Genomic DNA, 72,089 nt, shown 5'->3' with positions numbered 1-72,089 from the left:
CGCCCCTGACAGAGGTAGCACCGCCCAGAGGCTCAGTCTTCGAGCTCTACTAGGCAATGCAACCACCCCAATCAGGAGGTGCAACCGCCTGATCCCGGAATTCCGGGAATTGACAGAATTGAGCTCCAAATTTGAACTAGGTTGAGGCCTATAAATGCCCCACCCATTCAGCACTGGATACAGAGAACACACACTCGAAATCTTGCTGTCTTTCTGTGATTCTTAGAGCTCAAAACTGTTAGTTCTCCTCTTTCTGTTCTTCAAAGTTTGAGTTGTAAAGAGAGGAGAGAAAACTTCTGTAAGGGTTGTCTCCTAAGCCCACTAAAAGGAGTGAATCTGTAAGAGGGTGGTTGGCCTTCGCCTATTGAAGGAAGGCCTCTAGTTGACGTCGGTGACCTCGTCGGTGGAGGAAGCCAAAAGTGGAGTAGGTCAAGATTGACCGAACCACTCTAAATCTCGGTTTGCATTTCCTTTGAGTATTTTACCTTCACTGCAAACTTCTCAATAGCTTACTGCCCTTTGCAATTTTGCGAACGAGTTTCAATGTTTAGACGAAAATCTGCATTTAGACGTAAAACTGTGTTTAGACGTAAATCGGCTTTCCTCGTACAATCATCGTATTTCAGTTTACGTTTACGTTTTGATTTCAACTGCTTACTGCCTTCTGTGATTTTATGAATGAGTTTCAAAGTTCAGACGTAAATATGCATTTAGACGTAAATATGCGTTTAGACGTAAATCTATTTTTTCGTATGATTATCTTATTACAGATTACTTTTATATTTTGAGCTATACAATAGCAACACACTGTCTTTATACTTCTGCTTAAATTACGTTTTATCTAATCAAGTGATTTACGAATCGGCACTTAGACGTAAATCTGTTTCTTCGTACGAACATCGGATTTCAGTTTGCGTCGATATTCTGGTTTTCTTCATAGCTGCAAACTGCCTGCATAGATTGACTGTAACCTTGCTTAGTATCAACTTTCATATAGAGTTGTCTTTATCGTTCAAACGCAACTTTCGGATTTAATCACAGAAAGTTTTCCGCTGCACTAATTCACCCCCCTCTCTTAGTGCTCTCGATCCTAACAGAGATGTAGTCTTCTTTGAGGATCAAACTTTTGAAGATTTGAAGAAGAAGGCACCAGCCAATACTTCTATAGAAGGATTAGCAGAATGTGACCCAATTACTCCTCCAATATATCAGGGTGATGGGGAAGATGTGCAGGAAGATGGTGTAGAGCCTGATGTTGATATACCTGCAGGACATGTTAAGCAAGAAGAAGTAGGAGAACAAGTTCCAGCAGAACCTCAGTTGAGAAGATCTTCTAGACAACGTCAACCTTCCAGAAGATACTCTATATATAAGTATATGATGCTTACTGATGCAGGTGAACCGGAGAGTTACTAGGAAGCAGTTGAAAGTGAGCAGAAAGAGAAGTTGTTAGTTGCTATGCAAAAAGAGATAGATGCTCTTTATAAGAACCACACTTATGATTTAGTGCTACTACCAAATGAAATGAAGGCCTTGAAGAACAAGTGAGTTTTCAGGTTGAAGACTCAAGAATATTATTCTCAACCATAGTACAAAGCTAGATTGGTTGTGAAAGGCTTTGGTCAAAAGAAATGTATTGACTTTGAAGAGTTTTTTCTCTTGTTGTTAAAATGTCTTCTATTCGTGTTGCTCTTGGTATTGCTGCTAGCTAGGACTTGGAGGTTGAGTAGCTAGATGTGAAGACAACTTTCTTTCATGGGGATTTGGATGAGGAAATTTATATGGAGCAACCAGAAGGCTTCAAAGTTAAAGGTAAAGAGAACTTTGTCTGCAAATTGAAGAAGAGCTTGTATAGGCTAAAGCAAGCTCCAAGACAGTGGTATAGAAAGTTTGATTTATTTATGATAGAAAATGGATACAAAAGAATGACTTCAGATCATTGTGTGTACATCAAATGGTTTGGTGAGGATTTTATTATTCTCTTACTTTATGTTGATGATATGCTTATTCTTAAGAAAGATATGTCTAAATTGACAGATTGAAGAAGGAGCTAAGTGAGTCTTTTGCAATGAAGGACATGGGGCCAACAAAGCAAATACTAGGTATGCAGATTTCTTGTGACAAGAAAAATAAGAAGATTTGGTTGTCATAGGAGAAATACATCGAGAAGATATTGGAAAGATTCAGTATGAGTAATGCAAAACCAGTTGGTTCTCCTCTTGCTGGTCACTTCAAGTTGTGATCAGAATAGAGTCCGTCAAGTGATGAGGAGAAGGAGAAAATTCAAAAGGTTCCTTATGCTTCAGTAGTTGAAAGTTTAATGTATGCAATGGTATGTACGAGGCCAAACATCACATATGTAGTTGGTGTTACTAGCAGATTTCTTGCAAATCCAGGCAAAGAGCACTAGGCAATGGTGAAGTGGATTTTTAGATATCTCAGATGGAGCTCTAAGGTTTGTTTAAGCTTTGGAGGTGGACCACATGTGTTGACATGTTACACAGATGCAGATATGACAAGAGATATAGATACGAGAAAGTCTACTTCAGGTTATGTACTTACTTTTGTAGGAGGAACTGTGTCATGGCAATCCAGGTTGCAAAGGTGTATTGCTCTCTCTACCACAGAAGCAGAATATATTACTGCTATAGAGGTATGCAAAGAAATGTTATGGATGAAAGAATTCTTACAAGAATTGGGGCTGAAACAGAAAAATTATGTGGTGCATTGTGATAGTTAGAGTGACATCCATTTGTGTAAGAACCCAATGTTTCATTCCAAGTCAAAGTATATAGATGTCAGATACCACTGGATTCGAAATGTATTTGAAGAGTAGTAGTTGCAGCTTTAGAAAAAATTTACACAGATGACAACGGAGTAGACATGTTGACAAAAACTTTACCAAAAAAAGATAAGAGATATGCCGATAGTTGGTCAGCATGGCTTCATGTTGAGGAGTCATGGGACAACCTCCCTTATGGGCTGAAGGGGGAGGTTGTTGGGCTGACAGCTTATATTCAGCCTATGTGGGCTTTATCTTCCCACAGCCCACACTCCCTTTTAACCTAACCCTAGATCAACATTAGGGGGTTGTGGTGGCTGTGTTTTGGAGGCATAAAAAGGCATAAATAGGGCAACAACATGGGAGAAGGCAACAACCATGGGATTCCAAAGAAAATGAGGAAAACAAGGTAAAAAAGAAAGAAAAAAAAAGGAAAGAAGACAAGGACAATGCATAGTGGCTGTTCTCAATCATCTAGTAATGTTCTATCTCAGGTTAGATCAGATCTACAGTAGACTCTTGTTGTGATCACTTAGGGAGGTTTTAGATATTGTAGGCAATAACGTGATCCTTGTATCTCAGTTATTCTCTTGTGAATGTTGTTAGGGTTTAGGGCAAGAGATTGAGATTTATATATTCATTATTCTCATAGTGGATTATCTCTAGTTTGCGCGTGATTTTTACCCGAGATTTTTCACGTATATCTTGGTGTTCTATTTTATTATGATTTCATTTAATTCCGCTGCATAGGTATGCTAGTATTTGTTCATATACAAAGTTTATTCCGCTTTATATCCCCATCATAAGTTTCAAATATAGTTACAAATTTAATTTGACTTAGATTTGATTGTTATATGCACATATGAGATTCAATTGTTATCGATAGTACTCTTAACAACTTGATTATAATTATGGCAAAGAAAGATGTGTAACAGTTCTCCAGTATAACCATAACAATTATGAGATTTAACGATTCTTTGATTAAGGTAAGGTGTTGTCTTGTGAAGCGATGGATGGCTCTGCTTGTTGAACTTCAAGACATGGTCTTAGATGGGTTCAAACATATGCATATTGAATATGGTTAGTTAATTCTTATCAAAGTATTACGAAAACAATCTACCATTCCTTTGGCGATCTAAAATATTATGCATAGTATTTGGGCCCTTCTTGACAATGTTGATGTATATGATATCTCTCTTTATTTTAGAGAGAAAATTCGAGTGGTTAATTGGTTAGCCAAATATGTTAAGGGGATGATTTTTTTTTTTGTTTTTGTTTTAAGAAAGGGGATTGGCCCTCTCGGGTGTTTTATAATTCTAATAATATTTTTTTCCTTTTTGATTCTAAGAATATATTTTAGTTCTCTATAAATTAATAATATATTTTTTTAAAAAAAATAATGGTGATTTTTCTAAAAAAAAGTCTCTTTTTAAAAACTTTTTCAAGGAGGCACCTTTTCTTAATCCTCAAAATACATCTAACATGATATATCATAATTTTTTCACTTGAACATGCATTGGTCTATAAGTGAATCAAGTCAATCCCCCATGTATAAGACTTTCATTATTGATTATAATATTTTTGAATAGGTTTACAATATTTTTGGTAACTCCATGAAACACTGCAAGTTTATTTAAAAAATTATATATAAGGCAAATGGACTCAAAGCTGAATAAGATTTCAAATAATTATCCTATTAATTAAAAAACTAAATAGGGAGATTTCTATGTCAATTATAATATTTTGGAATAGACTTTTTGACACCTTTACCAAAATACTATAAGCGTACTTAAAATATTATAATTGAGATAAATTGACTCAAAACTCAATAAAAATCAATTCACATAAAAAAAAATGATTTTAAATATGTATCCTTATTGTTTTAGGAATAAAAATAATCAAATAAATAGACATAGTATTTTTTTGTTACTTCCATCGAAACATTGTAAGGCTATTTAAAATCATTATAACCGAGCAAATCAACTCAAAACCTAATAAAGATGGACTCATATAAAATGATAAGGTTTTAAATATGTATGCTTTTTGGTTTAGGAATAGGAATAGATAAGAAAAACTTTTATATTTATGATAATATTTTTGAATAGACTTATAATATTTTCCCAAATACTATAACTGAGGAGTTGGAATGGTTTACCTTAGGAACCAATCTTTAGATTGATGGATCGATTACTATGTGGATCATTCTACCAATTTTTAAATGGTGAGAGTGATTATGTCAAAGAGTATTTCAGAGATTATAAAAATGTGAGAGCACCCATTGGAAAATATGAAAAAGGTACCTTCCAAGAAAAACCAAAAAAAAAAAAAAAAGGAAATTTTGCCTAGCTATGACCCTGGTTCAAGAGGAACTGATGATTCCAGTTCTTAGTTTTTGCCAAGTTTGATTCTGATGGTTTTGGTTCCGGTTGCCATTCTCTCTTTTTATATTTTTTATATTTTAATTTGTAATTAAAATATAATTTAACGTAGCAAAAAATACATAGTTATATTTTAAAAATTTTGTTCAAAGTTTCACTTTGAAAAATGAATTGATTCCCGGACATACGAAAATGAAAATGAATATGTAAAAAAAATCCACAATCACTTATAGTGTCGAATGTCCTAATCATCCCTTGGTTGATAGATTAAATAAGTATTTATTATCTTCAAGGATTGTTTTGGTCTAATTGTCAATATATACTTAAGTCTTAATTGATTTCGAAGAAGTAATATTCGAAAGGGTTTCATCTAAGATGTGTCTTTTCATATTGAAATAAATTCCGTAACATAATTTTTATTGTTGACATTGGAGTTACTAATATTTATATTACTAAAATTAATAATATTATTGAATTAACTCATCGAGAATTGAAAATCCTATGCTTCTATGCTTGTAGTGCTGTCCCCAAACTCCAAAAATATCGTTAGTTAAATATCAAGGAACTTGAGACTACCAATGCCAGTCTATTGTGCCTTTACAATAATAATTTCACTCCTCAACAAATTCTAACATTTATAAGATTTGGAGGTAGCTTGTTATCTATTATAATATGCACTATAATGATGGTATAAGTTAATGATTATTTTTTTAACTTCTCTCATACTTTTTCATATAAATATCAATATCTAAATATAAACAATCATAATAAGTGGTTATATAATCATGCAAACCATCTAAGCCTACAACGAAGATTAAAAAAAAAAAAAAACCAATAAGATAAATAGATAGAATATATAGGAAAAAATATTATACCTATTTAGCTTTTTATTTTATCATAATAGGTATGCTCAAATTATTAACATGTTCATATTCTTCTAATACTACAATAATATTGATATATCATTTAGTTTACAAAATGTAAATTACTCTTTCATCAATTATTGATGAGTCCAGAAAATGAAATAGCTGATTCTGTTTAAAAGGAAAAACAGTGTTAAGAGATTTAAGACTTTCTGTACACAGAAATTGAAAGTTGATTAACAAACTTATTCTAATTTAGGAACAGATACAGTATTTACGGATACATTATCAAAATCAACTGAAAAAATTAAAAAAACCAAATGATACTATTCCAAAATAATTTATTGTCGATCCTATGTCGTTCATCAAAAACTTTAAATACAACCACTGTCAATCGAATGACATGTGATTCCTGTGTAGGAATTCACATTAACCAATGATTATCCAAAATATCTACCAAAAGTTTATAAATTATTTTTCTTTCTATAAGATTTATAAACATCGTGTGTAAGAGTAGATCGAGGAATATGTCTAGCACCAGGATTTAAAATATTTTGATAATAATTCATAAAATCCTCTTTTTTTTTATTTTTATTTTTACCAAAACGAAAAGAAAGGCATTTGGTGAAAACAAATTTAGTTAATTCTTCACAATTTTTTACTCGACCAACAGAAGAATTAGTAATGTTACTTGAAAATTGGAGTTTGGTTTATTTATCTCGACCAACTTGTGTGGAATGTTTTTCTCTCAATATATTTTCTAAATATTCCATATCTACCTCCTTTAAATTTAAAATTTTAAGAGCAATAGTAGGAAATCACTTGAAGTGAAATTTTAAAGTTAACACTCAGATATCGACATCGAGGTTGGGTGCATTGAGTTTTCACTTATTATTAAAATTAGAAAGAGAGCTTAGGCGAGGGAGAGAATGCTATCGCAAAGAATATTACAATTATAGAGATTCAAGTTTATAAAGAGTATTATGATCACTCGATGAATTGGCGTCGGGAAGAATGGGAAGTTTAGGTGGGTATTTATAGATATTTTGAGTTTTTTTTTTTCTAAAAGGCCCACCAAACTAGTTGTTATTTAGCTGTACAAATTTATTTTTTTTAATAATTTAAATTATAAAATAATTAAAAATATCCATAAAAATTGTGATGAGGGTAAATAAATCATTTACCACCACCTTGTCACGGCCTTAGCTAGAATTGCCTAAGGCGTGAGGCACCCTTGCGGCAAAGACGTGAAGTTAGCTTGCGTTGCCTAAGTCACGTTTCGCCCTTGCGATATTGCTTCACAAAGATCAGCCCACTTGCAACCTCTCGCAGGTCCCGAAGGACCTGTAAAAGAGAAAGTTAATTAGTTCGAAAGAACGAACGATGGACAACTCCTTACGTCTCATGAAAAGAGGGGAAGCTTTACAAGCAATTCAGCTAGCACCTCGCGTGCACAAGAGAAAAGAGGGAGATGAGGAAAACAAGGACTTTAGAGGGTTGAACGAACAACTGCAAGTCCACAAACAGCTGCTCACCGGGTGTCGGGCGCGATAACAAGTTCCCGTTAAGGTAACGTGCGAACTTGCGAAAGGTTGTTCAATGCCCGACACTATACCGAAGCCCCATCTAGCGCCGTGCCACCCAGGGGGTTCAAAGGGGCTGAGATGGCTGACGTTTTGGTGAGCAGAGGCGGGCTGCAGAAAACAACCCGCGGCACACGAAAACAGAGCTATTTTGGGTTGTTTTAGGGATGTTTTGCTCGGTTCGATGAGCGATCGCTTTATAGCATTGCAACTTGTTCGAAATTACATTTTTATAAGCAAAATGACTCAAAACCAAGGTAAAATAGGGTGCCAAGTAGTTGTACACGTAGATGAGAGCGACGAATGGTTCGTTGAACGGAGTTATTGTATACGCGCGATGACTATTCGTAACATTCTCCCCCACTTAAACTGTCGACGCCCTCGTCGACGCTTGTTTGTAGTTGTTGATGATTGCTTCTTCATGTCGTAGGGCGTTTTCAGGCTCTTAACTGGCTTCAGTTCGGGGAAGCTTTTGCCACTTTACCAAGTACTTTGTATGCTCAGCTCCATTGGGTAGCTTTATCTTGTGGTCCGCTAGAATGGTTTCAATTCGCTTCTCGTAGGAGGCTATTATGGGAGGTAGCCGAGTTGGAATACTTCAGGAAGTATCTTGTGGATCCGAGTGGTAGGCTTTTAGGTTGCTGGCGTGAAGAACGTTGTAAATTTTGAACCACGCCGGCAGCTATAACTTGTAAGAGACGTTGCCTACCCTGCTGATAATTGGGAAGGGCCCTTCATACTTGCGCACCAATCCTTTGTGGACTTTGTTCTTAAAGAATTGGAGTGATGCTGGTTGGAGCTTTACCTACACCAAATCGCCAACTTTGAACTTTTGCGGTCGCCTTCCCAAGTCTGCCCACTTCTTCATCATTCTTGCTGCCTTCTCCAAGTAAGCCCGCACAATATCTGCATTTCGGTGCCATTCCTTTGTGAAGTGGTAGGCTGACGAACTACTCCTAATATACCCAATTGCCATGGTGTGCGGAGTCGATGGTTGTTATCCTCTAATGATCTCGAAGGGGCTCTTGTTAGATGCAGAGCTCCGCTGCAAGTTGTAGGAGAATTGGGCAATGTCCAACAACTTCACCCAATCTCGTTGGTTGGCACTCACGTAGTGCCGAAGATATTGCTCCAGGAGCGAGTTTATCCTTTCAGTCTGGCCATCCGTCTGAGGGTAGAGGCTTATGGAGAAGTATAACTTTGACTCCAACAATTTGAATAGCTCGGTTTAGAATCGTCCCAAGAATCGAGTGTCTCGATCACTAATGATATTGTGCGGGACTCCCCAATACTTCACCACATCCTTCATCATCAGCTTGGCCGCTTCTTTTGCTGAACAGTGTAGGGGAGCAGCAATGAAAGTTGCATACTTTGAAAACTGATCGACAACCACGAGTATCGATCCGAGTCTCCCTACAAGTGGCAAGCTTGATATAAAGTCCAAGGAAATGCTCTCCCATGGCTTTTCTGATACGGGCAACGGCTCCAAAAGTTCCACCGGCTTCCGTTGCTCCACCTTGTCTTGTTGGCAAGTAAGGCATGTTTGAACATATTCCTCTACATCAGTCCCCATCTTCGGCCAGTAGAAGGCCCTCTGCACGAGAGCCAATGTTTTATGAATGCCTAGGTGTCCAGCCCAAAGGGAATCGTGACACTCTTGTAAGAGTTCACGCCTCAAATTGTCCACTCGGGGAACATAAACCCTATTCCCTTTTGTGTAAACGAGTCCCTCTTGGACCCAAAATCATCGTGCCTTGCCTTCTTTGATGAGCTGCATCAGGATAACTACCTAGGGGTCACCATACAGTCCATCCTTGATCCTGGAAAGGAAGTTGGAGTGCAATTGACTTGCTTGGCCTCCGCCCTCCAATTGTACGACATTCACGTGCTCCACTTTCTGACTCAATGCATCAGCCATGACGTTTGCCTTCCCAGGCTTATACTCCATTGCCATATCAAAGTCAGCTAAGAAGTCTTGCCATCATGTTTGTTTTGGGGAAAGTTTCTTCTGTGTTTGGAAATAGCTCAGAGCGATGTTGTTTGTCCTTAGCACAAATCGCAATCCGAGAAGGTAGTGTCGCCAAACTCGTAGACAGTGGATCACCGCTATCATCTCCTTCTCGTGCACTAGATACCGCTACTTGGTCTAGTTGAGCTTGCGGCTCTCGTAGGCCACCGAATGACCTTCCTGCATGAGTACTCCCTTAATAGCAAAGTCCGAAGCATCTGTATGAACTTCAAAAGGCTCCCCATAGTCTGACAATTTGAGCACTGGTTCTTCCAAAACAGCAGCCTTCAGATCTTGGAATGCTCTTTCACATTTGTTCGACCACTTCCAAGGCTGCTCCTTCTTCAATAACTCCGTTAGTGGAGTTGCATGCTTCGAGTACCCCACTATGAAGCGTCGATAGTAGTTGACGAAACCAAGGAAGGATCTCAACTCTAGCACCTTCTTTGGAGTTCACCATTCTGCAACCTCTTGCACTTTTGATTTGTCCATGCGAATGGAACCATCACCAATTCGATGCCTCAAGAATAAGATCTTTGTTTAGGTGAAGTAGCATTTCTCCCTTTTTACGAACAAAGTGTTCTCCCTGAGAACCTTGAAAATAGTCCGAAGGTGCTGAACATGCTCCTCGAGCATTTGGTTGTATACAATGATATCGTCTAAATAGATGACCATGAACTTATCTAAATACTCCTTGAATAGTTAGTTCATGAGAGTGCAGAACGTGGCCGGAGTGTTGGTTAAGCTGAAAGGCATCATCAAGAACTCAAACGCTCCATACCTGGTCACATAGGTAGTCTTCGCTTTGTCGCCTTCAGCAATGCGCACCTGCCAATACCCCGACCGAAGGTCGAGTTTCGAGAAATACTTAACTTTACCCAACTGGTCGAACAAGTCCGCGATGAGCAGGATGGGATACTTGTTCTTCACTATCACTTTGTTAAGGGCTCGGTAATCGACACATAGTCGGAGGCTCCTATCTTGTTTCTTCTGGAAGAGAACTGTAGCTCCAAAAGGTGCCTTAGAGCTGTGGATGAGACCACTGCTTAGCAGTTCACCTAATTGCTTCCTGAGTTCTGCCAACTCTGGCGGGGGCATACGGTAGGGTGGTCTCATTGGAGGCTTCACTCTTAGCTCCAGCTCGATGTTGTGATCCACGCCCCTGAGTGGTGGAAGAGTCTTCAGCAACTCGGGTGGCATAACGTTATTGAACTCTTTCAGGACGTTTGCCACCATAGCAGGTTATCGAATGACCTTCTTGTCAAGTGGCTCTAGCTTCATAGCAGCCACTAAGGTTAATTCACCTTTTCACACTCCTTTCTTTAGTTGCAACGCCGATATATGTTGTGGTTCCTTGGTTCCTCTCTAAGAGACAGGAATCACGCATGGGTCGTCGCCTCCCATCATACATAAGGAGTTTAGGAACGGCATAAGCACCAATTTCGCCACGTATGAACACCATTCCAAGAATTACTTGGAAGTCGTCCAGTGGCACCGCCATCATGTTGGTGTTCCCGCTCCATATTCCGATCTTGATGGGAACTCCCTTTGCCAACCTAGAGATTCGCTTGCCCTCCGAGTTCACCACCTTCATTCGACTTGGGCTCTTCTCCAAGATCAATCCAAGTCGCTTTGCTTCTCGATCGGTAATAAAGTTGTGGGTAGCACCCGTGTCCACTATTGCACGAGTTGTTTGGCCATTGAGCTTGATGTCTACATACATTAGCTCGCCACTTCCTGCTTTTCGTTGCCTTGTCTTCGGGTTCTCCCACACTTGACCCCGCATGACGTTTAACAAACGCATGGCTCTCATCCGGGGTCCTTGCGACTCCTCATCGTCGCTGTTGGCTTTAGAACTACTCGAACTAAGAGCGACTGCCTTGCCCTTGTTCGATTTGGGAGGGTGGATGGAAGCTGTTAAAGCATTGAGTGCCTGTTTTTGTGGGCACTCCCTCACCATGTGTGGCCCCCTGCACAAGAAGCATCCGCCAGGTTTCGGGGCCTTGCCTTTCGGGCTTGGCCTTTGTGGGAACTCTTCTTCTTTTGTTCGTCCCCGAGCTCCTTCCCTCGAGAATGTTTTGGAGGGCGATTGCCTAAAGATTGTTTCCTTCTCCTTAGGTCTTCGGAGGAAACAAAGTCGGTGAGGCTTTCTACAACAACAATTGCCCCGACCACATCGGTGACATTCCTTCGATTTAGTTACTATTGAGCCCATGGCTTTAAACCATCGAGAAAGCTGAACAACTTGTCCTTCTCGGACATGTCCTGTATGTCCAACATTAGTGCAGAAAATTATTTCACATAGTCTCGAATGGTGGTACTCTGGCGAAGTTGTCTCAACTTCCTTCTTGCGATGAACTCTGTGTTCTCGGGTAGGAAGTGAGTTCTCAACTCCCGCTTTAAGTCTTCTCATATGTCAACCCGACACCAACCTTGTTGGATCTCCTCCCAATGGATTCACCACCAAAGTTTCGCATCTCCGTTCAGATACATTGTTGCTATAGAAACTTTGGTATCTTCAGAATCGGGCCTCGTAGCTCGAAAGTATTGTTCCATGTCGAATAGAAAATTCTCGAGCTCTTTGGCATCTCTGGCCCCTCCGTAACCATGAGTCTCATGTGCCCTCAAGTTTTGTGATAGTGTAACGTAGGTGTTGCTTCCTCCTGCATTTAGTGCTCTTGTGAGCATGGCCACCTTTGAAGTGAGTTCCGCCACAACATCCTGTAAGTGTTGCACGAAGTCTTTGGTGTCATTAGACAATCGGTCGACTAGGGCCTCGACCTTGTCGATCCTGGACTCCACTTCCTCTTGCGAGCTCTCTACCCCAACAAGCCTTTATTGGCCATAGTAGAGTTCCTCCATGCTCACTTCAAGAACATCCAAGTGGGTTTCCACCGTTGTGAGTCTCTCCTTGTGACTCTTTTTCTCAGTTAGCGCTCCAGATTGCGCCTCCTCCACTTGCGGAGAGTAGCCAACTTTTCACTCATCATCTTCACTACCGCGCTCCTCTTGAGCGGCTCCAACAGCCTGAGAGCGAGTGTACACATGCAGCCCACCTACGACTGCTTGAGGCAAGGGTCCGGCTTACCCCATCTTGCTTGATTCGCCACGATGCTTTGCCATGGTGAAGTTGCGAAGTTACTTCGCTGCTCGCTCGAAGTGCTTGCCCGCTCTGATACCACAATGTCATGGCCTTAGCTGGAATTGCCTAAGGTGTGAGGCACCCTTGCGGCCAAGACACGAACTTACTTAGCTTGCGTTGTCTAAGTCGCAAGGCACTTTTGCGGCAATGATGCGAACCGGGTGCCGAGCACAACAACAAGTTCTCGTCAAGGTAATGTGCGAACTTGTGAAAGGTTGTTCAACGCCCGACACTATACGGAAGCCCCATCCAGCCCTGTGCCACCTGGGGGGTTCAAAGGGGCTAAGATGGCTGACGTTTTGGTGAGCAGAGGCGGGCTACAGAAAACAGCCCGTGGCACACGAAAACGAAGCTGTTTTGGGTTGTTTTGGGGCTGTTTTGCTAAGTTCGATGAGCGGTCACTTTATAGCGCTGCAACTTGTTCGAACTTACATTTTTACAAGCAAAATGACTCAAAACCAAGGCAAAACAGGGTGCCAAGTAGCTGTACATGTAGACGAGAGCGACGAACGGTTCGTTGAATAGAGTTATTGCGTGTGTACGACGACCGTTCGTGACAACACCATGGGTTCGACGATTAACGTTGGGCCAATAAAAGGTTTGATTTATTTTTATTTTTTAAAAAAAGTGTTAATTAAAAATTTTATCAAATAAAGAGTTTTTTCTAAAAAATTTACCCAATAAAATAATTATTTTAAATCGATTCATATTTTGATTGATTTAATTGGTTCAATTTTAAAAGAGAGAAGACAGATAATGTAGTTTTTAAGAGGAAAATATAAAAATAATTGAGGATTACTTTTGTAATTATAAAAAAGTTACGTCTCGCTAAGATTGTTTTTTGCAAGTGGAAATATCATAAAATAAGAAAATTTAATTATTATCATAATGTTTTCTTTTTTAATATTGAAATGACATCATTATTACTTATTTGCATTGAGACAAACAAAAGGACTAAAGCTTGACACGAGATGCGTTGTTAATGACCGCCTAATTTTTCGACGAGCCGCCCCATTAAATTATTTGGGGTTGACCAAGAAAACCCTTCCGGTCTCCCATTGCTCTTTCCACCATAAAGGGTGCAGAGCTGACCTGGTGGAAGGGCGAGTAGCTGGGAGAGAGCTACTCAAGAGGTGGAAGATGGCCGGCGAGGCGGGGAGAGGGCGCGACGGTGGCGTGGTGGTGGGGCGGATTAAGCTGGGCTCACAGGGCCTGGAGGTTTCCAGGCAGGGCCTCGGCTGCATGGGCATGTCGGGCGTCTACGGGCCGCCCAAGCCGGCAACTGATATGATCGCTCTCATCCACCACGCTATCCGCTCCGGTGTCACCTTCTTCGACACCTCCGACGTCTACGGCCCCTTCACCAACGAGATCCTCCTCGGCAAAGTACTCGTGCTCATCGTTAATAATTGTGCATCGACCGATGGATCGAGCATTGGTTTCTGGTGTAGGCACTGCAAGGCGGGGTGAGGGAGAAGGTGGAGCTGGCCACCAAGTTCGGGATCAGCTTCCAGGACGGGAAGGGGGAGATTCGTGGAGATCCGGCATACGTCAGGGCCGCTTGCGAGGGCAGCTTGCATAGGCTCGGCATCGACTGCATCGATCTCTATTATCAGCACCGCGTCGACACCAGGGTTCCCATCGAGGTCACGGTGAGTTAATCTATCCCATCGAACATCTTCTTGGATTGGTGGCTTGTCGAGGTTGAATTCATTGGAAGCGATCCATTGTTCAGAATTAAAATTCCATGTCATTTTAAGTAGTTGATGCTCGATGCCATGGGAAACTTGTTCCTTTACAACCTGGGTGATTTAAGGTTCAACTCAGAAAAAAACCACTCTCCTTTTAGGACAAGATTTCGCACATCAATCCTTGTCAGATCCTCCATCAACGAGAATCACATTACGTCCACAAATAGGTGGAATACCATATGTAAAACCCCTGATTAGTCCCACATCGAAAGTGGGCAAGATTAAGATTAGCTTATAAGGGTCTGATGAGTGTACTACTATCAACTTCAGCTTAAGTATTTTGATCAGTGGATTAGACCAAACGAAGTTGATAAGCTAGTTAGCTCATCAGGCTCGGGTCATAATACCATATTGTCGTAGAAGAAAGATGGAACAATGTTTATGATAGGTTGAGGTCTCAGACAGTGTGCTTTAATGGGGACTTTTGATGACCCGGAATTTAGAAGAAAGTTATGCACTTAGACTCGATATAGGAAATCATATGCAGAGGAGATTTCTTCACTGATTCACTTTACTGATCAATATCCAAACTTCGTCCACTAAGCAGTAAAATAATAAAAGGAAAACAGAACAAAGAAAATAGAAAATTGCAAAAGAGAAACTAAAGGATCCTCCTCCTTCCTCTTACAATAAAATATTTACTGATTATACTAAATCTTCTGCCTCCTAAGAAACTATTCATTTCAGCTCTGACCTTGGTTTGAGAGGGTTTTGTGCATCTGAAAAGAGCCACTTATATCCACTGTACCAAAGAATCCTCCACAGGCCATCATCTGCTATATTAACTGTTGATATCATCATAGATCACCTCCTATAGCAGCCCAAGTTGTTTCTTTTGGATGAATGACCCTATCTTGTGGTGTATAATATCTCCGCTATCTTCTTTTCCCCTTGTATATTTGGTTGTTGCCATGTGAAAACTATTTGTGTTGCAACAGTTCCTGGTCGAGAATCCATACATCCCTTACCAGTGTATGGACAACTATCTCTCGAGCACAGGTTTAGGTTCGGCCTCAATGGGAATTACAAATAGACTAAAACCAAAAACTTGGAAGCATTTAGCTAACCACATTAGTAACTAAAGCTAAAGCGATTATCAGTTCATGATGATTGGAATTGAACCTTCTTCTGTAGACCCCTAGTATACACATCGATGGCACTTGGATATTTCTATATGGGCAATAACTAAATGACATTACTTTCATGCAACTGCTATCAAAATTGACATTCTGCAGCTGGTGTGTCACTCAAAAATCTAGCATGCAGTAAGATTCTTATGGAAGTGAATGGCTAAAGGAAGTATTTGTTTAGTGCCTATTGTAAATCTCTTTTGGATGTGATGGTCCACTATGCTAAAGAAGGTTGGCCACTATTTTTCAGTCTTGAGAGTAGCAGTTCATAGATAAATCTGATAAGAGCCCTAGTGTTTTATCATAGAAGAAAGGGGATCATCACTTCGAGGGGATCAGCCTCCTTGATCACTTCGAGGGATCAACCTCCTAGGGTTTGTCAAAGAACTGGATAATATTTTATTGCTTGTCGAAAAGAAACAGTTACATCTCTATTTATAGAGTTCCACCCAGAGTCCATTAGGATTTGGACCCTTAATAATAAATAAATATTAAATAAACCTCTATTCGACTCTTATCGAATTAAATAAACTCAACAAAACATTATTCAAAAGCTCAGAAAATAAGGGAATCCTAACAATTCCTCCCCCTTCAAATCAGTCTTGTCCTCTAGGTTGAGCAGCATCAAACTCATAGAGTTTCTCTTTCAGCAGTTCAGTCACAGGGTATTTGCGACATATCACAACCCGTTGATCAAGTAAGTATGGACTCCACTACTTGATAGTGTAAGCAATAGGTCGGCCTTTTGATATTGCAGTCTTCTAAAAAACTCTCCATCCGATGACTAGTGATAGTTGTGACCTTACTTCCACGTCTTCCCTTTGGGATCACCTGCTTTCCATTAATAAAAAAACTTCATGATTAGTTTAGAAAAATTTCACGAAACATCACCCAAGGTTGATAGCCATTCAATTCTAAGCACCACTTCGAAGTCTTCCAAGGGTAGCAAAAAAAAGTCCACAAACAACTCTTGGCCCTGTATAATCAACTTTATCTTCGAACATTTGCTATCACAAGTTAAAATTCGTCTATCAGCGACCTTTACTTCGAATTTGTTATAGTTTTCAATGTGATAGGCCAATCGGCCAACAACCTTATTGACCATAAAATTGTTAGTGCTACCAGTATCAATCAAAATTGTAACATGCTGATGTTCCAAAGTTCCTCCAACTTTCATAGTTTGCGAGTTAGAGGAGCTGGCTAATGAATGCACTGTATGTATGATAGGTCCAACATCATCATCAGAATCCATACCTTCATGATCGAAGTTCACATTGTTAGCTTCTGGTTCCTCCCCAATTGGTTCAATCATCAGAAGTTGCTCTTGTTTACATTGGTGCTCCCTACTCTATTTTTCATCACAGTGCTAGCACACACCCTTCGCTGATATTTCCTTGAGTTCTTCTCGGGTTAACCTTCGGGTGTTAGGGTTCCGGTTGGGAACAGATGGGGCGAGTGGCTTGCTAATCATCTGTTTGTTGTCACTTCTGTTTCGATGATTTTCCCTGTTAAATTTTTCCCCATGTAAACGTGCAAATGATATTGCAACGATCATAGTGCGGGGTTGATGAGCTTTAACTTCATACCGAATATCTGGATTAAGTCCTTCGATAAATGTACCCACTAGTTGTCGTTAAGACCAATCTCTGGCTTGATTTGATAATCGTTCAAATCTGGTCTGATATTCCAATACTGTAAAAATCTAACGAATTTTGGTGAGCTGTCCATCAACATTCTTATATTCAGATTGTCCAAAGCGAACAAGAAGCCCTCTTTTGAATTGCTCCCACGAGGGAACTTTATGGTAAGTTTCGTACTAATCATACCACTGGATTGCATCTCCATCTAGCTAGATTGATACCAGGGTCTGCCGTACCGAGTTGTACCGCTCGGTACGGGCGGTACGTATCGGTCCGACAGGTTGTCGGTACGCGGACCGACAGTTACTGGTCCGAGAGTACTGTAGCACTGTAGCAGTGCTACAGTACTCGGTACACCCAGGTGTATCGCTCGGTATACCGTACCATACCGGTACCGAGCCCAGGTCGAAATACCGGTACGGTACGGTATTGCGAACCTTGATTGATACTATTTCTACTTTGGATTTTTTTGGAGTTTTGTGAAAACGAAAAAAATTTTGTGCCCAAGAGATTCAACTGGTCAGATCCCCATCTTCCTATCTTGGAAATTCTACCTTAACACGTGGGTATCTTGTGTCATATTCTTGGACCATTTTCCTATATCTCCAGATCTATTCAATGTAGAACTTGAACTTTCACCTTGTTGAAACTTGCTAAAGTTCTCTAATAGCCATTGCATAAGACCGCAAAGTTCTCAAATTTGGTTTCCAATGCTTCAATTTGTGCTTTCACTGAGTTATCAGTAGCCATTGCATAAGACTGCAAATATGTAATCCCCAATTCTTGTTTATGATGTTTGGTCAAGGGCATCAGTACTGTCGATGCTGAGGGCAACGAAAAGGCTTTTTGCGGTCTACGAGGAGGAAAAGTTGTTGCCCTTTTTCTGTCGTTGTTTGGGGTGAGACCGTCGGGGGCCGGAAGGCAACGGCGTTGGCTACAGTTGCTATGACCCAAGGGAGCGATCGCCAAGCAGCCGGTGTTGAGGCTGTGGTGGTGCAACAGGTGGCTGTGGCAGAGGATGCAGGGCAAGGGGGGGAAGGCGGAGTTGACAAGGTTGGTAGGCGACGATTGTTGAAGATGAAGCTATGGTGGCGCAGTTGGGAATCGATGAGTTGCCCTGTCCGAGAAGCAGTGGCGGTGGTGGAGAAGGGGAAGCAGTGATCGCTGACTAGGAAGTAGCGACGGGATGAGGCGCGATTGAGGGGCGGAAATGTCGCCGTGAGCGGCTGTGACCCAAGGGGAGGAGGGTTGCGGTTGGGAAGCGAGCGTCGACGAGGTAGTGTTGAGGGCGTGGTTGGGAGGTGATTGTTGTCGATGTCGGTAGCGAAGAGAGGAGGAAACAACGACGGCTGCGGCGGTCGTGGTTGCCTTGTTTCGATTGCCACGAGGAGGGCTGGTCAAGCGACTGTGGCTGTGATCCAAGGGGAGGCGGGTGACGGTGGACTCTGGCCGGGAAGCGGTTGCGGGGATGCGGCGGGACGGGACGCTGGTAACGTTGTCTCTAGCAAAGGCTCGGCTAAGGATGTCTACGGTGGAAGGTGGGATGAGGCGCCCCTTTCACGCTCGAGTGGGATGGGGTGTGAGCGGTTGGAGGGCGACTACAGCGCAACGATGGGGGGGGGGGAGATATAACTGTTTCTTTTCATTGCTTGCCGAAAAGAAACAGTTATATCCCTATTTATAGAGTTCCAGCCAGAGTTCACAAGGATTTGGACTCTTAATAATAAATAAATATTAAATAAACCTCTATCCGACTCTTATCGAACTAAATAAACTCAACAAAATATTATTCAAAAGCTCAAAAAATAAAGGGATCATAACAAAATCACAATTATTCATCCTACTTTATTTTCCAGAACCTTTAAATTGTTTCTCTTCCAATGAAGCAATTTAAGCATGTTATGGATTAAATCAGACCACCCGATCTTATTTTGTTGAAATCAGTAATGTGAGTCATAGAACAGCCTTTCTGCTCGTTGGAGGTTCCTCTTATACATTGCTTGTAGGAATTTTTTTAATTGTTGAATGTTATCCAGAATCATGCTCTTGCTGCAAAATGACCAAAATATTGAATTAGTATGAGTATGAAACTTTGATTTTTCAGATTTCACAATTATGCTTGGAATTCATCGATGCCATTCTTTGCCATAGATGCCATGTCTCTATGGGCTCTTAAATTCATATTTGTAAATGTTCTTAGTTTTACTTATAAGGTCAGTTTCCTGTTTTCTATGTATATTTAAGCAAAGTACCCCTTTGAACTTTTATTTTGTTTTAGATGGGAGAACTTAAGAAATTGGTCGAAGAAGGAAAAATAAACTACATTGGACTGTCTGAGGCTTCTGCATCAACAATCAGGAGGGCACATGCTGTTCACCCAATAACTGCCGTGCAACTGGAATGGTCTTTGTGGACAAGAGATGTCGAAGAAGTTATAATTCCTACTTGCAGGTAGAGCTTGCTGATTGGCTTTATCTTTTATATAGACCACTATTTTAATATTCTATTGTGATATTGATTTTTTACTTTTTTTTTGTCCAGAGAACTCGGTATAGGCATTGTTGCATACTGTCCACTGGGAGGGGGCTTCTTTTCTTCTGGACCAAAGATGGTTGAAACTCTGTCTGAACATGATTTCCGTAAGGTGGCCATATACTATAGTTAGGAAAAGATATAAAAATCCTTTTATGCTCTTATAAGTTGAAATTATTTTGAATGCAAGAATAGAAGTGATGAACAACTATTGAAACTACTAATCATCTGGACTACTGACCATTGTTACCAGCTGACCATTATTGCATGCAAAAGTTGAAGTTTATGTTTTAATGATAATTCAATCAACAGGAGGATGTCATTGGAGTGTGATATGCTTTGCTTATCGGTTAGATTAATGATGCATAGAGTAAAAGAAACACAGTAGTTTATGTCAAAGCCTCCTGTTGAAAATTATCATATTTGTGTTTAATGCTCAAGTTGTTCATGATTTTGACAGAGTTGGGCTTATCATATTCAGGCTCTAGATGTTTGATATATCAAACTAGACAAGGGATTATAATCACATTAGTGAATGCCTACTAAACATCCATGACTACAATCACCTTGAATGGAACATTTATTTCATGTTAATTACTCTGTATTCCGTGGTGTCAGTAGGATTGTCCTTTTGAATTCGTTATGTTTATCTTAAAGTAAACTTCTTTTCTTTTTTTTTTAGTCTAATGATATTCTGAATGATGAATTATGTGTGCAGCTCATGCCTAGGTTTCAGCCTGAGAATCTCGCTCAAAATGCACTTATCTTCAAACGTGTAAGCGAAATGGCCAAGAGGAAGGGATGCAACCCTTCACAACTTGCATTGGCCTGGGTTCACCATCAAGGAAGTGATGTGTGCCCTATACCTGGCACTACCAAGATTGAAAACTTTAACCAGAATATTGGAGCACTGTCAGTAAAACTCACACCTGAGGAGATGGCTGAACTTGAATCATATGCTTCGGCAGATGCTGTGAAGGGTGATAGGTATGATGCTGCAATGAATACATGGAGAACGTCCGACACTCCTCCCTTATCCTCGTGGAAAGGTGAACGAACATCTTCCATATGTTCTTGAATGGTTGTTGTGTGATTTGCATGAAAATGAACTCCCTAGGAGGCTTTTGCTCGACACTTTGTTGTCTATTAGTCACCAATATTAGAGAACAAAATCGTCTGGTTGAGTTGTTTCAGCTCCTGCTTGTTATTCGATCAAATAATCGAACCAAAAAATCAAATCAGTTTTGGTGTAGGCTACCTTAACCTAGTCGAACCGAAAAAATAGTTTGGTTCGGTTTGATTCTTAATGGTTTGAACACCCCTAGAGGTAATTGCATTTGGGGTCATGGTTAATGTGTTAAATATCGTGAACGATTGTGCATTTTTTCTGATCATAAAGGAAAGAGCATAGCTATCGCTTAATTCATATTATCATATTATGGATTTCAAATATGGTTAGAAATTTAATTTGACTACACTACATGATTTGACCCTTATGTGCACAAATGCAGTTTCCGAGTACAACCGTAACGGTTACAAGATTTAACCGAGGGAAGGCTGTGCTCGTTGACTACACTACATGATTTGACTACACTACGTGTTGTATTATGAAGCGAGGGCTGTGCTCGTTGAACTTCAAGACATGGGTTTAGACATGCATATCGAATATGGTTAGCTAATTCTTATTAGAGTATTACGAAGGAAGTCTACCATCCTTTTAGCAATCTAAAATATTATGCATAGTATTTGGACCCACAATTTTGATGTATATAATATTTTTTTAAGAGAAAATTGAAGTGTCCAAATATGCTAAGAAGATGAATTTTCTTTTTTTTTTTAGAGAGGGGAGTGGCCCTCTCGGGTGTTTCCTAATTCTAATAGTGTGTCATTTGCTCTTTGATTCTAAGAGTGTTTTTTTGTTCTTCTATAAATTAATAATATATTTTTTTTAAAAATAATGGTGATTTTTTTAAAAAAATCTCTACTTTTAAACTTTTTAAAGGAGGTACTCCTCATTTTCAAATTTCTTTAGGGTCAGCTCCCATCTTCTCTTAATTCTCGAAATACAGCTAACATGACATATTATAATTTTTCTCCTTGAACATTTTATGGTTCGGTTTACAAGTAAATCAGATTAATCCCCTATGTATAAGATTTTCATTATTAATTATAATATTTTTGATAATTCCATCGAAATACTATAAGTCTATTTAAAAATATTATATATAAGATGTTAACACACAAAGATCATCGACCGATGAGTCGACCAAATCGATTCTTTATCGAAAGTGCAAGTTCTTTCTGATGATTCCTCTCGATTGACGTGGAGAGCAAGCATTGTGGGCGGGACGAAGGAATTTGTAGGGAGAGGCAATTCGCTAGGAGCATCTCAGTCTTCAAGTGGTGAAGCTTGGTTTGGGAGCTAGGTGGTCCTCTCTTTTGGGAAACTGGTTTTTGTTTTATTTTTGCACTACACATGAAAATCCTTAGTCGCAAGGGCTCTAATACACTATTGGGAAATATGGGAGAGTATCACATACACAACGGAAAAATAAAATAGAAATTAATTTCCCAAAAATAAATTTATATCGAATCATGTGAACCATTGGGAGCAAATTACTCATGAAACCGAAAATTACGTAACACGTGTGAGATGTTCTCACTTAGGAAAGATCATATATCCCTAATATACAAATCCCACTTTGTGGATGAAGGAGCTCTCGCAAACTCCTATGATGCGTTCTTTTCTCGCTTTAGTGCACCACAATGTAGTAGCAAACATAAGAAGGGGATGGCCCCTTCTTCCTGTTCTCATGCCCCAAATAGGGTTGATGACAAGGGAGGAAAGGGAGGGAGGAGAATAGGAGGTAGGTGGCCAAGGAGTCGAGTCAGCAATAGTATTTTGCTTAGAACTCTTCTAGCTTACTACTACTCCATTCAAGGTGAACACATACCTTGAGTTCGACTTGCTATCATCGACATAAAACTGAAAACTCGAGTCCGTATATCACTTAATCTTGAGACTACTTTTATCATATATTAGTAAAAGATCCTTAATTCTTCTTAAGTACTCAGGGATACACTTTACTGTCATCCAATGTTCCAAGCTTGGATTCGCCCAATACTTGCTCGTAACACTTAGAGCATAGGCTATATTAGGCTTGGTACATAGCATAACATACATGATAGACCCTATTGCTGAGACATAGGATATTTTATCCATGTTTGTCTTTTCTACAGGAGTCTTTAGGGACATACTCCTAGAAAGTGATATTCCATGTCTCATCGGTACAAGAGCTCTCTTGAAATTTTTCATACCAAACCTTTTCACAATAGTGTCTATGTACCTAGATTAGAATAGACCAAGCATCCTATTGGATCTATTACTATAAATTTGAATCATCAAGAAGTAAGATGCTTCCTCTAAGTCCTTCACGGAGAAGTGTCTAGATAACTAAGCTTGTATTATGGAAAGCATTCCTACATCATTTTCAATGATCAGGATGTTATTCATATATAGCACCAAGAATGTGATAACACTTCCACTTACCTTCTTGTATATAAAAGGCTTATCTTCATTCTTAATGAAGTAAAAATCTAGCGGCGAAAGAACATAAAACAAAAACCTTAAAATTTTCAATACATGTTCATCATCGTGCGTAGATTAATGCACAAAACCCGTAAAATAGAAAACCACATATGAGATAGTTGTGTTACATAATGAGATCATATATCCTTGAATCCATGCAAATCTGTAGGAGTGGATGAAGGAGGTCAAGCGTCCTATTCTCTAGCGAATATCCACACAATAGGGCTACAACGACGCTCCTCAAATCTCTAGGCCTGCTCTCTAAAGAGGATAAGGGGAGAAGAGAATAGGAGGTGACAACTTAGAAGTTTCAGCCTATGGACCTTTAGTTCCGTCCTATTTATAGAGGCCCCTAATTAACCCCAATGGATCCTACCCTATTGGGTATTGGATTTCTATTCTATGATATGATGATAGCAAAATTGCATGATGATAAAACTGGAGATTATGTTTATTATGCCACAATTTGAACTCCTACTTCTAAACACATGAGAATTGTACTTCTCATTTTTGTTGATGACAAAGGGGTAGAAGTATGTTGTTAGTATGTTATGATTAAATCATAACATGTTACTTGGATTTTTGAATCCAAGAGTTTCTATCAATATGGCATATTAATAGGGGAAGTTAAGGTTAACCCCATCGTCGATTGGTTGTCATCATAAAAAAGGAGGAGATTGTTGAATCTTGGATTTTGATGATGAAACCAATCAATATATGTTTATGTTTTAATTTGTGTTTTGAGTGACGCAGGATGCTTCGATCAGAATGAGACAATTAAAGCAGGAAAAATCATGTTGTGTCGGAGGAACATGTCAGAAGATTGGACGTCAGACCGGTGAATCGGTCGACGTATCGACAGAAGGCTTCGGGTCGTGGATTCGGGTATCGGGCCAAGAAGAGCGGAGATTGCGCCAAGGATATCAGAGTTGCAGAGTCAATTGGTCGAAGGAGCAATAGGCCACAAGAGAGGACGATGCACCGAAGAATCAGACGAAGCGTCGAGGGACCAATGACATGCCGGACAACTTGATTAGATGCTTAGGATTAATTGTCTAGATCGAAATGTGTTTTACATGTGCAGGATTAACTACGATAGCAAGACATGAAGCAAAATGAAGTCTCGAAGTCAAGATCGAGATCACGTTAGGAGTTCGAGAGTTCGTCGGAAGTCCGGACGTTCGTCGGAAGTTCTACGGGAACTAGCCGAGAAGTCACAGAGTTTGCCAGAGAAGCTCGTCGGAACTCACCAAGAAGATCATCGTGAAGTCCAGGAGCTTGCTGGGAGTCCGCCGGAACATTACCAAGAGTTCGTCGGAGGTTCGCTAGAAGCTCACCGGAAGAATTGACATAGGGATTCGTTTAGCTTAGAATATGTCTTAGGAATCGTAGTTAGCACGTAATTGGGATTGGATTTGGGCCAACCCAATTAGGGTCCAGCTAGGCCCACGTAATCATTGTGTTGGGCCCAATAAGAAGCCCAGATAGTGCCCTAAGAAGACTCACCGTCGTGGCATAGTCTTCGAGGCTGTGTCAAGCAGTGGTACCGCCGGTCTGGGTGGTGGTACCGCCCAGCACTCTGCCCCAAGCGGTGGTATCGCTAGACCTGGGCGATGGTACTACACAGGACAATGTCAGTCAAACTGACACTAGGCGGTGGTACCACCCAACGCAAGCGGTGGTACTGCCCGTGCCCGGGGAACCTAGGATGAGATGTTTTTAGGCTCCAAGTTTGAATTAACTTGAAGCCTAGAAATACCCTTCTCATCCCTGGTTAATTCACACAAGCACAGAGAGCAAAAAAGGAAAGAAATGCTGTAGAAATCAATTGAGAAATCCCCCCTCTACCATAAGTGTTAGAATTCTGTTTAAGAGAGGAGAGTGAGTGCTTGTAAGGGTTGTCTCCTAAACACGGTAAAAGGAGAAGAGGGGTGTAAGAAGGAGATTGATCTTCGCCTAGTAAAGGAAGATCATTAGTGGATGCCGGTGGCCTCGACGGAAGAGGAATCGGAGGAGTGGATGTAGGTCACGATTGATTGAACCACTATAAACTGCAGTCTTCTTTGGTTTGCATTTTATTCTTGCTATTTATCTTAACTACAAACTGCCTTCCTTACTTTACTTCAAATATATTTCTGTAAGCTTTCAAAGTTATTATTTGCACAAAATGATTTTTACGTCGGAATCGGTTTTCAACATACGAACGCAGTTTCAATCGTCGAAAGTTTTTCGCTGCACTAATTCACCCCCCCACCTCTTGGTGCTTTTGATCCTAACAAAAAATACAAGAATTGAGAGTGAAAAAAGAAAGAAACACTGCTGCAATCTTGTGTAAACTCCTCTCAAAGTTCTAAGTGTTAGAATAGTTTGAGAGAGGAGTAAGTGAGGGGTGTAAAGGTTATCTCCTAAACTCGGTAAAAGGAGAATCGAGTTATAAAAGGTGGTTGGCCTTCGCTTATTAAAGGAAGGCCGATAGTGGATGCCGGTGGCCTCGACGGAAGAGGAATCAGTGGAGTGGATGTAGGTCACAATGACCGAACCACTATAAAAATTTGGTTTGCATTTCTTTTGTGCAATTTACTTCAACTACAAACTGCCTTCTTATCACTTGCTATACTCTTCTGTATACTTTCAATTTAAGCATCTTTATGAAATGAGTTTTTTTGTACAAAAGATTTTCAAACCGACGTGATTTTCCCGCTACACTAATTCGCCCCCCCCCCCCCCCCCGCCCCTTACTGCAAACTCGTTCCTAACAGAAGCCACCGGCATCCACTAATAATCTTCTTTCAACAAACGAAGATTAACTACCCTTTTACACCCAATTCTCCTTTTGATAGGTTCAGGAGAGAACCTTTACACCCCCCTACACCCAATTCTCCTTTTGACAAGTTCAGGAGAGAACCTTTACACCCCCCTACACCCAATTCTCCTTTTGACAGGTTCAGGAGAGAACCTTTACACCCCCCCCCCCCCCCCCCTTCACTCCTCTCTTAAATAAGGCTAACACTTAGAGCTTGAGAGGAGTTCTCACAATATTCCAATAGTGTTTTTGTTTCTTTTTACTCTTAATTGTTGTGTATGTTAACCAAGGATGAGAGGGGTATTTATAGGCCTCAAGTGGATTCAAACTTAGAACTTAAAAGAGTCTCATCCCTAGTTTTCAGGATACCGGCGGTACCACCGCCTGTAACACTGACACTAGGCGGTACCACCGCCTAATCAGGCGATACCATCACCTAGAAGATTGTGTCTAGGTGGTACCATCACCTAGACTAGCGGTACCACCCCTAGATTGGCGGTACCATCGCCTGACATTGGGTCGTACCATCGCCTAACACAATCTCAGAGATTATGCCTCATAGACTAAGCCATCGACGGTGCCACTTGTTATGTCACTATTTGGGCTTTTAACTTGGCCCAACATAGTCTAAACTTGGGCCTAGTTGTCCCCTAATTGAGTTGGCCTAATTACTCTAAACTAACTCGATCTAGACATAATCGATTATAAGCGAATCCTATGTTGTCTGGCATGTCATTGGTTCTTCTAGGGCTTCGTTCGATTCTTCGGTACATTGTCCTCTCATTCGACGTATTGCCCAATCATTTTGTTGTCTTTTTTACAACATCGATCTCCTTGGCACAATATATGATCTTCTTGGCCTAATACCCGAATTCACGGACCGAAGCCTTTTACCGATACATCGACCGATCCTCTTGTACAACGTGTAATCTTCTGACATATTTACTTCGGCCCAACGTCTAATTCCTCCTACTTTAATTGATTTGCCTCTTTTGATCGAAGCTAGTCCAGCATCACTCAAAACGCAAATCAGATCATAAACACATCAATTGGTTTTATCATCAAAATCCGAGATTCAACAATCTCTCCCTTTTTGATGATAACCAATTGATGATGGAGTTAAAACTAAACCCTCTCATCAATATGTCATTTTGATAGAACATTGAATTCAAATTGAATTCAACACATTATATGTATATCATTGCAACACATTATATGCATATTTAATCATGAATATTTGTAACACATTGCATTACATGCATCATTATCATAAGTTTTGCATATATCATTCAAATCATCATGGTATCAAAATATCAAAGTATCTTACATCCTACCATGTATGATTCTCATATCATCATATCTTCTCCCCCTTTGTCATTAACAAAAAGAAGAAGTGCAATTATCAAATTTTAGAGATATGCAAGTTTTGAAACATACAAGCTGGCAAATTTTTTATAACTTTACAACATTAATCACCAAATCATCATTAATTTTAAAGATGCGCAAGATTGTAAATTTTGTAAGTTTGCACTTTTGCTACTTAAGATAGGTAAGCAAACATTTTTTGGTGATGTTGAAGATAGCAAGTTCTTTCTTCTCTTTTGAGAAGTGTAATTTTTTGCTTCATTTGCAAGCGCAAGCTAGCAAAATTTTACATCATTTTACAATATGCAAGCTAGCAATTTGGCAAGTGTTACTTTTCTAGTATGAAGGCTAGCAAGTTTTTGAAAAAGAATGCAAGATAGTAAGTGTTTCACGTATAAATGTTAGCAAAACTTTTGCCTCTTTTAAGATGTGCAAGATAGCATGTTTTCTTTTCTTTGCAATGCTCAAGCTAGCAAGTCTTTCTGAAAAGGAATGTAAGATTTACATCATTTTAGAACATGCAAGCTAGCAAATTTTATATCATTTTAGAGAATGCAAGTTAGCAAGTTTTACTCCCACTTTGTCATTGTCAAATAGAAGGGAAGAATGCAATGTTGTAATTCTTTTCACTTTACTTCAATCTTCAAATCATGACAAAGATAAATAACAAAGATGAATTTACATCAATATTTTAATAAAAAAAATCAAGTTATGAATGTCAAATAACCATATATCATTTTTGACAAATCTATTCTTTTGTAAATAGAAAGAATGATATAAAATGATCTTGATTCAAAAAGAAGACTCAAGTCATAAAAATTGAGAAGTCAAGATCATGATCCAAAAAATGTATAAGGAGAGTTTATGCATTTGGGAGATTTAACAATTTGCCTAAATTTAACTTTCAAACTAACAATTTTGGTTCTCTTGATATGCTAGCAATTTTCTTTCTCCCCTTTGTTATTATAAACAAGGAAGAAGTAGAGTGGAAGAATACAATGGTACTAATTTTTTTTTTTTCACATCAATGCTCTACTTATAACATAAGGTTTACAACCACAAATTCAATAGAATTACACATCATGTCATGAAAGATAATATCAAATATCATGTGAATACCAAAAGACATGATTCATTTTGACAAATCTCCTTTTAAATAATCAAAAGGAAATCTTAGGAGATCAAATAATAAAAGATATTCAAAAGAAATTTGAAGTCATGAATTCCAAAAAAGATATTCTCTTTAGTAAATTATAAAAAGAAACATAGAAGAAAAAGATTTCAATCCATGCATAAGAAATCTTATGATTCATATAGAAAATCTCCTCTTTAGTAAATGGTAAGAAGAAACATAGAAGAACAAAGAAGAGATCTTGATTCACATAAAATAGAAGATATCTCAAGAGAAAGTTCATGATTCGATTGAAAAAATCTCATTTAGATTCAAATCATCAAAATATTTTTCATAGTCTAAGAGATTCATACAAATAAATTCATCATTCTCTTTTTGAAAACTCGATAAGATAGGGTTTGAGAAGTTTTCAAGAAAAATGTATTCCCTTTTTATTTCATGCAAGCATGCCTTTGTTTTTACACCAAATTAAAACATGTATCATTATTTAAAACCAAAAGAGCAAGAAAAACCATAAAGATCAAAAGTGTAACATATAATTCCAAAACATAAGATTTTCAATCATCATTACTTTAAATTCTTATGCAAAATATAAAATCATTAAGCATGATACCAAAACTTTTAACATTAAACATAAAGCATTTTCAATCAAAATCATTTTATTTGTTGTAGTAATGTATTTTTCTTTTTAAATGAATCTAACTTTTCATGCTTTGTGCTTAGAGTTAATATGCAATTTTCTTACTCAAATTTTGAACTTTTTTAAAATCACTAGAAAGAAAAGCATGATATCCCCCCCCCCGCCCCCCCTCTTTTTTTTTTTAATTTTTACTAACTAATTTAAAAATAAATTATGAAAAGCATCATGTTATTTCAAAATAAAGTAAGGGGGTTTTGGTTACCTCGTCGTCGAAACTCATTAAGGCGTAGTTCGCCACCTTGTCTTTGTTGATTTGCTTTTCATCTCCGGATGAGTTCGATTCATCCCAAGCCGCCTTGAATACTTACTTCTTCTTTGGAAACTTCTTTTTTTTAAGTTCAATTTTACTTTTTGATTCTTGTTTTAAGAACTTTTTAAGCAAGAAGTTCAAAGTCATCATCATCATTATTGAATCTCGGATTTTGATGATGAAACCAATCGATATATATTTATATTTTAATCTGTATTTTGAGTGACATAGAATGCTTCGATTAGGATGAGACAATTAAAGCAAGAAGAATCATGTTGTGCTAGAGGAAAACATGTCAGAAGATTGGGCATCGGACCGGAGGATCGGTCGACGTATCGACAGAAGGCTTCGGGCCATGGATTCAAGCATCGGGCCAAGAAGAGCGGATATTGTGCCAAGGATATTGGAGTTGCAGAGTCAACTAGCCGATTGGGCAATAGGTTGCAAGAGGACGATACGCCGAAGAATCGGACGAAGCGTCGAGGGACCAACGACATGCCGGACAACATGATTAATGCTTAGTATTAATTGTCTAGATCGAAGTATATTTTTACATGTGTAGGATTAACTACGATAGCAAGGCATGAAGCAAAATGAAGTCCCGGAGTCAAGGACGCGATTTCGTTGAGAGTTCGAGAGTTCGTCGAAAGTCCAGACGTTCGTCGGAAGTTCTGGCAAAACCAGTCGAGAAGCCTCGGAGCTTACCAGAGAAGCTCGTTGGAACTCGCCAAGAAGATCATTGTGAAGTCCAGGAGCTTGCCGGGAGTCCGCCGGAACATTGGCAGAAGATCATCGAAAGCTCGCCGGAAGAATAGACTTACAGACTTATTTAGCTTAGATTATGTCTTAGATTTTGTATTTAGCACATAATTAGGTTTCGATTTGGGTCAACCCAATTAGGGGCCAATAAGGCCCATGTAAGGACCATGTTGGACCCAATAAGAGGCTCAAACAGTGCCCCAAGAAGCCTCATCGTCGTGGCATAGTCTTCGAGACTATGTCAGGTGGTGGTACCGCTAGTCTTAGCGGTGGTACCGCTAGTCTGGGCGGTGGTACCGCTAGTCTGGTTGGTGGTACCGCCCAGCACTGCCTCCCAGGCGATAGTACCACTAGATTGGGCGGTGGTACCACCCAGGGCAATGTCAGTGTCAGACTGACACTGGGTAGTGGTAACGCCCATGCCCAGAAAACCCAGGATGAGAAAGTTTTAGGCTCCAAGTTTGAATCAACTTGAAGCATATAAATATCCCTCTCATCCCTGGTTAAAACACACAAGCACATAGTATTCAAAAGTGAGAAAACGCTACTGTAATCTCTTTAGAAATTCCCTCCTCTACTCTAAGTTTAGAATTCTGTTAGAGGAGTATGAGTGCTTCTAAGGGCTATCTCTTAAACCCGTGAAAAGGAGAAAAAGGGTGTAAAAGGTGGTTGGTCTTTGCCTATTGAAGGAAGACTAATAGTGGATGCCGATGGCTTCGACGGAAGAGGAATCGGCGAAGTGGATATATGTCACGGCGATCGAACCACTCTAAAATATGGTTTGCATTTTATTTGTGTAATTTATCTTTAATGCAAACCTCTTTAATAGTTTACTGCCTTCAATACATTTACAAACACGTGTTTCAAGTTAAGCATTTCCGAGTTCAGGTTTTATCGTACGAAAGATTTTTCAAAACCGATATTTTTATCCGCTACACTAATTCACCCCCCTCTTAGTGCCGACCCCCTTTTCTAACAATCATCATTTGAGTTATCACTTAAGTGGTATTCTATTGTTCGAAGTGTCAAATCCTTCATGTTTTTTGGAAGGTTATTCTTGTTGAATCTCGGATTTTGATGATGAAACCAATTGATAATATTTATCTGATCTGTGTTTTGAGTGACACAAGAAGCTTCGATCAGGGAGAGACAATTAAAGTAGAAAGAATCATGTTGGGCTGGAGTGGAACATGTTAAAAGATTGGACGTCGAGCCGGAGATTGGTTGACGTATCGGAAGAAGGCTTCGGGCCATAGGTTCGGGCATTGGGCCATAGATCGAAGTAGGTTTTAGGTGTAATTAGGTTGGAATTGGGCCAACTCAATTAGGGGTCAATTGGGCCCAAGTTTGGGCTGTGTTGGGCTACATAAAAGGTCCAAACTGGTGGAACCATTGGTGGCACAGTCTTTGAGACTGTTAGGTGGTGGTATCACCCAGACAGTCTCCAAGAGACTATCAGGTGGTGGTATTGCCCAGTGACAGGGTGTTAGGCGGTGGTATCGCCAATACCCTGAAAACCGAGGATGAGACACTTTTAGGTTCTAAGTTTGAATCCACTTGAGGCCTTTAAATACCCCTCTCATCCCTGGTTAAAAAACATAAGAATTAAGAGCAAAAGTAGAAAAAACATTGTTGTAATCTTGTGAGAACTCCTCTCAAGTTCTAAGTGTTAGTGTAATTTAAGAGAGGAGTAAGTAAGGGTGTAAAGGTTCTCTCTAGAACCTGTCAAAAGAAGAATCAAGTGTAAAAAGGTAGTTGATCTTCGCCCATTGAAAGAAGATCAATAGTGGAAGCTGGTGGCCTCGAGTGAAGAGGAATCGAGAGTGGATGTAGGTCACGATGCTAATACCCGAGAGACCCAAGATGAGACTAGTTTTGGCTCCAAGTTTGAATCCATTTGAAGCCTATAAATACTCCTCTTATCCCTGGTTAAGACATACAAACATAAAGAACTTAAAAGTGGGAAAACACTATAGCAATCACTTGAGAAATCCCCTCCTCTAATTCTAAAGTTTAGAATTCTATTTAGGGAGGAGTGAGTGCTTGTAAAAGGTTGTCTCCTAAACCTGTAAAAAGGAGAATATGGGTGTAAAAGAGTAGTTGGTATTAGCCCATTAAAAGAAGATCATTAGTGGATGCTAGTGAATATAGGTCACGACGATCAAACTATTATAAAAATCTAATTTGCATTTACTTTAAGTACTGTACTTTAAATTACAAACTGATTTCTTACCTTCACTGCACTTTCTTACCTTTTTAAAATTAAACATTTTCAATAGAAGCTTCTATTATGAAGATTTTTAAATCGATGTGATTTTATCGTTGTACTAATTCACCCCCCTCTTAGTGCCGACTTGATCGTAACAAGCTTATATCATACCATTGGAATGTGTATGAAATAAGTTTAGAAATTTTAATTTTTTTTAATAATGTAACATATATTTTGTCTGATGTTTATTATCCTACTATATATATTTTTTTAGTTGTTTGTATTAATATTATTGGTGTATTAGAATAATATTAATATGATAATGATTTAAATATAACAATAATTACTATGAAATCAAAATGAATAAATTACTTTTATGAAATTCCATCAGATTATTTAGTTGTGTTTTTTATCCTCATACTAGATTAGATGGCTTAAGCAATTATTTAATCACTTTGAAAGTTTAGGAGTAGATACTGATCTTGGTAATAAAATTAGAGATATTAAAAAATTAGTCATTAACTTATATGATCATTATAGTGCTTATTGTAATAGACAACATGGTACCTTTCATACTTCTCCATTTATGGATCAAGCTAGCGGAGGTAGTAAAATATGTAAGGGAGAATAACTATTATTATAAAGATAAAAAGAATCAAGGAGATCAACAGCCTCAAACTTCGAACTTGATACTTATCTAATAATTTATTTTGAGTTTGGTTACAGTTCTACGGATATAAAGTTTTCTATTTTGGAATTATGAGTGTGATACACAATAATATTTTTAATCTTGATGATAATCTCGAGGCAAATTTTAATGACTATAATATTGACGATAGTTGTTAAGTAAGCCTTATGCTTGGTAGGATAGATCTTAGATGAAGCTCAAGCATATATATAGAGGATTGGAGAAAGGTGACGAAATGAAAATAAGTGATCATCCAGGAAGATAATAATCTCACCTTCAAAGTATCAACCAAAGGCACGAGCAGATCGACATCAAAAGTGATTAAACCATTACTGGGTTTTTCTCAATTCCTTCAGTCGAATTAGTGGACAGTGATGTCGTTTTAGTCTGTACGATGCAGATTGCAGAAGATGAGATTTGGATTGATTTTTAGCAATTTTCCCAAGCTACAACTTCATGGCCATTTAATATTTCTAACCTGATTAAAAAAGATCAAAATATGGGGTTGGAAGGACTTTTAAAGTTCTTAGTTGAAGGTCTTGGTTGAATTGAATGTTAGATTGAAAGAAAAAAGTTGTGTCAATTGTTTGGTAATATGAAAATAGAGGTTCAGCAGATAGGAGTCGAATCAACCTTATATAGGGTTTCTTATATTCTGATATCTGTTCGAGTGAAGTCAATATTATAAAGGTTTGGTAGGCCACTGTAGCTAATGATCGGTCCTTGCCATTAATTTGCTGGACTTTATTATTCTGCAAATCAAAGGGTTATGGCCCAATGAAGCACTCAACCAGCTATCTGGCTTTTCAGCTTTTACCTATGCTTGTTCTTCGCCATAAGCAGGATATAATAAATTGTGGCCTCTTTTGGCTAAGGGAGATGTAGTGCTAAGTTAAGCACATGAAACCACACGAATGAGTTACTTGTTAATCATACCAATCATCCCTCGACTTCATGCAATCGAACTTGAGATGTCTTCAATGAACGTAGTGTCTCCCATTCAGGTGAAGGAAATGTCGGTGGTTCATCCAACTCAAAATTTTCAAGGATCAGAAACTACTATTAGTGCCTATTTCATGTAGTTTCATTGCTTGTTCCAAGTAAAACGAGTTAATAAACATCAGCTTTGAAGGCTGATCGTTTTACGTCATCAGGAATACATTACCACAAACATCAGTCACTAAATCAGACGCGTGGCATATGTTTGTTATTCGTTCACAACATATCTAGAACACAAGCACTGGTTGTATTTATACAGCTCATAGAACGCAAACAACAGCATAGCAACTCGGGGGACCTTATTCACATTTCTAATGAGAAATACTGGCACGACTTGGGTTATTACCTCCGTAAATGAACAATAGAACTATCAGTGATACACCCATGTGCTTCACGATGAAACCAACAAAGGGAAATCAAACAAAGAACTACCATCATTTTGTGACAAGAAGGAACTAGTTCACAGTATATGCTAACCACTGAGAAAGAAAAACATATCCTGAAGAAAAAAAACTTAAAGCATAATACTATTCATAGAAATAAAAACTCTATCAAAACTAAGCATCAATTTAATCTTTGAATCTGTTTACCTGAAAATATCCACTATGATTCAGTATTTATTGATATCTTTGATCTTCATCAGTAGTTTCTACAAGTTGCTTCCATGGTCACATTCATCTGTCAGTGTAGCTGCCAAAAAAAACATATCCTAGAGGTAAAAGAAAATTCAGAAAAGAATGAAATACTATACTGAAAAAGATTGCTGATTAATGCTTTTTGAGTTGCATGTTTTACTATCTGAATAATATTTGTAATAGTATGCCTAAATGGATGTGAAATGCTAGAGTGCCTAAATGGATGAGAAAATGCAAGAGTGAATAAATGGGATGAAAAACTATAACAAGCATAAATGATTTCTTTCACTCTAGGTACAATAAGTGCCAGAGATGCTAAATTCATTCAGACCAATGTAAAATACTTCACATGAATAACATAATGCCAGAAGTTTGGTTTTCATTAACTAGCATGTCTGGGAACTCTATGCATCTACCACTTGCTTAACCAGCCCTTTGTTCAATGATTTTCTGTATAAAAATTTTGCTCCCACCAATGATTTTAGCAACCGTCTTGAGACTCAGCCTTCAATCTTTACAAAACTTTAAATCACATTTCTCAACTAAAATAACATAAAAATTTAAAGCACATGAGATGGACACTCAAAAATGGAAATCTGTGAAGGTTCCCAACCTGGAAAATGGCTCAAATTTACAACAGTAATAGAGAAAGCTAAAGAAAAATGTGCATAGATGTACGAACCAGAGTAAAAATTTCTTAGCATAGCATTTTAATGTTATCAACTTATTAAGACAAACATTAGCTATATCTTATTATTATTAGAGAAAAGATAGGTGCAAGGGGGAACAGAAAAAAAAATGTAGTGCAGAATTCTATGAAACTAGAGTAGGAATATTTATTATTTGAGACTGCCATTAGAATTTCTGGAGTTGACCAATGTACTTCTGTGGATTAATTAGTTATATAGACCCTCAGTACATAGAAATAATGGGACTGTAGAGCATTTTTTAAATCCAGAAATAGTCAAAGAATTGGTGAATCTGCTATCTACTTGAGCAAGTAATGACACCTTTTGTAATGCCAAATCAAAACACAGTGATCCGTATATGGAACAGTTGGAAAGAAGTTCTATGTTGTTGGCAGAGTTTCGGTATTAAACAAGGATTTCAAATCAGGTTGACTATAGCGTAAGATGTGGTTAACTGTGGTTTTAAGATCGTGCTCTTAGGCTCAGCTGACAAAATGACACATCAGAGAGCATTTATTCAATCAACAAAAAATTAGATGTGTAAGGGTACTATGCAACTACTTATGCATAACCTTCAAAAGAATAGCATACAATTACCTCAAGATATTGGTGAAGGCTACTTGAAGCATGGATATGCCCAGTGTTCAAATATGACTGTGCATATTCATCAATCCTGTCTAGCCTGAATTTTTTTTATAAATCCAATTTGCATGAGCATGAAGTCATGAATGTACTAAATAATAAAAGTAGAACTTTCTAGAAAGCATTTACCTGTATACATAATTTACCATGATGCCTCCACTTTGTTCAATGCCCTTGTCTGAACTATCTGCCATCCAGTTTAACCTTTCAATCATCTATAACAACCGTTGACAAGCATTGAGTTCCTCAAAAAATGCATTAATGAAGTGGATAACATGTTTAGATACTTCAAATAATTTTGGTCTCAAATGGAATGAAGCTATTACAATGATTGTCTAGGGTTACAACATAAAAGCAACAAATTTATTTAGAAACTATATAGTCATAAGACACATTAAAAATTTCGACAAATAATGATAGTACTTGCTCTTCAGAACATCAATAACTGCCATTGTGCTTATCTTGGACTATTATTTCATTGATAATGGTATGATTTTCTTTGTTCAGTATTTCAGCAGGATTCAATATTTCATACTCTAGAAATTTTACTAACCATGTCAAGTAAGCGCAACAAAATTGAAATATAGGAGAAATTTGCATGGCAACTGATAAAAAGGGATAAATTACAAGGACAGGCCATGCTTCCAGAATTTTGAGGGTAAAAGCTTCTTTTTTTTTTGTCCGTGCCCAAAAATGAACAGGGGACCTCTAGTGTATGAGTAGCATGATAACTAATTATACCATCTGACAAAGTTTTAAGATACCTAATACAACCCTCTTTATTCTGAGCTTGGCATTGACTGTGAAAAGAGTTTAACAATAAATATGAATGAGTGGAGTAGCTACTTAGATCCCCTTGTCCATTCAAGAAAGGACTTTGTGTGTACTAATATATGCTTCAAGCAATTAACATGGATCAAAAGAAGTGGCAGAAAATATTGAGTATTTATAAAGAACTAAAAGTCTGTTCCATGATTTCCATCTATCCTAAATGATTTTCTTCTTCTTCTTTGTCTTTTTTTTTTTTTTTTTGGTGAAGCAAAGAATAGGCCAAAGCCTATTCAATTCTAAATGTTGGCACAACTTCATATTTCATTCATTCATTAATTGGTTAATTCCTCAAAACTCCAACTCATTCTTTCATTTAGCAGAGTTGCAGTACATGTTTCCTGAGGCAAGGAGTTTCAGAAGATGTTACAGCATACATCTTAATATTTGAACACCGAGGTCATACTGGTTACCTATGCCTACTTAGCTACAAGATTCTCTTATTATTTAAAGTGCTATATCTATGTATATACAGGTCTCATCCAACCCTAGCAAAATATGATATTTTTCTATTCACATCATACTAGTTAAGGCCACCTTTGGTTAACTAATTGGATAAATCATTCAATTATCAGCAAATATAATATTTCTACTGAAGATCCTTGCAAATTTCTCTCTCATAAGTCAACATTGGTAATTTGGAGAATGAGTATCCTTTACATACAAAGGTTTAGCCATAATAGCTGCATCTTCTGATAATGTTATTCTATCATAATCCTACTCCAGGAATGAAATAATAATTGCACATATAGAGTATGACTCAACAGCATACAAAAAACAAATCTTCCAAAGTCTACAATGGATTTATGTTTTGGTTGAAATAGAACATTTTCCACTGAAATTTTTCATTCCAATGCACCACTAGCGCATGAAACATAATAATAAGATGATTAACATGGATATTAAATCTTAACCAAATTGCGACAAGCCAACTTCTAATAGACATAAAAGGCTCACGGTTTTCCACCCATGCCACCAGCATGCCACATTATTTCAAGAAAAGAGGAACAAAGGATCAACACACAATGATAAGTTATATTTTAAAGATATTGCTCATGAAAAGGTGAAATTAAACTTGAGTTTTGTGGATACATTTGAAGAAGTTATGGAAAAGTTTGTAAATTGAGATATTTTTGGAGGGGTGAAACTAGTGTGCAGGGATCTGTCTTCATCTTGTTGGAATGAAATAGCTCTACTTCCATGTGTGGAGATGATATATCTCATGAGACAAAAAAAAAGGGAAGAAAAAGGGGTGGCATGGCTGTTGCATGATATGGGAGGACTTATAGGGAAAGGCTAGAGGGGCAGTGTGGAGAGTGGCATGAGTCAGGTAGAGGCATTTAGACTGCCTTTGAGAACACATTTGTATTATAAATATGCATTTAGAGAAAGGGGCTTAAATAAATGTATAGTTGTGAAATGCTTTGAGTGTTTGGTAAACAATAGATGAAAACTGCATTTTAAATGTGCATTGACATAAGTGTTAGTTGATAAAAATGTATTTCAAAAGTCTATTGAATATTATATGATAATTTTACTCTTTTAATATTTTTAATAATTATTCAAAAATAAATACATATTTTCATTTAAATTAATAAATAAATAAAAATGTATATAATCTTACAAAAATTTCATATGGCCCATTATATAATAAATAAATTAACCATATAAATGAACGTAAAATAATATTTGAAAATAATAAATAAAATTTCAGACTTGTGAGAAAAGAGGCAACGAGAAAAATCAAAAGAATGGATAAGAAGGGTTACAATTTCTATGGTAATTTTATGAATTTAGATAATTCCATAGGGTACTTTGGGAATTTAAAAAATTATATTAGTCCCACAAAAGTTGAAATGCTAATGCGAGGATTTTCAATGCAGTATCCAAACCAAATATAATTTCAACACGCATATCAAATGTGTTCACAAACTCACCCTTAAACAAATGCCAATATTAGTTGGATTCAATATTTTTACCAAAGCTACGTCTCAAAAATCATAATCCATAGTTTGTAGTTTGTACCAAGGTTCGCAATACCGTACTGTACCAGTATTTCGACCTAAGCTCGGTACCGATACGGTACGATGTACCGAGCGGTATACCCAGGTGCACCGCACACTGTAGCACTATTACAGTGTATTGCTACAGTGTACTGGTGCACTGTACTGCTATTATAACAGTGCACTGCAACAGTAAACTTTACTGTTGCCGTGCTACAATATACCGCTACAGTGTATTACAACAGTGCTTTCTACATTGCTACAGTGTCTCTACAGTGTTACAGTGCACTGCTACAGCGGACCGATAGTAGGCAGTCCGCGTACCGTTGGCCTATCGGACCGGTACGTATCGCCCGTACCGAGTGGTACGATTCAGTATGACAAACCTTGATTTGTACTACATGATGTTTATACATTGACACTCCCTAGACCCCACAATGGTAGGAGCTTCGTGCACTAGGTATGCCCCTTTAGTTTGTACTATATGAAGTTTTTACCTTTTTGGCATAATATACAATAATGATAATATTCATCCTAACTTTTGTGACTAGATAGTAAATAGGACCAAATTATTTGTTAGAGAGTAATCGTGTATCACTAGTCTACAATTCTCTTCAGTCTACTCTTTAAGTAGAAAGAAAACCAATAGAGCATTATTACGATACATCAGGTACTAGGGATGGAGAAAGATATTGCTACAACATGAAAAGGTACAATATAACTTGAAGAATAAAATAAGATACAACATGGTGACAACACTCAGCATCATCCAGTTGAAGTCCTAGAGAATAAGTGGAGATATTAATCTTAATAAATGAAAGCAAATAACCAACGAGCATCTGTACCTTATTCATCATGGGAAAAATCATTTAATGAGCAAGGTACAGGAGTTAATAATGGAAGAAGCAAAAATCAATAATATAAGCCTATTGATTATCATCCAATACTTACCAAAATGGAAACAGATGGCAGTTCAAAAATCATTTATCCATCTTATTTAGCATCAAAAAGTTAACATTCAAGAAAAACAAGATCCTAATTAGAAGTATCAACAAAGTATCCTCAGGTATCCCAAATTATCCAATTTATACTACGACACTTGAGCCTGTATCCATAACATGCATAACCCTTAATCTAGGCTCACAATCATAGTGAGATCACTGTCGTATACACAATAACACATTCATCTTAATAATAGATTGCATCTACTTTGTCCAAACTATTCTACACCAATAACAAGCCAAAACATCAAGACTAAGGTCAAGAGGCTCGGACAGAAAAGACAAGACAAAGATAATAAACAAATATGAAATATAAAAAGTAAAAACAAAATATCAAAACATTGAATCCAACTTATCAATAAAGATAAACATGACATGGCATACCGATCCATTTTGCAAATGGAAGTTAGCGACCACATCAAGAGCTTTCCCTCGTTTCTTCTCTTTAAGGATGTACCTACAAGTGATAGCACAAATAATAGTCATAAAAACATAATCAAGATCCTATATGATTTTGATCAAAAACACACAAGATTGGTTCATGGTGTTCCCTATCTCTACAAGAAACTGATATCTATTTTTCCAACAATTAAGGAATATCATTCTTTTACCTATAATAAGCTTAGTTGGGTCTGTTAAATTCATATTTTAAGAAACAAATTTATATCCTTTCAAACATTGTATTTGCTTAGTTTAATAGAAAAAAAAGAAGTTCCAAATATGACATTTTGAGATTGAAAATACTGTTTGTTAGTTAATAGTGAAATCTCAGCACCTCCTAGTAGAAGAAGAAACAAATGGAGATTGATCCCGTTATATCTTGGTATTGCCTAGTCTAACAGAGGAAAAAAATGCAGTTAAGACATTTAAGCTTGAAAATTTTGCTTATTAGTTTCACAGCCAAATCTTGTCACCCACTTGGCAAAGAAGAAAGAAACGGAGATTGATATTAACAATCATGACTACTTAAATAGGTTAAGTAGAGCAAAAATAATGTCATCCATCTTAGTCATGACACATTAGGAACTGAATACATGAAGATTATTTGTTGTTTTGAGCTCACAGGTTGAAAGAAACATTACCAACCAAAGATTTACTGTTAACACATAAAGACAAAAGTCACACTATGAAGATTCATGACCAACAATGTTTAATTTCAACTGTGAAGATCCTGAAATGAACCTGTTATGCATATTGATTTAAGAAAAGTTTCACTAAAAATTTTGTAGTTGTAGAGGGTTCACTTCACACAACTGGGTAACATCATCAGATACTGGGACAAGATTTGACTCTGAATCAGCAATAGTGACATATAAAGTAATGAAATAGTGAAAAGAAAATGAAAGACACTATATTATTATGGACATCATTCTTGGTAATTGCTAAGTGACAAATTGGATTTTCTGATTGGTGCAATATTCTTCAAATTGTTAATATCCAATCATGCTCTTGAATAAGAAAGACAATCAATCCCTTTTAAAGTTTATAAAAATACTTTAAAAAATCATATATTTACTTAATCCACAAACCTTGCACACAAACGAAGTAGAGGGGGTTTTAGTGCTTCACTCAAGATATCAGACTTGTTCCACTCTCTTGATGTCAGTAATTTATACATTATTTCCATAACATCTTTTCCAGAATCGTGTTCCCTGTGACAAAACAGAACCCAGTAATATGATGCTAACGATAACAGATATGGAAGTAGAACAAATAAAGTTCAAATAAAATATGTAGATAATGTGACACCTAACAAGAATCTAAATAACTAGTTAGCATCATAATTTAATGGGCCTTTTTGTTGGCTCATTACCATTCCTTGACATATTTTGGTTATGGCATTTATAATAAGTAGACGAGGGCAGGCCTTGGTATGAAAGTAAGATTGCTCCTTTACGACCTTGGAGACCAAGGTTCGAGTCACAAATATAACCTTTTTAAATATTTAAAGGTAAGGATGCATACATAACTCTCCTTAGATCCCACATTGGCGAGAGCCTCGTGCACTGGGTACATCCTTTTTACTTTATAATAAGTAGATAGCTTAAAAAATTCAACTCAATCCTTCCTCTCCTTGTAACTTCTCTCTTCTTTCTCATTGATATTTGTCCATTTCCTTTACCTTGCCTTGTCACCCTAAATTCTGGTCAACTTTTAACTAAAGAACATGGATAGCATGAATTGTCAGTTTAATTTGTATTAGGTACATATCCAATGTGATAATTTTAAATACTTCTTGGATGAATGGAAAGTATCTGATATCTTATCAATCCATTTATCACAATAGAATTTTAAGGATATTTTTCAAATACTTACTAAGATATTTTTTCGATGTTAATTTTTCAACAAAGATGAAAAATATTAGATGGATAAATGATAAATAGATGGTTTATGTATTATTTGTATTAAGCATTGTATCAAGATAGTTTCATAGATTCTCAACATTTTGCACTATGTAGAGCCCTTCTTTTCTTTTTCTGTGGTATTGGTGTCAAGCCTGGAATCTGTCTCCCCTCTTATCCAAGATACTTCAAGCATATTTTTTCAGTCTTAATGTCCTTGCAGTCTTCTCTCCAGGCTCTTCGGTGACAATGGAGGAGACATTTTCTTCAGTTTGCAACAAGCCTTTAGTTTAAGAGGGATTTGCTATGATTTGTTGGTTACTAAAAGACCAATATTGCAAAGATGTTCAAGGAAATAGGCAAGCTGGTGTTCCTATTAAAAATTTCCATTCTAGGAGGATTTAACATCCTAAGGAGAAAATTCATCATAATACTTTTATCCTATGCTCTACAAAATTCATGTGATGTTGATCGATGTACAGAGCCATAAAGTTAAAGATGTTATCATTTCATCCTCAGGGAGAAGGATGTCATTCCTGAAAATTTTGCTATATTCTTTTATTGCCATGTACCTTGTGTCCATGCACTCTGATTTATCAAACTCAATTTCAGAAGCTGTACCCGACTGCAGCCATTTAAGGTAGCCACTGAGTATCATCTCTTTTTCTTCTGGAAGAAGGAGGTCCTCTATGAAATTTGAACCAGAGCCTTTTTCTGAGAAGTGCTTCATATCCTCAGTCTCCGATTTAGAAAGTTTTATTTGAGAAGCAAACTTTGGAAGAAGCCAGTGCATATATCCAGGAATTGGGCTAAGAGTAGCAAAAATCTTCACATATATTTAACAAGAAATGGAAGTATATTAGTTTCAGCAAGCACAACAAACTGACACGTACCAACAAAATCAAAATAAAATTAAAAAGCTCAAGTGTTCTTATATTGTTTTTTAGATAAAAAAGAACTTATCAGGGACCTAGAAGTTTGTCCTTTTGGTTTCTCTACATAGAAAAGAAATTTCACTCAAGTTTTGGAAAAAAAGTCCACCATGTCGCTTGACATTTATGATAATGCGCATTTGGTTAACTCATCGGATTTTGTCTCAATCAAGACCCACACCCTCCTCTATGTGATGGAAATCAGGCCATATTTTGCACACGTGAAAAGAAAAAGGACCAATCCGAATCATGCACAAAGAAGGAAGATTATTTTACGAGACTATTCTGGAAGCTTTATCTGTTTAAAAGTTGACCATATACAATGTATTGAATCGTCATGATGTGATTTTTATTTTCTTCTTTGTTAGTTACTTTTCTTCTTGTATTTGTGGCCTATATAAAGATATCAAGAATTGTATTGGGATTAGTCTTAGAATGAATAATATTGTTATTTCTCACAAAATATGTGAGTGCTGATTTCTCCTCTTCTTGCCTCAGTCAGCTTGCAATGAAAACCTATGGATCGACCTCTCAACCATGGTTCACCTTATCGGTCTATACCAGTGTATCGATCAACTATCGGTATGATATGTACTGAGCCATACCGAGTGTACAAACATACAGCACATGAGGGCATATTAATATACCACTCGTATCGAGCGATATGCTACGGTACGGCGAACCTTGCACTCAACATCATAAGCCAACTAGAAGGATGTTCAAAGCCCTCCTTGACCATCTTAGTACGTGTTGAACTCTAGAATTTGTTCTTTATTGCATAAATTAATAGTTCTGCAAATCAAATTTTGTTTTCCTCTCTCTTAGTTTTAGCCTTTTTTTATTTATTACCCACCTATCAATTCTCTCATGTTAAGCATCCCCTTTACGGTTGTCCTACACCACTAATGCATATGACTAGGCTTGCCATTATCGCTTCTGGACCAATAGCCATGTCATGACCTATTTTGTTACTAAATTTTCTACACTACTATCTCATACTCATATTTTTTGAAGGTCTCATGGCTCCTCAAGGTCAACACAGTCCCTAACCATACCAGAGTTGGTAGAGAGAAAGAGTAAAGTATCATGTGGTGAGAAGTGGACCGTAGGACACACGTAAAAGTCATTTTCAAATCTTATATAATCTTGCATTAAGATGATGAAGATGATGAGGAAGAACTAGTGTTTCTTGAAGAAGAGGAAGATCTAGGTGAGTTGTAACCACTAGTTGAACCACTTCTTTGTGATGTGAATAATTTTATACATGCTCCTCAGGTGTAGCTCTGATCCAATAGGATACACTTCTCAGCATACATCAAGAGGCTTTCGCTCCATCAAGATGCAGCTTAGCTCTTGGCAAGGATCTCATTTGTCATAGGCCAAGAGGATTTTCCTTGTTAACTCTGTACCTACTGTTATCCCTTTGCACTCTCTTGTCATTACTTGGATGTCGGATTCTATTCTTAACAATATTAATCGTATTATTAGGTATTTTCATTGGACTAAAGTGATCACTCTCGTGGCCTTCATTTGATTTCATAGGAGGTTGTTTCTACTCCTAAGTCTGCTGGGGGCATTATGTATTCATGAGATTCATTTGACTAAATTGGCTTTACATGCTATGTGAATTTTTCAATACTTGAATGAGGATGATAATTTGTGGGTTAAAATGGTAAGAGCTACATATGCGAACATTGATCCTTGGCATATGTCCATAGTGTTTTAGTGTAGTTGGGCTAGAAAATTTTCCTCAAAGCTTTGGAACAATTATGTTTTGGTTCGAAGCATGTTGGTAATGGGTCCACTATAAGGATTTTTTCCGATAGCTGGATTTTTTATCTTCCTCTTGAAATGAAACAGCTTTCTTTAGTGTTAGTTTGAGATCTGAACCTTTTTTTTGTTAATGAGTTGTTTGCTAATGGTGATTGGAATCATTCCAAATTGTCCCAATTGTTAAAATCTTCCCTATCTAATAAGGTTAGTAGGATTGATATTCCACTGACACCCAGCAACAATCCTTGGATTTGGGTTCATGAGAAGCATGGATTAGTAACAGCGAGATCTGTTTTCAGGTTTTTTCAATCCCAAATTTTTGACCCCTCAAATATTTGGGATGGGTAGCAATACTTGGCTTCCTACGATTCCATGCATCAAGGTTTTCTATTGGAACTCACTACATTGCCACCTCCCGACTTTTGAAAGGCTGGCGAAACTGGAAATTTGTGAACATGAAATTTGTGCTTTGTACAATGATATCCCTGAGTCCATTAATCATCTATTCTTTCAGTGAACCTTTGTTGTTAATCTGTGGAACCTTATTGAGGCTCATGTTGACATGCAATTTGAGATGTTTTCTAGATGGTCTCAGGGTGCTTGGATTGAGGAGGGAGAAATGCCTCTTCTTGTGTTGCTGATATGTCAAATTCATTGATTGCTACTGCACTCTGGATTTTACGGAAAGCTTGTAATAATGTTGAGTTTCATGGAGTTAATCCTAAAGCTAGTACTCTATTGTACAAGGTTTTGGCACAATTTTCTGTTGTTGATCAACTATCTTTGTCTGAGGGGCCTGTGAATAGTCCTACTCCTACACTTGTTAGATGGGAAAGAACTAATCAGAAATGGGTCAAGATTAATTGTGATGAATCTTTGCACCATCACTTGGATGGAGGTGATGGTTTTGTGGCAGGAACAGATGATGCCTCTTGTCTTTTTATTGGTTATAGGTACTTCGAGTGTCAGGATGCTTTATATGCTGAAGCAGTGGCTACCATGCAAGAGGGCTTGCGATTGACCCATATAGAGACTGACTCCATGCTTATGGTGGATAACAAGTGATGCAATCCACCATGGAAGATACTGAAATTAATCTGTAACATCTTTTTTTTTTTTTTCGAACTTCTCAAGTATAGAGTCATCCATGTATCCAGAGAAGGAAATATGGATGCTCACTGGCTTCCATTTTATGCCACAACTAACAGATTGTCTGGCCTTGGCTTGTGGAGAGAGGTTGGCATACTTGTGTAAATTTTTTGGTTCACTCAAATGTGAACGGAGATGCAACTTTTCGTTCTAATTAGTAAAGTTTAGTTTTTCTTTCAGGAAAAGAAAATAAGTTTTCGCTCTTCCTTCTAGTTGACACTATCCACCCACTCAGTCTTGTAGCCAATGATATTGTCAAAAGGCTTAGAAGAAACTGTAAAGGAAATTGCACCAAAGCCTTGCCTTCCATGCAAGGTACAATTTAACTTCTAAATTTGGCCAACAGAAAAACATGGAAGACAAGCAAAGCAATGATTTAAAAAGCGCTAGGCGCCAAAGTCCAAAAACGCCCGAGGCGCTAGGCGTTCGCCCAAACGCTCGCCTGAGCAAAGTGAGGCGCTAAAATATAAAAATATATAATATAATTAATAAATATAATTATTTTAAATTTTAAATAAAAATATGCTATTAAATTAAGAAAATCTAAGATACAAAATCACAATGTCACGTTAACAAAAAGTTTCAAATAAATAAAAATTAACAGTATTAAAATCAAAATAATATATTATTAATCTATTAACAGTATTGAAAATTAATCATTTCAAATAAACTTAATAATATTAACAGTATACAGTATACGTATACTGTTAAAAGGAAGTGTAAAGGGGTATTAGCCTGCTGACTGAGAAAAGAGGAAGTGGCAGCGGCGACAACGATAGCGACGACAACGGCAAGCGGCGGGAGCGGGAGCGGCGAGCGGCAGGAGGCGCGAGCGACGACAGCAGCAGCAGGAGCGGGAGCGAGAGAGGCGAGCAACGGGAGGCGCGAGCGGCGACAGCGTTTGCGAGCAACAGCAGCGGGAGCAGGAGCGGCGAGCAGCGAGATCGGGATCGGGATCGGGATCGGGATCGGCAGCGGCGAGGTTTAGGGTTCAGTTGTCACTTATATCAGTTTTAGTTGGTTCGATTGAACCAACTAACCATCATAGACCGAACTAGGCCTAAAATCCTGGTTCGGTCACCTTCGTTAACCTAGGCGCTCGCCCGAAGCGCCTAGTGCCTGGGCTCGGGCGAGCACCCAAGCGGCGCCTGTTTGAAGCGCACCGCCTGGGAGATTAGCGAGGCGCTTGGGCCTCACCTCGCCTCGCCCGAGCGCCTAAGCGAGCGCCCGAGCGCCTTTTTAAATCACTGAAGCAAAGTATCAAAAGTTGCTGAAGACAGCAGTTTAAGAGGTTGCATAATCCAAACAACACTTATTTTTCATACTACTACTACCACAGCCATCTTTCTCTCGTATTTCTTCTCGCTCCTCTCTAACTTCACTACATCCTCTCAACAACTGACATACTTTTATGCAAGGATCATGTACCCATTTTGGCTATCTAATTAGACTGGTGCATACTGGTCAATACCGGTGTAACTTGTGTTGGTACATACTGATGTTTAAGAGAAGAGGAAGAGGCGGTGGAGGAAGAGGAGGAAAGAGGAATGAAGAAGAGGAGATAGTTAGAGGAAGAGGAGGAAGAGGAAGAGAAAAGGCATACCTGAGAAGTGATTAGGGCAAAGGCCATGTGCGGTGAAATTGTGCAGTGAGCTCATGGCAAGCAGAGGTCATTGTGTGCGGTAAGGTTGCAGCCCACGTGAGAGTGGAGGTTGGTTGCAATGAGAAGCGGCGGTCGCAGATGTGTGAGAAACGAAGGCAGCTTGCGTGAGAAACGGAGGCTGCGTGCATGAGAACTGAGAAGTGATTAGGGTTAGGAAAATTTCCCTTTTAGATGGGCAAACCAAACTGAGGGTGGTCTGCGTACCAGTTGATGCCCGAACAAGTATGTACCGCCCGTTTCGGGCATCAACCAACTAAACATCATTCATTGCTTTTATGATACTTTGAGTTTTAACCATTAGACATGGTAGAAACTGAAGTTCTAAAACAAAGTAAGCTTCAGCTTCAATGGAATGGAATGTAAAAGGCATTTAAGAATATGCAAAGCATTATTACACGTGTCAGAAAGTGAAGAATGGGGCCGTCAATTCTTCAGGGTCTAGATTTTAAGATCTTATAGCTTCCTAAGAAAGCTGCAGAGAATAAGAGCACTTACTGAAATATGTGGCATATCTCTTCTTAGTAGATGGATCACCCGTTTGATAAGAAACTTCCCTAGATTGATTCCTGATAAACCTGGCTGCCAATCATCAAAAGTATTCAACTTTGTGACATGGATTGGTAAAGGATAAATGGCATGGCAAATTTATATAACACCTCAAGGGAAATTATAACAAGATAAAGCTTAATGTGTAGCCTACAAACAAAAACTGATGGTATAATAGCCAAAAGATATGTCAATTGCAACAAACAATAAGGTTAAAAGAAAGTGAATGCATATAGAGTACAAATTGCTTCAATCAATTCAATGCATTAAATACCAAGGTTCACAATTTGGGTCCATACTAGTGTACCGAGCCCTACTTAGGACAGTACATACTGAAGCATACCGACGATACACCCAAAAAGAGCTGAAAAACCTCCAAAAATACCGAGGTGTACCGACCAGTATGTCTCGGTAACAATCGAAATCCAGGGTATACCAACCGATACACCTCAGTAACGATCGAAATCCGGGGTGTACCGATTAGTACGCCTCGGTAACGGTCAGATTTCAACTATTACCGCCTAATATAGACCTTGTATCTCCCGATATGGGGTCAAAACACTGGTACCGCCCAATAGAGGGCGGTCCACGTATCGATATCCTCTAAGACCGATATGTACCACTCGTATCGAATTGTCATGGACAAAATTATAAACGGGGTGTTTGATGTAATGCTTATGTATGTCCGTATCTTTCGGTTTTGTTTATGCTTTGCACAGCATATAAAGGGCTGGTAGTAGGCTTAGCAGCCCCATTTTCTTTAGTTTTAGTGGTCGTCCTAGGCTTGCAAACAAAGGTTGTGTCATGTGAGCACTTGTGAGGATTTTAGTCTGTAGTGGATTATTTTGGACCCTTTGTTGTGCAATCATTCAGAGTTTGTAAAGTCTGTTTGTAATTTGCATTGGCTATGAAGTGTTTACTGAAATGATTGCTTGTGGATCCGAGTGAGATGCTTTCTCTAACCCGTTTACTCTTTTGTAGGGCCTAAGAGATCATAGGAGGTTTCAGGAAGGCTGACCTTTGCGAACGGACACACAAGGGTGTCGCACGACTTAGGCAAAACCAACTAAGTGCGTGACATATGGTATCAGAGCGGGACAAACACTCATAGAAACACTTGGCATGCAATCATGGGGGACCTAGTGGGGCTGCGTTGAGGGTAGCCAGCACGCACGACCGTTTAGGGGAAAACGAGTATGGAGATGTAGGGAAAAAGAGTCGCTCAGAGGAGCGGGTATCTGAGATTGACATTTAGAGAAATGGCCAACCCTTCGCGCAAGAGGCACCACGAGGACAAGCAAGCTAGGAAGAATGTGTAGCGCACAAAGGTTGGGATGGCTGAGTTTGAGCTACGACTCAATGTTGGCAACCATACTTGATGGTGCTCAAGGCAAGCGAGACGCTTGGTAAAGGATGAGACCATGCAAAGTGGAATGGGTTGTTCAGCGACCAAAAGAGTTGTACAAAGCTCACAGAGGTGAAGGAAATTACTTACTCGAAGAATTCAGTACTCATGCAAGGGCTTGTATGCGAACGATGGAGTATTTGTGACTATCCTAAGGCGACCGAAACTCGACATCATGGAGCATTGAAACTTTCTCTTCAGCATGAGAAGGATACGTCCGTAGGAGGTTGAAGTGTGCAGCGAGTTCAACATGTTGCTAGGCCTTGAGGGGTGCAGCAGGGGCTGTATTAGCAAGGAGTCTCAATCTAGCAAGTGCATTTACGGGGGCAGAACAATACACAGTTTGTTCAGCAAGGTGGAGTAGTCCAAGGGGATGGTGGTCTCTGAAACTTTCAGAGGAAAGGAAGCAAAGAGAAAAGTTACTCTAACGAGACAGATATGCAGAAGAGATAAGTCTCGACTCTCCAAAGGGAGAACCATGTGCAACGGACCGAGACAGATATGCAGAAGAGATAAGTCTCGACTCTCCAAAGGGAGAACCATGTGCAACGGACCGCACATGCTGAGTACCTCAAAACAACTTCACAAAGCTCAATGGATCGAGCGAGCGACAAGGAGTCGTCGCATGATTTCGCTTGAGATAATACATTGGGGTATGCATTGTGAGATCAAGTGAAGGAGCGATCAAAGGCAACACAAATGAAAGTACACTTAGAGCCGAAATGGAGATCGGACTCAACATAGGGCTGACCCGTGGAATGGTGGGTGTGAGGGCCACCATCAACTCAATGCAAATCGAGGAGCGGAGTAACTTAGGTGTAACTGGGTGAAGGACCCAAGCCGTATGAAGGGAGTTGGCATAGAAGATAGAACGTAGAGCAGAGGCACGAAGCTTTCCTTGGACAGAGATCTAGGACATGAACTCTTGCAAAGGCAAGAGTGGGATAATGTCGTTCCATGGGTCCCTCATTTTGATGGTAGGGGCAAAGGCCTAAAATCCAGACAATGGTGCACCAATTTCAGTAAAGTCGATGGACTTCGAGAGCTACTAAGCGACGGACTATCCTAGAGCGGTGCTTCGTCTAGGTGTGACCCGAGAGCAGGTGGACGGAGGTCGATTGCCACAGGAGCGACCACAATCGAAGGTGGAAGAGGCCATGCGATGTGTTGGCAGAGGCCACACATGGAGGGATCACAATCTGAGTTCGTCCCACAAGGATCAGAATGCAATAGAGATGTTACCAAGAGGCGACCTGGTACAACGGATCGTGGTGGAACAATTCGTGGCAATGTGATACACACGAATCTAGTCCCGCAAGGGACTATATCATACAGAGGTATGATCAGGAGCTACTGGGAACTCCACTTCAGAGAACAACACGACGGCAAGAAAGGCTACGGATTCAAGGAGTGAATGTCATGGTACCGTAGAGGCAAGTCTTCCGTGCGTGCATCGAATTTTGCATCGGATAAAAGCCTTGATCATCAGTATATGGGGGTTATATACCACCGAGAGAGTATACCGAATACAAGTACCAGTGAGTCCCATGGGAGGGACTTGATCATGCAGAGGTATGATCAGAGAGGCTGGAGAGTTGGACTGCTCTAGAGCTCATATTCGTTTAAGGGAGCTCGACAAGTCAAAGGATAAGGCTGAGTAAACGAACGTTGCTACCAAGGAAGCTAAGGAGAACAAAATCGATGCAAACCCTACAACATGATGGCAGAGGCCATGTTTGGGAGTTGCAGTCTGTCTTTCCATCGACCAAGGAGAACTGCTTGAAGAACACAGAGGTGTTGAAGCAGGAGGTCGAAAGGGATGAGAAAGCGACGACGAGTCTAGATGGACTTAGCTACCCAAAACCAAGCATCGGTTAGAATGTAGGTGGACTCGGAGGAGTGCCACAATGCCGTAAGGTAGATCTATCGATCGCGAAGAAAGGGATGCAGATGTGAGACGACGGATAGTAGGGCCATGGGCATGGTAGCACCATGGTACCGTAGAGGTGGGACTTCCGTGAAGTCATTGATCCCTTGCTCTCATTAAGGGAGAGTGCTTGGTCGTGAAAGGGGCCGAGGAGGTGGAGAATGCGGAGGCAAACTCCAAGTATCGAGACAAGGCTGAAGGGCAGAGGCCAGGGAAATTCGTAAGATCGATGCTAACGAGCTTCTCATCAATATAGTCGAAAGTGGAGAACTTTGGGACGATACAAGAGTGCACGACCAAGGAACGAAGCAGGCAGTACGCGGTGTTGTACCTTTGCTACTCAGTGGAGTAAGCCGACTAGGTTGATGGAGAAGATGGTACAATCCCAGAGGCAACCAAAACTATTAGAGACTTACTCCAAGTTAGGGTGAAACTTCCTGTATTCCATAAGTTCGATGGAATTGAGAAAGTGAATCATAGTAGCTAAACGCAAAGAGTGCAAACACTTCAAGTGCTTCAGAAGTGTAAGCAAAGAGCGGGCGAAGTCTAGTAACCAAATCGATGCATATAGTACATCCCTCGAAGAGGCGGGCGAAATCAAAGTAACCTTTACCTTCTCAACTCTTAAGAGAATGGGCGAAACCGAGTACCACAATTCTCTTATATATCCAGCAGAGGAGCTTTGCACATGTTCAAAGACCCTTCGAAGAAACCAAATGAAAGACAATAGTTGTTAAATCCTCACCAATGGTGATCAGTGCTACTGAGAGTAGATTATCCAGTTCATTTCCCAACAGAATGTCAATCGAAATCGGAAGTGATACGAACCTACCTGAAAGTGGCAACTAAGTGAAAGAAGAGTTGATGGGCAAATTTTATAAAGGAAGGACCCAAAAACTTCAAAAGTTTGTAAGGCAATAATTGTTAAAACTCCAACAGACATCCACTCAATTCAAGTGGCATGAGGCATTTGAGAGACTAGCGCATACTAAGGATGACCTTTTCCTTCATCTGAAGGATCCGTAGGAACCAACAGTGATCAACACAACTTAGCCAACCCCACACTAAAGTCAGAGTCATTAGCGAGTTGAAGCAGCATGGCGGATTAAAAGTTCGACTACTCAACAACAACAACAGAGAGCAGTTGGGAGCCAAGAGGCTCATTGTAGTTGAAGCAGAAGATTAAAGACTTAGTAAATGCAAGGAGTTGTAACGTCAGCAAGGGCTTCGACGAGGACAATGAAAGAATAAGTGGGGGAGAATGTCACAGACAAAATTATAAACAGGGTATTCGATGTAATACTTATGTATGTCTGCGTCTTTCGGTTTTGTTTATACTTTACACAACATATAAAGGGTTGGCAGTAGGCTTAGCAGCCCCATTTTCTTTGGTTTTGGTGGTCGTCCTAGGCTTGCAAACAAAGGTTGTGTCATATGGGCACTTGTGGGGATTTCGGTCTGTAGTGGATCATTTTGGACCATTTGTTATACGACCGTTCAGAGCTTGTAAAGTCTGTTTGTAATTTGCATCGGCTATGAAATGTTTACTAAAATGATTGCTTGTGGATCTCGAGTGAGACGCTTTCTCTAACCCATTTTCTCTTTTGTAGGGCCTAAGAGATCATAGGAGGTTTCGGAGAGACTGACTTTTGCAGATGGGTACGCAAGGGCGCCGTACGACTTAGGCAAAACCAGCTAAGTGCGTGACAGGGCGATACATATCGAAATTAAGAACCCTGTTAAATACAATGATTCATTTATTCATAGGCAATTTAGAAAAGAGTCAGAAAAACATCATAGCTTCTTTTAAGTTCTTTAACATGGAATGAAGATTTTATCCTAACTAGTACTTTGATATTTTATTTGAGAACAAAACTACTAACATCACAAGTTATGAAGAGTATAATTATATATTAAATTGTAAACCAATTACATGGCTCCTAACAGCAAATTAAAAAGAAAAATAGTGTCGAAAGATCTAACAAGAACCTAAACAAGAAGTTGCTACAAATAATTCATGTGATATATTTATCATGCGAGATCTGCTGAATTATATTTGTCATGTAGATTTCCTTGTCAAATTTACTTATAAATGAAATTGCATTTTTAAAATAAATGAAAGATTATTAAATAGTTTATATGAAGCAAGTACACAACCTCATATAATAATTAAGGAAATTACTCATACTTCTTTGGCCGAAGGTTTTCAATTTCAGATATCAGATCTATATCGGTCAATGGCCAGATCAGTACAGATCTAATCTGTTGCAATATTTACCAACACATGGTATGTCGAAGTGTACTGTAATACATTTTGCTTGGGATGGGGGAACGAATGAAAAGGAGGCAGTGGGCTCGTAAGTGGTGGTAGATAGGCTGTAGTGGTCGATCGACCGAAAACGGGGAGGGAGATGCTTGTGGGCCATAGTTCATCAAACCCTTCAAAGAAAAAAAAAAAGCTTCTTAAAGAAAAGGGACCAGACCACTCAAAAGAGGGCAGTCCACATCTTGGTCCATGCTCAGACCTGTCAATATAGACCAGTCTAGAAAAAAAAATCAAGTTCCTTGCTTTGACCAATCAAAAAACATAAGGCCATTAAGCAGATATGTTTGACAATCTAGACTATGAACAATATGAAACCAAGTTATCATTGAAACTAGGGTTTGCCTTTTTAGGTACCGGACCCGTTTCGGCAATCTTCTAGAATGGTACATAACGATGTACCACAGTATGCCAATGCGTACTGATGGTTCGGCAAGGAAAAAAAAAAGGGAGAAGTACAATTGACGTTGGAGGAATAGAGTAGGAAGAAGGAAGGAAGGAAGGAAGGAAGAGGGAAGTGGAGGAAGAAGAAGGAAAAAGAAGAGGAGGAAAAGAGCAATGATAGAGTACCTAGGAAGCAGCTGAGGAGTGACAAAGTACCTGGGCAGCAGCTGCAACAACAATGAAGCGACGGTGACAACGGCGGCATCTTACACGAGAAGAGGGCTTGCATTTGCATCTTACGTGATGGCAAATCAACAACAACAACAGTAGCGAAGCCATGATGACATCTTACGCAAGAACTAGGTTCGCATTCGCAAGCCCTAATCTCTTTTTTTTCTTTTTTAACACTGATTTAGATAGGGGCCCCACCATTTCTTTGAATTTTTTTATTAATTTAAGTATTTAACTGAATCGCCTGAAATGAGGGTGGTCCATATATTGACCAACGCTCGGACCAGTACATACCACCCATACCGTACCATTTTGCGTGGTACAACAAACGTTGAATGCAACTATGGTGTCTTTTTGCTGGTCCAAATATAATAAACAAAATTGAAATTAAAATAATGATTTCGGAGAATATTAGAAAACACAAGAAAAAAGGAGATGATATCTATTCGTTTATGCAGATCTGAAACACAGCATATAAAATTATGACAACTTTGGAATAAACAAATCATTCTAGATCCGAAAAGCATGCTTGCAGTGGTGATCTTTCAGAGTATGTCACCAAGACAGCTCTATGCTGGTAATGCAGTTTGATGCAGTAATATTCATCTTGTCAAACTTACATATTTAAGCAGTCCATTATGTAACTCTAATCCATATTAAGTTACCTTTACACTACTCACTTTACATTTAGCATCAGTAAATTTCCCCCAGAGCTTGTCTCAAACAGAATGTCTCAAACAGAAATTTATGCTTGATTAAACTATTGCACGATTTTGATATAATGATCAGATTTCCTGCAAAGCAATCTAAAATTCTGTAGAATAATTACCATGGTTCTTTGGTGAACAAACTTATAGGAACCTAAAGGATTTAAATGCATGAATCATGGATATTAACATGGGTGTTGACAAAAAAACACACAGAAACAACCAACTTATGTTTTTTGGCTAAAACATATGTTTTTGGGCAAATAATATCGTGCTCCAATATGGGAACAAGGCCCACTAACTGGGTATATGTGTTACTATTTCTCAGTCAGTTTTTGGGTTGAACAATTGTATTGATTAATAACCAGAACAGTCCTGCTCCAAGTTGCCAATTAAAACTTATCAAAATGATCTTTTGGTTCAAGGATTTAGATCTTTTAAAGGATCAGTTATTTCTCAAACTTTGCTTAAAAAATTGCTTTCTGGTATTCTGTTCCAAAAGTAAACCAGCTGTGCACACTCTGTACAAGCTGAAACATAAAACCTTGGATATGCCAAAGAGGCTGTATGTTTCACTGTCCAAGCTAGTGAAAATTCGATGCATCACAAAGAGTGAAAAGCACCAAAAACATTAAGTAATTAGAACATCACAGATGATATTACTTCACAATTCTATGAACATATGAGCAACTGCAGGGTTTATAGTATAACCAATAAACAAATATAGCGACTAAGGGTATGTCACAATGCTAAATCCACCTATCTGATTTGCCATTGCAGTCACTGATAGAGGAGGCAATTGTAGACTTTGAAACATCTTCCTTCTGGAAGATACATCAAAGCTATCACCACATTCTCTTTGAAATGGTTCATAGATATATAAACAAATGAGCATCATCTTAATATCACATCAATTGAGTGCTATGAGCAATAACATTTCTTTTCAAAAATAAAATTAGGCACGTGAGCAAATTTAGCATTCAAATCCATGCAGGATCAAGTTCATTGCAAAAGAGAATTCTGAGACAAGAAAACAAACTTCCATAGTATCAGAATAAGATCCCAGCTTGCCTGAGTTGCTGATATTGAATATAACAATGCACACGTGGCTTCAAATTCAGGAGTTGGAGGACTATCCCACAATACCTCCTATTTACCACCAAAACCATGAAGTTATAAAATTAAAGGAAGAATGTTTCAAAGATATACATAACAATATACAATGAAATAAATTAGTGTGTCAAACTTGATCACCTGTATAGATGTAGCAACATCCTTCAAAAGTGCAACCTCAATAAAAATAAGTGGTTCACCTAATAAAAAGGGAGAAAAAGACCGGTCAGATTCACATAAAAGTGCTAATTTGCAACAGTTATTTCTTCACATATCATTAAACTCCCTAGTGACTACTTAAGCATATGTTGTATTACCGGTCTACAAATAATTGGGAAACTATATAGTATAAAACATACTGATGTTTTATAAATTTATAAAAGAAATAGGAGCCCATAAATAACAGTATAGATATTCCATTTTAAGCCAGTTATGGGCAGTCCCTTTTCTTGACCCATGGTAATAAAGATCCAAATGAACTTAAGCTTTACAGATAGGCTGTCTGTTGCAAGATGACCTTTGGAAAGAATAATCATAGATCAAGTGCACCAAATATGAGCAACCGAAGCCAACTTCCAGATCTAAATGAGTCCATTGAATGTAAATGAATTTTGTGTAGTTCCAGTGCTATTCACCTTGGACTACTGATCCGTAGACCTTATGTCAGGCCCCGGATTCAATATACAAAAGACATAGGATATCCAGTACGTGACCATCTTCACATTAATATTCAGAGTGACCAAAACTGATTCAAGTTATTAATAAAGGTCATAAGTCTTCTTTATTACAATATTATTTCAATAACCAATGGTATTTAAATTAAAAACACAATAATTGATTCTCGAGATGAACTACTTAGTGATAGAGGGAGATCTTTTCTCCCTCAATAGACTATAACAACAACAACAAAGCCACAAGTCCCAACTATTTGGGGTCAGCTACATGGATCTTTTGTCATCATTGAGATCTGTAAAAAGCCATATGCTTAGTTAAGTTCAAAGTATTTAAATCTTTATTTATAGTTTCTATTTAAATCTTTTTAGGTCTTTCTCTATCTCTCTTGGTACCACTAATATTAATCATTTCACCTCTTCTAAGTTCTAACTACTACATCCGAATGTATCATAAGCACATGCCTACACCATCTTAAATGATTTTCTCTATTGAGACAATACTTAATTGTTCACAAATAAAAGTATTTCTTTTCCTATCTTTCTTAATAATTTTACACATTCATTTCAACATTCTCATCTTAGCTCAAAAGACTGTTCTAAATAATAATTAATCAAAAAAATAATTCAGCAAACATGCTGAGTAGGGATCCTCGAAAAATCTATAAATTCATAAATACATTTTCTTTTATCAAATACATCAATAGATTAAATTGAAGTCTCATCTACAAAATCATGTCAAATATCTAATATATATACATATACCATGTAGAAAAATCATGTGCAATAGCATTAACATGCATGCACAATCATTATGCACATGTAGCATCATCAAACAATCTAGGTGTAAAGTTGGACACCCACAAGATGCTCACCTAACGGCGGATGGAGAGGCTTACATCCTCGAGATAAGTTTTATTCTTCCACTGACGAATGGAGAGGTTTACATTTTCAAGTTCAGTTTTTACTCTCCCAACGACGAATAGAGAGAATCCAAATGGCACTCCCAATGATGGATAGCATAATGCCTCTCACCTGCCAAAGTGAGAACACATTCCTTCCAACATCAAATGGAGGAATCGTCGCCTTATCTAACGACCCGCTGATCCCAAAGGGAATCATCCTATCAATATTGCTTGCCCAACCTTGGCAAGAAAACACATCCGAACGTATCATTATCTCATATCACATTGATCAATTTTTCATTCATTAAATCAAACAAGTATTCGTTCAACTATTATGTAATATAGCATTACCTTACATTATCAGAATTCATGATATGTTTTCAAAGTGTCACTATCATATAAGAAATAATTTATCAAATCATAAATATCAAGCATTATAATAAGCATACTCATGATATAGTAGGAAAATAAATAATAAGCGAACTATTTAAAAATCAATAGCCAAGTTCAATCCCTGAAAATCAATCTGAGATTTGAGCCAAACTCAAATTTATCTCAACATGACTCAAACCAAGGCTATTGGACTTGGTACAACTAATCTAGCACTTGCAAACCTAACATAAGTTTGACTCGCACAAGGTCAAGTTCACAGGCGACCTGGTTTTGACCTGAGCTAGACCTACGTCCACACTAGGTCCAACATAGCCCCTTTTTATTCTTAAGTTTAAGAATTTTAATTCCCATAACAAATGCAAATTTAAATTTTAATGTTCAACTATATAATTAATACCAAATAATTTATAAATAAAGTAAAACATGAATAACATCAAAGTCATTCATAAATTATTTATTCATGATGTAAAATTTCATAATTAAAATAAATAAATATTAAATTAATGATATTAAAATTTAAAGCACATAGACACATGTATAATCATAAAATTCACAAATAAGTATATAGTTAAATTAACCTAAAATACAAATTAATAAATATCCATTAACAACAATTGATAAATTAAATATGATAACCAATTTCTAAAGTATAACATCATGGGCATAATTAAATTAATTAAAATTCAAAATTGACAAATCATGATTTAATTATAGAAGAATTAAATCATGATTTACAACAACAATAAATATCTTTTAATAAATTAATTTACAAAATATAAATCAATAATATACTATCAACATCAATTAATAAATTCAACATGATGCCCGAATTCTAAAACATAAGATCATATAAATAATTTGGTTTTCTTTATAACTAAATTAATGATTTATAAAACTATAATTTTTAATATACACAAATTTTCATGATTTAATGTCAAATATAGCAAAGAAAAGAAATATTATTTTATATATAAATAAACTAAATAAATGTATCCAAATAATAAAATTAGTGTAGCAGCCTACCTCAAGACGATGTCACCCTTTCCCCTTGAAATCCAATATTCCTAAGTCACATGAAAATGAAGAGGGGGGGGGGGGCTTTGGCTTATAAAGAGATAGATTTACTTCTCGGTTTCCTTAAAAATACATTTAGAGCTAACCAACATATGGAATAGGAGTTACAATTAATTGGTGGGTTTCAAGTACACTATGAGATGTTACAATTACATGCAAAATTTGATTCATACATATGAAGTTACACCTTAAGAGAAGTTAATCAGTGGTACTTTCTGGACATAAAGTTCTTGCTATAAATAAGTCTCTAATCAAGTCTATTTTGATATTTTCAAATGCAATCAAAAAGGAAAAGACAAGATGTTAACTCAACTTCCTATGATGCCAAAGCTAGCTAACCTGGAATTGCTGGATGTAAATATCCAAAGCAGCGACGACCTTCACTTAGTCTTCTCTTTAGATCTAGCAAGCTTCTGATTGGATGGACAGCCTAAATAGAATAAAAAATTTATTTTGCAACTCTTAATATTTCTGTAAATATTCATAGTTTAATGACAATGATTGCTGACATATTTAAATTTGGAAGATGTCCCACCTCATATGCCACAATTTTCTCCAGCAAGGATGCAGAATCATCCCATGTGATATGGTGAAGCTCCAAGGATGCTGGACTAAGCCAGGTGATAAGCTTTTCCTTCAAATATGTCTCTAAAGCACGCAAAGATGGCACATTTTCCTTCCTATATTCTCAAAAGTAAAAGAAAAACTTTATGGGAAATAGCACAAAATGAACTGTCCATTCAGAAAACCTCATGATCTCATCTTAAAACTTGTTACCAACTTGTAAAAGTGAAACAACTTCGACTCTTGAAATTACTTTATCAGATTCCACGTCTTCATTAGTCGTCTTAATTAGTTAGACATTTAAGAGAACTCAACCATTTACTGCCAGCACTAAATGCATTTTTTCACCTTCAAAACCTTCCACAGTATATCAGGTTCATAGGGCATGATTATGCTTATATGCTTTGTTAAAAAAAAATTTAAAATACATGCAGCACATGTCAAATAAGCTGTCCATGGCCTGATCTCATCCAAAATTGAAAAATAAATAGTACTTGGACAACCATCTTTAAAGCAAGTACTTACCAATCCAAAGGTTGTTCCAACTTGCTAATAATCATGACAAACTATGCAAACTTTGTCTTTGATTATCTTATAGCTTTTTGTGAATACCAGGTTTTACATACTATCAACAAGCTTGATTGAATATGTAACTCAGATCCTTAGTGTCACATCCCCTCCCCAACCCCATCAAAAAAACAAGATAAAAGAAATCCTCATATATGCCTCGTTTACCTAGCATAGGAGAAATAGAGAGTAGTGGTTACCATGGCTGCAAGGCTGCAAGCTTATTCTACATACATTAGTTAAATATGCTATCAAACACCTACCAATGGCAGAGATCATGACAGAAATTATGGCAAAGATTACGAGATTTATTTTACCATAGTTAGTGTATTATATCAATGGCAGAAATTATGGCAGAGATTACGAGATTTATTCTACCATAATTAGCATATTAACTGTGTATATATTCTTACCTAAAATAGATTTAATGGAAAGGATCCTCAAGAGGAGGTCATTCAACCAGTTACTCGAAACTTGTCATGGTATTTGAGCCAAGTTCTCAAATCTATAACTGAATATTCGAATTACTGTCAGCTTTGCTTCCATCTTTCGAAGTTTTCTGGTCTGCTTTTATTTTTCTTACTCTGGGTTGATTAATTTCTTATCAACAACTTCGCTTTGAGATTTTTTTTGGTCGATTAACTTGTGGTTGACAGCCTTGCATTGAGATCTCTGCATTTGAATTTTTTTTAAGAATGTTTACTCTGAATCTTTTTGGAAGAATACCTACAGAGAGACCTTGGCTATCAAATTTACAGGAAAGAATTATGCAGCATGGGAATTTCAATTCAAAATGTTTTTGAAAGGAAAGGAGCTTTGGAGTCACATTGATGGTCTTCTACTTCTCTTGAAGATGATAAGGAACATAGCCAATGGGAGGCCAAGGGTGCTCGAATTATCTCTTGGGTTTTAGGATATATTGAAGCCCATATGGTGAATAATTTATGCTCCTTTGATACAGCTAAAGAGATGTGGAATTATCTGAAGCGCATATACCATCAAGATAATAGTGCGAGACGATTTCAACTAGAACTCGAGATTAGTAACTTAAGTCAAAGTAATCTCTCTATTGAGCAATACTATTCTGGATTTATTAATCTATGGAGCGAATATTGGTCCTACATCTACTAGCACCAATCAGCCTGTTATTACTCCAAAAATGGTCCAACAGATGATTTCCACAGCATTCTCTGCCATTGGACATCAGGGCCAAGGTAAGATTGTTTCTTCTACTTGGTTTGTTGATTCTGGAGCATCCAATCATATGACTGGCTTGCCTAATTCGTTACATAATCTATGGCAGTATACTGGTACACAAAATATTCAGATTACTAATGGCGGTAATCTTCCAATTACAACCATTAGTGATATTGGACCTTTTTTCATCATGTATTTGTCTCTCCTGGGTTGTCTATGAGTTTAATTTCTATTGGTCAAATGGTGGATAATAAATGTGATGTACACAGTGATTTAAAAAGTGCTAGGCGCCAAGGTCCAAAAACGCCCGAGGCGCTAGGCGCTCGCCCGAGCGAAGCGAGATGCTAAAATATAAAAATATATAATATAATTAATAAATATAATTATTTAAATAAAAATATGATATTAAATTAAAAAAATTACAAAATCACAATATCACATTAACAAAAAATCTAAAAATTCAAAACAATAACAATAATTTCAAATAAATAAAAATTAGCAGTATTAAAATCAAAATAATATATTATGTTATTATCAATCTAATAAATAAAAAAATATTGTTATTAGTATATAGTTAACGGTATATTGTTAATATACTGTTAATAGTATACTATCGAGTCGACGTGAGAAGAGGAAGCAACGAGAAACGACAACGGGAGTGGGAGTGGGAGAGGCGCGCGACGACAGTGGTAGTGGCAGCAATGAGAAGTGGCAGCGGCAGCGACAGCGGTAGCAGCGAGCAGTAGGAGCAGGAGCGAGAGCGACGAGCAGTGATAGTGGTAGCAACAACGACAGCGGTAGCAGCGGGAGCGACAACAGCGGGAGCGACAACAGCGGTAGCAACGGCAACGGGAGCAACAGCGACGAGCAAGGTTAGGGTTGGAAAGTTGCGAGAGGAAGACTGATATCTGTGTTTTAGTTGGTTCGATTGAACCAACTAAAGCACCGGAGACCGAACCAGACCTAAAACGCTGGTTCGATCGCCTGTTTTAACCTAGGCGCTCGCCCAAAGCGCTCAGCGCCTGGGCTCAGGCGAGCGCCCAAGCGGCACCTCTTTGAAGCACGCCGCCTAAAAATGAAGCGAGGCGCTCGGGCCCGAGCGCCTATTGAAATCACTGGTTGTACATTTCTCTCGTTCCACCTCTTATTCTTAGGCAAGTAAACATGCATGTTTGGTGAAAGCCATGCAAGAAGAACTTTAGACTCTTCAAGAGAATCATACTTGGGATATTGTTCCCTGTCCTACTGTTGTTAAGCCCATTAGTTGTAAATGGGTATATTCCATTAAGTTGTGGTCTGATGGCTCACTTGACAGATATAAAGCGAGGTTAGTGACACTCAATAATCGGTAGGAGTATAGGGTAAATTATGAGGAGACATTTGGACCTATAGCAAAGATGAGGATGGTGCGACTTGTTCTAGCTATTGTTGCTTCTAAGAGCTGGTCATTGCGATAGATGGATGTTAAGAATGTCTTTTTACACGAAGATCCTAAGGAAGAAATTTATATGACTCCACCATTAGGATTATTTTCTACACCCTCTTCTGATGTTTGTAAGCTAAAACGATCACTCTATGGTTTGAAACAGGCTCTACGTGCTTGATTTGATAAGTTCCGCTCTACGCTTATTAGCTTCTCCTTTGTCCAGAGTCAGTACGATTTCTCTTTATTTCTTTACAAGACTGCTAAGGAAATCGTCTTACTTCTGGTATATATTGATGATATTGTTATTACAGGAACTGACTCTGAATTGATTTCTCAGCTTCAGGAGCATCTTCAGGGTTCTTTTCATATGAAGGACTTAGGTCCTTTATAGTATGTTTTAGGCCTTGAGGTGCATTCTAGCTCGGTTGGTATTTTCTTACACCAGCATAAATACAGCCATAAGTTAATTGTTTTGGCTGGCCTTCAAGATGGTCATTCTGTTGATATCCCCTTAGAAGTGAATATTAAATATCATCGTGATGAGGGTGATTTTCTCTCTGATCCCTCTTTATATAGACAACTGGTGGGGAGCCTGAACTATCTGACTATTACTCAACTTGATATTTCCTTCGTTGTTCAACAAGTTAGTCAATTTATACAGGCACCTAGGCACCTCCACCCGGTCGCTGTTTGTCGCATTGTTCGATATTTGCAAGGCACTTCTACCCAAGGTCTTTTCTTCCCTGTGGACTCTCTTATTCATTTGGTTGCATATAGTGATGCTGATTGGGGTGGTTGTTATGATACTCGACGTTCAATTACTGGTTGGTGTATGTTTCTTGGTACCTTTCTCGTTTCTTAGAAAAGCAAGAAGCAAGATTGGGTATCTAAGTCCTCCACTAAGTCTGAGTATCGCGCTATGTTCTCTGCATGTTCTGAAATTGTTTGGCTTTGGGAACTGTTGGGTGAACTTGGGTTTCCTCAAATTGAGCCTACTCCACTCTATACTGTCACGGACTTAGTTGGTTTTGCCTAAGTCGTGCGGCACCCTTGCGTGTCCGTCCGCAAAGGTCAGTCTCCCCAAAGCCTCCCATGTCCCTTAGTACCCACAAAAGAGAGAACGGGTTAGAGAAAACGTCTCATTCGGGATCCACAAGCAAACATCTCTGAAAACACTTCATAGATAATGCAAATTACAAACAGACTTTACAAGCTCTGAACAGTTGCACAGCAAAGGGTTAAAATGGTCCATTACAGACCGAAAATCTCTCACATGTGTCCACATGACACAACCTTTATTTACAAGCATAAAGCGGCCACCAACCTAACTAAAATGGGACTATTAAGCCTTCGGCCGTCCTTCTACATGCTGTACAAAGCATGAACATACCAAAAAACACGGGCATACATAAGCATTACATCAAACATCCGGTTTAGAAGTTTGTCCACGACAACACGGACAATACTAATGCTATTCAAATTATTAATAACCCAGTATTTCATGAGCACACCAAGCACATTGAAGTCGATTGTCACTCTATTCGTGAAGCATATGATGCTCACGTCATCTCTCTTCTGCATATCACCACCGATCTCCAGACCGATGATATGTTTACTAAGGCTCTCTCCCGACACCGACATCACTTTCTTATTGACAAATTGATGCTTTTTGATCATCCAGCATCAATTTGAGGAGGGATATCAATGGCAGAGATTATGGCAGAAATTATGACAAAGATTACGAGATTTATTTTACCATAATTAGTGTATTATATCAATGACAGAGACTGAGATTTATTCTATCATAATTAGTGTATTAGCTGTGTATATATTCTTACCTAAAATAGATTGTACAGAAACTCTTATTTAATGGAAAGGATCCTCAAGAGGAGGTCATTCAGCTATTTACTCAAAACTTGTCAACACTGTGATAGCATAAACAAATTTATTTAAAAGTAAAAACTATTATGTTGAAACTTAGGTTCTACAAACTACAAAGACAACAATCATGCTCATGATCAAACGACTATTGTGGAATTTTCACATTATTCATAAAACAGCCAATCACTGCATATATCAAATCAAACGAAGGTGGTGAATTTCAAGTTCTGATCAGAATAATTTTCTATATATTTCATGGAAGACCAAATAAGAAACTGAAAAAGATCTAGATTGAATTCAAGGAACAATTTAACAACTGCAATCAGAACATCAGATGAGAAACTTGGTACAATGATATGCAAAATAGTAAAGTTAGAAAGAAAAGAAAAGTGGAGTAGCTCTGAAATCAAGGTTTGCAATACTACCGTCTTTGTAATACAATGGATCTATAATACGCCACAAAATTTCTACCATGGACCAGTGTCATACTGGTCTAAGTCCTGACCGATACGGAATCAGGAAATAAAATTACAAACCTTGGCTGAAAGAAAGAAAATGATCAACATGAAAAAGAAGGCTCCATCAATATACATGCAGTCAAACTATTCTAGCCCTTCTATTGATTGTGAATGGCAGTTGTGGTGCTTGTGCATGAACACTCTTTTATGCACATGACTCTAATAGGCACACTTTAAGGAGCCACCAAAATTCAACAGACCTATTCAAAATCATCATTATCTGTAATTATATATTAAAAGTGGACAGGCATCTTGATTTAGATATACCACAGCAAATCCCCCTTTATAAAACCATAGAGCTAGCAACTGATGAAGGCAAGATCTCCTTGATGTGGATAATGTCAGTAAGTCCTCTCAACACTCATGCATATGAGTAATGCGTACAAATGAACCCCTCTTAATAATATAAGATTGCAGCCCTGCTATTATGCCTAAAAGAAAAAAAATTACACAACCAACCCCAATTGCCTTGCACAAGTAGAAAAGGCATCTAAAGTATATGTGCAAGTACCATCATTTGTCTGCTAGTCTAAATTGAAAATTCCAGACTATTAGAAGGTATATGTGCTAATCAACAATAACGATAAATGAATGAAATAATGAAGATGTCTGGTTTTTCCAAATTAAAACTATTTTATGGCATGTATAGAAAATCTGCTTGTAACCTAGAAAAGCAGGAGCCTTCAAACTGACGTGAAAAACTATATATAATGGATTAAGGACAACTAAAATCAGAATCCAGTTTAGTTATGTCATGGTCTCAGTTCTTAGAGCCTCCAGAAATATGGGCCTTTTGTTGGATTCACGGTGTTCTTTTTATGTATTTCATACCACTATTTTGGCTTGTATTGCAATGTTTCATGTGACCTTTGATAGCAGATGGTGATTAACTAGGCTACTAGCATTATTCCATTATAATAAATATCTTCAATGCTTAAAAATAGCCTTTCAATACAGTAATAGTATGTTATTGATTATTTTGACTTCTTAAAAAACTCTTTTATGGATTTGCACCTCATAATAGGTTGCTTATGAAAAAGGTACATGGTATTACACGAAAGGATGTTGATTGTGATATTTGTCCAGTGTCATATCTCAAGGGCTTTTATGCAACATGCTTCAAGCAGTATGATAGATGGCAACAGAGAGGCCTATATTTTGTTACAAGTTACAAGTACCACCTTGATATGGCATTATTTGAAGTCTATAGATTTTCAAAATTATCTAATCAATGTAGGATGTGGAGTTAAAACAGTATATGATGATGGCCAAATGTAAATTGGCAATAAGATTAAAAAAAGACTGAACCCAGTGTCTGAGGCTTCTTCCATTGCAATGTGTCTAGAGATTATAAAAATACAGAGTGTTACCTTATTTCCATGAATCGAATTCTAGTTACACAGGTTGCAACAGAGTAACCTTACTGCTAAAGCTGACAATAGGGGTACCAGAAAAACTAATTATTTCTTGCTTTTACAATTTGATAGTTAGTCAGCTTATGTACGATTACAATTGTGTTTCCCCTTTCAAGATATTTTGCTCTTATAGATTATATAGGCAATAACAATCAAAGCTAGAATTACAAAAACAACAAAATTTTGAATCACATAAGACATGTATCCCAACAACATTAATGAGCAATTATTCATCACATGATAAAAGATGCCGCCATAAGATCACAACAAGGTTATATGGAGTGAGATTTAATCTTCATGAGTTGATCAATTGGCACAAAGAAATGTGAGGCCAATATGCATGACTACATATCAAATTTGATTAAACTAGCCATGATCGAGTTGCCTGCATATATATTCAAAACCAAAAGCAGATATGATTCTTACACTAACTGAGAGAGAAGATCAGCACGAAGGACAGTCAACAGCTTCAGTCCACCAGGATGTGCGTTCAGTCGTTCAAAGAAACCAGCATACATAGGCTTGAGAGCATCCCGAAGATTCCGCTCCATCCTATAAAACACAGCAAGAATACCCCCATCTTCAAGCACACGATTCTCTTGATTCACATCGGCGGCTGATTAAACAGAGAGATAATATTTCACAAAGATCCTCCATAAGGGAATCAAAAATTTTAAAGAACCAAAAAAATGTGGAGGAAACAGAGCACACCATTGGAATCAATGCTGTGAGGAAGCTCGACACTAAGATACTGCCGCATGAGCTCACAAACTCGAGCTCTGTTGACATCATAATCCCTGGCAAGGCCCAGAAGCAGTTCCCTGCGCCCTTCCTGAGATAGGCCCAAATAAGCCTACAAGAACCAGCCACGATATTCAGATGACGCTTCAAGGCTTAAATTGACATCAAGAAGAGATCATAGTCTGACCTGCGAGAATTCTTCAAGATTGGCGTCCATCGGCTCGGTTTTGTCGGTGGGGATCGAGAAGGACGCCCGCATCAATTCTTTGACATCCTTCAAAGAAACCCTAAAAAGGAAAAGAAAGACTGGTAATGAACCCGAGATACCGAGCGAGAACGCTAAAAGAACAAAGAACCGAGTCAGGAGGGCGGGATGAAGAGGACCTCCGTGCGCCGGTGCTGCTGCCATCGTCATCAGCGTCGCCAGAGCAGGTGGCGCCCTGGAAACCACAGATCGGGATAGGCTTCAGGAACGCGAATGAAAGAAGGGTTCAAGAAGGAAGATAAAAAAAAAGAGTTCATAAAAGGAGAACTCGCGTCAATCGCACAACCACCTGAGGTGGAAGAGGGGGGCGATCGGGGCGGAGGAGCTGCTGCCGATGGACGGGGTGGGTGGGGGACGCCATTCGAGCTCTCATCAGGATCGCCAAACTCTTATTCTTCATCCGCCGATGAATGCGAATAACCAACCGACATTGTGCGTCTGCTAGCAGCTTCAAAATTTAGACACACAACATCAAATCGAATAGCTAAAACAAAATGAAGTTATTGAACTCATCATGGATCTCTAAATGACGCCTTACGTTTAATATACTGACGTGGGAGACGAAACAAGGCCCACGAGCCACGCCAATGAAAACACGACACGTGGTCAATCCGGGATTATCCCTTGCGTCATATTTCTGATGCAACGAAGGTAAAAGACCAACTCTCTTTCTTTTACTGTTCGATCTTGGGTTGTGCTTTGATTTATTACCAGAGGAGTATTCGATCGGGCATAAACCTCAACAAAAAATATATTTCAAATAAGATTTCTTATAAAACTTGTTCTCATAATAGAAGTAGAAAAAAAATATAAGAACCACCCACCTCAGAAATGAAGTTAGAGAACGAAGAGTTAAAAGGCAAAAAAAAAAAAAAAGCATATGATATGGTGTCTATTTATACGTATTCGAAGAAAAGATTTTTCTGAACTAAGTAGTAAGATTTTTTCATGCAGTTAAAAAATTCTCTTTATTATCATGTCCCGATTGAGTTTCTGTTAATGATATCGATCTTGAGTAGATGTAACTATTTATGAGTGAAAGACTTCATGAGTAAGTCTGCTAGTTGATCAGTCGTATATATATGAGAGACACAAAGTTGATGTCTAATAACTTGATCTCATATGAAGTAAAAGTCGATGGTAATGTATTTTATGCGTGAGTGGAACACTAGATTGACACATAAGTAGGTAGCTCCAACATTGCCACAATATATTGTATGAGTGAGGGTAGAGTTATGTTGAGTTCCTTAAGGAGATTTGTAAGCTAATTGAGTTCAGTAGAAGCGGTAGCGATGGCATAATATTCAACTTCAGTTGTAAATCATGCAATTATCTTTTGCTTCTCAGAACTCCAACTTATTGGATTAGAGCCAAGAAAGATAATATACCATAACGTGGATGTTCTATCATCAAAATTTCCTACCCAATTAGTATCAGCAAAGGCATAGAGACGAAGTGGGGTGTGTTTTCAAAGAAAAAGATTATGATTAAGGGTCCTTTTAAGATATCATAAAATTTGTTTAACCGCAGACTAATGTATAATAGAAGGCTTGTGTATGTATTAAGATAATTTATTAACTACAAAAGAGATATCTGGATGAGTGAGAGCCAAGTGCTGTAAGGAGCCAAGTACTTATCGGTATTGAGTTGAGTCTATAATAAGGTTATCATTACATAATTTGAGTGATTCACTAGTAGAGAGAGGAGTTACAATCTTTTTTACATTCTACATATTTATCTTTGATAATAAAATAAATATGAAATATATGTACCGATAGGAGGGAGCAAAATGAAAATCTACATTGACAACGGTGATCAGGGAGGAAGAAGTGTTGGTGTAGATCATCATCGCCTAAGGTGGGTTGCTGGTAAATGAGGTCTTCAAAGCATTTAGCTCTATGCAATATTTTATAAAGTTGCAGATCTCTCTGTAGCAGTTCTACAGTTGGGAAACTAGGCGGTGAAGAACGTGAAAAGTATTGTTGCGTGATTTGTCGCCGAATATTACTGTTGTACTTTGCTTAGCAGCGATGCAGTGATAGGCAGCAAGTGGCGTGGAAATGGTTCTAGATGCTCGTCGAGGCGAAGGAGTTCGGGTACACCGTAGAAGGTGGAGCAGGATGCAATGGAGCTGCACTCACCTCGATGTAGCTTTGTCAAAGGCCACGCCTCGCAGGATGTTGCAACGTAGTGGTTGCCCCTGGCAGCGTGGTGGTGATAGAGAATCTACAGCAATGAGCAAGAAGAAGAGAGTGTGGGGAAGAGGTTCTATTCACCACTAACGTGTGGGCAGCAGCTCCGCAGACAAGCTGTGTACGCCGGATCAAGGGTGAAGTCAAGGAGTCCGTTCTTGGAGGAGGGTTGTTGAAGAATGGTCTGAAAGCCGGAGCAATGGCAGAGAGCAATGATGGCCTGAAAGCCGGAGCATCCTCGATCACTTTGCTCGCTGTCGCCTTTGCCTCTTCTTCTCTAAACCGCTCCTCCCATCCAACAACGACGATCTTGGTCGTCTCTGGGGCGCGATCGCCTAAGAATCGATCCACGGTGATTGGGTCGAATTATGTGGCTTTGGTGCTTTGCTTGGGCAATGGGGATGAGGCGCCCCTTTCTCGCTCGAGCAGGATGGGACGTGATCAGAAGTAGGAAGCTAGTGGTGTCGAGATCGAAATTGGTGGTGCCGGGGACATTCTTGCCAAACCTAGAGCCCCTGCTGAAGTTTGAGATGCCGTGAAGTGCTTTAGACCACCAGTTGTAGTGAGGAAGCTCACGGCACTACATGTTGGCGTCCTGATTTGTTAGAGCTGGCCCCAAGAAATTTATCAAAGGGTAATTTGGCAACCCAATAAAGACAATAAAGCAAAAGAATAAAAGAGATAAGAACACTAGATTTACGTGGTTCGATCAATTGACCTACATCCACGGACAAAAGAGGAGCAAATCACTACTATAAAAGGGACAATTACAAATGGCTTAGGAAGATGTTCCTAGGCCATAAAACACTTGAAACTACTAAACAAGAAAAGTCTAAAGCAAACAATTAGGTTTTCTTATGGTGCAGATGACTTCAAAGCCCAGACCCTTATTTATAGTTGCAAGATGAGATAACAAGCTTAATTTTTCCGATGTGGAACTATGTGGGACTTGCCAAACTAATAAATCTCCACCTTGGTATGTTCCAACATTGACAATTAATAAAACTTGCTCCACCTTCTTCACAAAAGCCCCAACGGGCAATCACCAATAATGAACACTAACTAAGTCCAAGCACTGCTTGAACTTATAAACTAGAAGAGGGTTCGTAAGCATATCAGCTGGATTGTCCTTCATATAAATTTTCCAAATAATGACCTTTCCCTTAGCAATGATATCACGAATAAAATGAAACTTCACATCGATGTGTTTCGTCCTCTCATGATACATTTGGTCTTTAGTCAAATGAATAGAACTTTGACTATCATAGTAAATTGTAGGAACACCTTGATGCAGACATAATTCGCCGAAACTATTAAGCTGTAAGGGTCTGGCGGTGGCACCGCCCAGCACCCGAGAGCTGGGTGGTGGCACCGCCCAGCATCCGAGAAGTCGGGCGTTGGCACCGCCAGTGCAATGGTCGACAGGCGGTGGCACCGCCAGCCTCGGGAACTCAAGGGAACTCAAATTTTGGAGATCAAATTTGAATCCTCTTGGGGTCTATGTGTTGAGATAAGTGTGCAGGATTAACTATGATGAAAGTTAGACAAGCAGCAGGAGTTGCGCCGGAGTCAAGTTTATGATCACGTTGGGAGTTCGAGAGTTCGACGGAAGTTTGGACGGTCGTCGGAGGTTCTGCGGGAACAAATCCGAGAAGTCCAGAAGCTTGCCAAGCGAAGCTCGTCG

The 72,089-nt window shown here is 38.3% G+C and overlaps 2 protein-coding genes across 9 annotated transcripts; one reads left to right on the top strand and one right to left on the bottom strand.

The window, feature by feature from the left end:
- Positions 1-13,795: 13,795 nt before the first annotated feature.
- On the top strand, positions 13,796-21,050 carry LOC103985129 (probable aldo-keto reductase 2). 2 transcript variants are annotated; one of them, XM_009402750.3, is made up of 5 exons: positions 13,796-14,142; positions 14,208-14,408; positions 19,556-19,728; positions 19,819-19,921; positions 20,528-21,050. In XM_009402750.3, exons 1-5 carry the CDS (start codon positions 13,897-13,899, stop codon positions 20,885-20,887), a joined length of 1,083 nt encoding a protein of 360 aa, XP_009401025.2. In that variant the 5' UTR covers positions 13,796-13,896; the 3' UTR covers positions 20,888-21,050. The 2 variants fall into 2 exon arrangements, with proteins under 2 accessions (XP_009401025.2, XP_065007328.1); XM_065151256.1 differs by having other exon boundaries at positions 13,799-14,142; positions 19,819-19,916; positions 20,528-20,671.
- Positions 21,051-34,531: 13,481 nt separating this feature from the next.
- Positions 34,532-68,707, bottom strand: LOC103974398 (uncharacterized). Of its 7 annotated transcripts, none has more exons than XR_010496825.1 (17): positions 68,503-68,705; positions 68,333-68,412; positions 68,136-68,235; positions 67,919-68,060; positions 67,634-67,823; positions 60,175-60,319; positions 59,979-60,069; positions 56,738-56,796; positions 56,555-56,632; positions 48,456-48,539; positions 43,016-43,269; positions 41,631-41,753; positions 40,486-40,558; positions 36,399-36,484; positions 36,225-36,309; positions 34,894-34,993; positions 34,532-34,649 (listed from the first exon to the last, which is right to left on the bottom strand). XR_010496825.1 is itself a non-coding variant. In XM_065152696.1 (16 exons), the coding sequence occupies exons 1-16, from the start codon at positions 68,611-68,613 to the stop codon at positions 34,985-34,987; spliced, it is 1,710 nt and encodes a 569-aa protein (XP_065008768.1). In that variant the 5' UTR covers positions 68,614-68,705; the 3' UTR covers positions 34,583-34,984. The 7 variants fall into 7 exon arrangements, 3 of the variants coding, with proteins under 3 accessions (XP_065008768.1, XP_018677363.2, XP_065008769.1); XR_010496824.1 differs by having other exon boundaries at positions 34,583-34,802; XR_010496826.1 differs by having other exon boundaries at positions 34,583-34,692.
- Between the last annotated feature and the right edge of the window lie 3,382 nt (positions 68,708-72,089).

The sequence above is a fragment of the Musa acuminata genome, chromosome BXJ3-5 (genome assembly GCF_036884655.1).
Source record: "Musa acuminata AAA Group cultivar baxijiao chromosome BXJ3-5, Cavendish_Baxijiao_AAA, whole genome shotgun sequence".
NCBI classification, from domain to species: domain Eukaryota; kingdom Viridiplantae; phylum Streptophyta; class Magnoliopsida; order Zingiberales; family Musaceae; genus Musa; species Musa acuminata.
The sequence above is the reverse complement of the archived record's forward strand: the minus strand, read 5'-3'. Positions and strand labels throughout refer to the sequence as shown.

What these genes read in the sequence shown, in the direction of transcription:
- LOC103974398 (XM_065152696.1), bottom strand. Translation starts at nt 68,613, where the DNA reads ATGAAGAATAAGAGTTTGGCGATCCTGATGAGAGCTCGAATGGCGTCC. An exon ending in GAGATATGCCACATATTTCA is followed by an intron (nt 43,270 to 48,455) that starts GTAAGTGCTCTT and finishes ATATATGTGAAG; the next exon opens with ATTTTTGCTACTCTTAGCCC. An exon ending in ATGGTAAATTATGTATACAG is followed by an intron (nt 36,310 to 36,398) that starts GTAAATGCTTTC and finishes AAAAAAATTCAG; the next exon opens with GCTAGACAGGATTGATGAAT.
- LOC103985129 (XM_009402750.3), top strand. Translation starts at nt 13,897, where the DNA reads ATGGCCGGCGAGGCGGGGAGAGGGCGCGACGGTGGCGTGGTGGTGGGG. An exon ending in GTTATAATTCCTACTTGCAG is followed by an intron (nt 19,729 to 19,818) that starts GTAGAGCTTGCT and finishes TTTTTTGTCCAG; the next exon opens with AGAACTCGGTATAGGCATTG. An exon ending in CTGAACATGATTTCCGTAAG is followed by an intron (nt 19,922 to 20,527) that starts GTGGCCATATAC and finishes TTATGTGTGCAG; the next exon opens with CTCATGCCTAGGTTTCAGCC.